We start from the raw sequence: 72,089 nt of genomic DNA, 5'->3' as shown, positions 1-72,089 counted from the left end.
AGTTTGCATATCCGAACGGACACCTGTTGAAGGTGTACTGTCGGTTGCCGAACGTGAATGCCAGCTTGTGTTGGTCGTCAGGGTGTACTGGAATGGTCCAGAATCCAGAGGCCACATCGAGTGTAGAGAAGATGGTGGCTCCTCTGATTTGTGGGATTTCCTGTTCCAGCTGAGTCATGGGCCATCGTGACAATGGCACCTGTTGATTTAATTTGCGATAGTCGATGGTTGGTCTCCACTTTCCATTAGGCTTGAGAACAGGCCATAGTGGCGCAGAGTATGTGCTGTTGCAGGCTCGAATGACATTTTTCTCAAGCATTGATTCGATGATTTCCCGCACCGGTTCGTGTGAGGCGATGGGAATCTTGTATTGCTTGACAAAGGTGGGCGGAGCCTCAGGGTGCGTGGGGATACGCACTGTGTGGAGGTCCGTCAGACCACAGTCTAAAGAGTCTTTCGCAAATGATTCTTTGAACTTGTATAGGACTTGTTTTAGTCTTTGGCGGTCTGCATCATCCTGAAGGGCATCAGCATCCTGTAGAATTTGTTGCACTTGCAATTCGAAACCTTGGTATGGTTCCTCTGTTGGTTTGTCATCAGTCGGGTTGGTTTCAACCGGCATGGCAGGTGCGTCAGCTTCACTGACGGGCTGGTGGGAGACTGTGTACACTGTGAGGTGTTGATCCTCTGTCAGCTCTGTTCTGCACACACGGTGTTTGGCTACCGACATGACAGATGTGATGGCAATGAATTGGAAGGGTGCTGTGAACAATGTATTGTCAGTATGTCCCTCAGGTATCAGTGCAGGTGGAATGGGCCCTATTACGGGTAGTATCAGTTCAAAGTCATGAAAGTCATTACTGACTAGCCATCCCAGTCGGTAGGCTTTGGGGATGCTGATGTCAGCTGCTGTGCAATTGTTGAACAGAATGTAGACTACCCGAGATGACACTTCAGTGAGGGGTGTGGCTTCGAGGGTGAGTCCGAGTTCTACACATTCAGGTGAAGGTTGGAAGAAAGCCAGTGTGTGGTTTAGGGTTTGGCCCTGTCGCAGGTTGAGGCGCACGGCGACGCCTTTCGTGTAAGCAGGTACAACTGTTCCTTGTTCGTTGATGAGGGTGCAGACTTCAGGGATGGTCTGACCTGACAGTAGATTGTCATGACTGATGGGAACAGGTGGCAGTGAAATCAATGGGGCCCATACAACCTCATTAAACATGTCCACATGAGCCTTGAGGCGAATCAAGATGTCTGCTCCAATGTAGACGTCGTGAGCTGGGTCTTCCAGGATCAGGAAGTAATGGGTCAAGTGCCGGTGATTCCATGTCAAGTTCAAGGCACAGATCCCTTTGGCAGATGTCAATGAGGTTGGTTCTGGGTTCAAAGGGAAACGGGTGCGTTTACAGGTGTAGGGCAGGTCTGGAGTCTGTTCAAGAATTGCATTGAATAGTGACAAGCTTATAGCTGAGTTGTCTGCCCATAGTGCCAGGATAATGTCTGTTGCGGTTACGTCCTGCAGCTGCAGGGGAGTTTTTACCTGGGGGCAGTAATTATCGGAGTCTGGCGTTGTTCTGAACGTGCAGAGTAGCGAACTTGAACCCTGAACAGCTGTGGGGATTTCATCCTCATGTCTGGCTGAGGAAATTTCCACGATCCTTGTGGCTTGGCATTTTGGCTCAATGGATTTGTGCGGCTGGAGGGGGAGGGGTTCGCGCACCTGAGCCCAAATTTGTAGATGCTTGAAGTCCAACAAGGGTTCAAAACGGTCCAGCAGGTCCTTGCCTATGAGAAATTGATAAGTGTTCACAGGGGAAATATACACAGGGTGGACTACGCTCATAGGACCGATTGCCAGGTGAATGGGAGCTAAGTTCTTTAGCTGGATGTCGTTCTGGCTGTATGACTGCACGTTCAGCTCACAAGTGTGGAATTTAAGAGTTCGGTTTTGTCTTTGCGCTTCACACTTGAGTTTTTGAAATAGTTGAGCAGAAATTAGCGTTAGGTCAGAACCTGTGTCCACCAGGGCTTCGAGCTGCATTTCCTTTTCTAAGGTGATGGTTAAGTACAGTTTTCGTGCCACTCCTCTCTCAATGAGGTTGCCCAGGAGTTGTGGCATGGGCTCTTGTGTGTTGATTGACAAGCAGTGGGGGTAGGTCTCTAGTGTCTCGTTGTTGGTGCAGATTACTAGGACAGCGCTGTCTGGCATTTTGTTGTGAGAGCTGCTGCAGTCTTGTGCAGGAAGTGTTGCTGTCAGCTGGAGGGAGTGAGTTGAGCTGTCATTTGGTGATGCAGCAGCGAGTTCGATAGTCTGAGGTTTAACAACAGTGTTTTGCGGGGCTGTCAGCTTGAGGGAGTGAGTGGAGCTGTCATTTTGTGATGTGACAGCGAGTTCGATAGTCTTTGGTTTGACAGCAGTGTTTTGCGGGGCTGTCAGTTTGAGGGAGTGAGTGGAGCTGTCATTTTGTGATGTGACAGCGAGTTCAGCAGTCTGAGGTTTAACACTAGTTTCAGGTGGGCTGTCAGCGTGAGGAGCATTGGTTTCAGGCCTGTGGGCTAGTCATGCGGTGTCTGGTTTATCTTTGTCTTCCTTGTGAGGTTTCTTTTGGACAAGATTTCTCAGTGCTCTTATGAGTTCTGCTTCTTCGGGCGTGGCTGCACTGTTTCTGTCGGGTGTGGGCTCCATTTTGACTTTACCGTTGTCATGTCGAGATGGGTCCCTTGGCCGTTGATCTGGGCTTGTGGTTCGGGGAGATCGGGGTCGGCCCCTTCTGGGGTTGCGGTCGGCTTCCCAGCTGACTCCGCCTTTTTGGTTGTGGGGGAAGCGATGCCGGTCCCAGGATCCACCGAAACGATCATTTTGCGGCCTTGGGCGGACACCTCCCCGGTTTCGCTGTCCTCTGCCGGCTTGGAACGGTCGGGACTGTTTGTTGCCGGGTTCGTAGTTGGCAGGCTGTGCACCCTCCAGGGCAAGTTCTGGACCGGGCGCAGCGACGGCACACACTGTGGGGTATTTTACAGGTTTTTCAGACACAGTCTTTTGTTTTACGTACGCTTTGTGGGCCAGGTCACGTAACTGTTGAATTGACAGGGTCCGTGGACAGACTAGAACGCCCAGGTGCGCACTTTGACTTGGGTGGAGATTCCGCAGAAAAAGCGTTTTGAAACTCACGTCCTCTTCCATGTGTGCCTCATTCCTTGGTCCGAAGTAGGCGAGCCGCAGACGTTCGTAGTAGGCTTGCGGCGTTTCCAGACGAGCTTGTTTGAGGTCCATTGCCGCAATGATGCCTTGGTCCGAGTCTGGATCAGAGAATTCACGGATCAGGGCTTGTCGTAATTGTGGATAGTTCGTTTTAACGGATTCTGGCTGGCGATCCAGGAAACTTCTCACGATGCGCCCAGAAGTGGTCCGAAGGAGATATAACTTGTCCCAAGTCGTGACATTGTCCACAGTTTGCAAGTGAAATTCAATATCGGTTAAATAAGAGTGCACGTCGTTGCCACCTGCTGGATTTGGGTTGAATGTAGGGATGTTTCTTGCCAGCTTGTCCAGTTCTTTAGAGGCTGTGCGGTGACTGGTGGCTCGTCTTTCCGGGACGGGGCCAGCAGGTGAGGTAGTGTCAGGGCGTGGGCTTTCCTCTTCTTCTTTAGCTTTAATAGTTTGTCTGTGAAGTGCAGGTTCGCGGGTGAGGAGAGACGGGGTGGTGTGTGTCTCCCCCTCCCGCTTATCTTGTAGGTCGTACACATGTTTGAGTTCACAGTGGACCATGTCCAGCTCGCCCTTAAGCTCATGTCTTTGTTGGATGAGCTCGTCAATTTCAGCTCGGGCTTTCTGCAAAAATGTTTCACAAACTTTGACTCTAGCGTCTCTGTCCGTTAATTCTGTGCGTGCTCTTGCTAGCAGATCCTCTCCACGTAGCAGCTTGGAATTTAGGGCAGCCGTGGTCTGTTTCTCCGCCTCCACTGTCCTGTCCGTGTCCAGACGCAGGTCCTCCAGGGCCTGCTGTAATCTTTCCACTTCCTGTTGTAGTCTTTCCACTTCCTGTTGCAGTCTTTCCACTTCCTGTTGTAGTTCCGGGTGTGTTTCCTCCTCAGTTCCCAGAAGTAGCTCGTCCAGTTGTTGTTGTGCCAGCTCCTTTTGTTTGCAGGCCTCCTTTAGCTGAGTCTTTAGTCCAGCGGTGTCCTTTTCCAGCTTGGCTTTGTCCTTTTCCAGCTGGGCTTTGTCCTTTTCCAGCTTGGCTTTGTCCTTTTCCAGCTGGGCTTTGTCCTCCTCCAGCAGACGTGCCTGGGACACCAGGTAGTGAGAGAGACTCCCGATGAGGCGACTCCATTCTTTTGAACTGTAGGCCTGCGTGGGGTCCTGGGACATGATCTGGTCCACGTTGTTGTCCAGTTCCTGTTGGGTCAGGAGTTTTGGGTCACCGAAGTCTTTGGATAGACATCCGGAAGTCATGGCGGACAGCCAAGCTTCTAGGCTACTCCAGTGAGCTGCAGGGCTGGGTGAGCGCGACATGTTGACTCACTGTAGGCGAGAGAAAACACAACACACACACACACAAGAAGGGCCAATGCAATCGTGTCGTGAAGCTAATAAACTATAGGACGGTGTGCCGTCTATAGAACTTTGGGCTAACTGACTTTAGACAGTTAGGCGGGTCAGCCTAGGACCCGGAATAGAGACTGTTCAGTTGTCCCTCTATTACTTAGCTTTCTGGGGTCTCGTTGGTGCACTGAAAAACAAGTTACCACAGAACATGCAAGGCACGAGTAGGCGAGGATTTAAAGGGGAGGAAGAAACAGAAATTGAACACAAAAACAAAAACAAAAAATATCAGTGATTTGATCTGAGCTGTAATTTGGACACTAATAGCACAAAGGATGTGCCTTGGGGGAGATATTTAAGATTATGTGGCTTATAGTGGGAGGCAGAGTTTTCTTTTTTTTTTAAATGATTTAGTCTTACCTGAAATGGACGGAGGTCGCCCCGGCCGGCCCTCCCTGAGCGCGGTCAACCTTCCTGGCGCCCCGAACACCTGGCCGCCGTGACCTTGGATTCTCCGTTACTCTGCTCACGGACACGACCCCTCAAACAGGGTGACTTTTAACACAATCCTAGTAGTTCCGGAGATATCAACCAACCAAACGCAATGCAAAGGTGAGTGCGTCACAGAACGGTGGCAGGGGCTGCCTAGTGTTTGCGCAGCGGTCTCAACAATTGACTCTTGCGTCGGTTTTTATGGCTGACACTCCGAAGCACCGGATTGCTGAGGTCACGCACTGCGTGCCGTCGCCCGTGGCAGAGGTAAGAGAAACTCAAGGGTCACCGCACGGTCAGTGTCGGAAACGTCAGTCGGGAGACTCACCCACAGAGGGCGAACCGGGACTCCTGTGGTCCACTGCAAGTGCTGAGATTCTTGCCTATAAAAGCCACAACATGGAGTGAAACAAGGGACTCTAGAGTGAATTAAGATTTCTTGCTTACACCAAATGGGTTATGTGGTAAAACAATAATAACAAGGTAAAACTTCGCAGAGAGAAAAAAAAACAAAGTAAAATTAAACCAACCTTGAAACGGAAAAACCGAATTAAAAGGGTGTATGGTCTTGTCAGTTAAAGGTGAAACAGAAGATGGTTAGCGGTTTCTCGATGTAGGTGGAAACAGGAGAAGCGGTGCGGTAGACCACTGTAGTGGTTTAATAGAGCCTCTAGGGGGCGCTCTTCCTCTCGTCGGTTCGCCTTAACTGTTGGACACACTTAAACTTTTAATTCAAAATTGGCTTAAAATCAAATCCAAATAATCCTGGGGTACCTTAACAGAGAATTCGAATGGTTATTTATAACAATCAAACAACACTTAAGTTATTTTGTAATGATTACAAACTAATCATTCGAAATCAGCATCTATGGAATGAAATTCAACAGAGTAAATTTGTAGAAAGCTGACTTGGACAGGGAGCTTCCACTAGGGGGCTCTGTCTTTCTCAGGGGTATGATGATTGGAAATAACAAAAAAAAAAAAAAAAAATTTTTCTTTTAGAAATGGAAGGATTTCAACAACAAAATAAAATAATCACTATAACATTGAAGTCGTTATTAAATGATTATTTAAAAACGGGAGTAAACCCAAACAGAATCATCAATGTAGATTTAAAAGTGGAAAACACAGCAGGGTATAGTGACCCCGAGGAGAAGAGGGATAGTTGACCTGGAGGGGTGTGGCCACGTGGGGCACTGTCCTCTTCCGGGTGAACTATCAGTGCTTTTGGATTGAGACACTCTATAATTTCCGGTTTCCTTTCTGGGAATCTAAATTCACAATAAAATGTCTCAGTTCAAAATACAAGGGTTGTTTTAAACGAACTTAGCGAGCTGTAAATACAAATATGTATTTAAACAGCGTCTTAGATACTTACGACCGCGAATTTATTTATTTATTTTTTATCACCAAAAATCAAGGCGGAAGGAAATGGCCGACGGGTGTTTACCCCGTCGTCAACCACGCGGTGGCAGTGTTGCGCTTACGCGGAACAAAGACACGAGGTGGTAAATTTAAAACATGAGAACAATACACGCCTGTAGGATTGACTTCAGCAATCGCAATTTCACGCGTGCAGGCCTTTTACAAACACACAAAAAAAATCACACTGCAACTAAATTCTTTAAAAAGGTCACGCAGACCTTTTGCAAACACATAAATTACACTGCAAATAAATTCTTGAGAGATCACGGCGGATCTTTTGTTTCTGTTCTGTGCAGAAACTATAACGTGGGTTTTTTTGCTGGTTAGCGAAGCCAGTGGTTTAACCCGTAATGTGTCGTGGCTAGCGACATGCAATAGAATATTCTTTCTGACCGGAGTAGCTTACTTTGCTCTCGGGATTTACAGAAGTACCGGTAACAATGCCTGATGGACTCCTTTGTTCCAACACAGGTATTAAAACAGAATTACATGTACGGTCAAGTAAAAGAGATGTTTATTTTCCTCTAATTTTGGACTCGCAACAATACTGTAAACTTAACTGCAGTTTTTCTCCACGACCAGACTTAACTGGTGGGTTATGGCTTTTTGCCCTTTGATCAGTTTTTCGAGTCGACTTATTCAGTAATTCAATACTTGTTCGGTAACGTTACAAGATTCAAACGCGCACAAAAACGTTAAACTTTCAAAAATCACACATGAATATCAAATTGCACAATTTGCATCAAAACTGAGTATGAGAGTGCCCGCATTCTCCACCAATATTTATGTAACAACAATGACTTTGTGTTGGGGAATTAATTAGCTCAAATTAGCGGTAATATTCATCAATGTGAATATGCATCTGTTGCTTCCATAAATTAATTTATTCAAATTAGGGAATAGGTCAAAATCTCGGCTTGTATCAGCGATTACACAATTACTTGTAATAATCACTGATAGAGACGGGTAGCATTTACTCAATTTGGGGGAATTTGAGGTAGAAGTTGAGTTTGTTCATTTACCATGCAGACTGGCCGTCCAGCGGACAGAATGTATTCTTTATGAACAGCAATCGGGCGTCTTTAACACTGATAGATAACACTTTCTTGTGGCCACAAAGAAGATAATTATCTCCGTGTTTTAGACAATTTTAGGTTTCTTTTAAGAGTAACCAATCGTAGAGCTTATAAGGTAAAATCTGCACTCATCAGGGACTCAGAATTTGAAACAAAACAGGCAAACTTAATTCAAATGATTTAACAAAGTTTATTTAAACAAGCTAGCGATTACACAATTATTTTAAATCACGCAGGAGTAAAAATGCATAAACAAAACAGGCAATATAACGATCGTAATACAGAAATACAACAAAATAAAAAGGTTTTAGAGAGAGATTTGGGAGAGAGAGAGAGAGAGAGAGAGAGAAACTCAGCGAGAGGAAACTAATAGTTGAGATACGAATGATTTTAGGTGTGTGTGTGAAAGGTGGAGATGGTAGCGTTTGTAAGGTGGGTGTGTCGCTCCGTGAGCACGTGGTAGTGTGTTTATCTCGGCACACGTGGGTGAGAGTATGTGTGTGTGTGTGTGTGTGTGTGAACGTATATGTTGGTGTGTGTGAAAGAGAATTTAGAGAGAGAGATAGAAACAGTTTTAGTCATTCACCACAAAACCCCAACGTTTCTCAGTAATATTTAGGCAACTTTAAACAGCATTTCCTTCAGATTGCAAATTTAAAAGATCTACGTTACTCTGTTTGAAAGATCGGCCTTCCGTGGGTGCGTTCGTCTGTGTTGGAAAAGACACCTGGATCACGTGGTCACAGCGTTCTGGTTGCTATGGCGACTTGAAGCGAGCGAAGACTCAGCAAAGATTATCTTTAGCCTTAAGTTGGTTTTGTGGGTTGGTTTCAGAAGACTATACTGAAGTAATGGTAGTTCTAAGAAAAGACTTGGAAATAAAAGGAAAATAAAAGCGAGCGGAGCTTCCTTGAGGGAAGGAGGCGTGTCTTCTTTCTCTCTGGCGGACTGCAATGAGAGGAAAGGGGGCGCGCAATTTTAAAGGGCTAAACTCACGCCTCCCTCACGTACGTGGGCCAATCGTCTTTAACAACGTATGGGCCCACCTCCTGACGTTTTGAGGTCTATACGCCTTCTTTCCGCGGGGTTTTGAAACGATGAATTCGTCCATAACTTACTAACACTGGTATTTAATAAAACAATGCATTCTCTGATATTTTGTGTTAAAGATTCAGCATCGTTGTGGTTTGTGGAACACGGCAATACCGCGAATGACAGTTCTAATATCTAAAATCAAGGAGGTACATCATTTCTTGTAATTGTGGGCACCACAGGGTGATTACAAGCCAACAAACTACATAGGCATAATATTTGGGACAAAGGGGGTCAGGCACACATCAAGAAAATACATTTAAAATATTTCATACAAGGATTTGAGTCCCACGTGGTGGACCTGCGTGTGTTTCTGTGTGTGTGTGTGTGTGTGTGTGTGTGTGTGGTGTCAAACAGAGTTCACACCATGCGTTGAACTTTTGGCTTTCCGAGCCGGGGAGGGTGAGGGTGTAAATGTGTGTACGTGCGTTTGAGTCCTTGGATTGATGTATTAGGCACAGACCACATGTTTTGGGTATCTGGTCTCTAAAACACTGTTTTATTGTCGTGAAGAGTTAATTAGTGTCTATGTGTAAATCAGTGTCCGAGAGACTCCCTGGGGGGGGGGGGCGCTTTCGGGATCGCTCTCATTGGTCAGCGTCAGGCTCTCCGGCCATAAACAGACGGTCTCTGTTGGTTTAGACGTAAGAGATCATGTAGAGTGAGAGATAATCAATGATTTACACCATTTTTCGGCGCCGTTTGGGCTGCACGTCTTGCGTAGAGCAATCTCAAAACAGCAGAGGTGTCGTAAATGAGAGTTCTTTGGAATGTGAGAATAGCTTGGGTCAGAGCGAGACAGGGGTTTTGTAGATTTAGACTGAATTAATTAATTTGATTTAATCACCATGCAACTGGTGATCTGCTCTCCGTTACAATAGTATTACTCTCCGATTCATTGAATTATGTGTCAGTGTTGTTACAATGTTTTGTTAAGGCGAATACAATTCTTTCATTCTAATGACATGTCTTGTCAATGCTAATGTAATGTTTTACATGACATTCCTTGAATCTTATGCCATGACACTCCACCCCATGCCCCAAAACCCATGACATTTCATTCCAAGAAATTTCCAAGAATCCTTGCCATGAAATTCTACTGCATCCCCAAAACTTCAGTCCATGACATCACTTCAGTCAAACTCCACGAATCACATTGCATCCCCCACCCCAAAAAACAAAAACACGAATAGCCTTTCATAAACAAGTTCTTCTTCCGGTAAACATCACAACATGGCAGTCCATGGAATTCCGTTGAACTCCATTCTATAAACATGTCCAATTTCATGAAATGTCACGACTTGACATTCCAAGAAAATTGCACGAAAATGCCATCGAATCCCATACATTGCACTAAAGTGTTACTTTAAAGTCCATGTAATGCAGGTCAGTGTTACCGTAATGTTTGGTTAACTCTAGCGTGAACTGAAACGCAGTGCTTGGTCAACACTAATGCATTTCTGGGTAAACTTGCCAGAGGGTTAAAGACTCTAGCTTGAGCCCGCAGCCAAAGGTTGGGGTTGTCAGAAGTGGGATTCGAACCCACGCCTCCAGGGGAGACTGCGACCTGAACGCAGCGCCTTAGACCGCTCGGCCATCCTGACGTGACGGCTAAGGGTGAGCAGTGCTGTTGGAGCTGCACCGAATGGCAGATGATCTAGAAGCTAGTGCTTCACCGCTCACAACTCGTCACAGCACATGCCTCGTTGGCGCAGTTAGGCAGCGCGTCAGTCTCATAATCTGAAGGTCGTGAGTTCGAGCCTCACACGGGGCAGGCTGGTGCTTTTGGATACAGGGGAGCGTGTAAATAAAAGAGCTGCTTTCTGTATTCCCTTTTGTGCGTTTGTTCTTTTCTTCATATGCAATGTAATTGAAATCCAGTGTTTCTGTGGGACTAATGTTGAACAAAGGCAGTAATAGTATTACTCTCCGATTCATGCAATATGTGTCAGTGTTGTTACAATGTTTTGTTAAGGCGAATACAATTATTTCATTCTAATGACATGTCTTGTCAATGCTAATGTAATGTTTTACATGACATTCCTTGAATCTTATGCCATGACACTCCACCCCATGCCCCAAAACCCTTGACATTTCATTCCAAGAAATTTCCAAGAATCCTTGCCATGAAATTCTACTGCATCCCCAAAACTTCAGTCCATGACATCACTTCAGTCAAACTCCACGAATCACATTGCATCCCCCACCCCAAAAAACAAAAACACGAATAGCCTTTCATAAACAAGTTCTTCTTCCGGTAAACATCACAACATGGCAGTCCATGGAATTCCGTTGAACTCCATTCTATAAACATGTCCAATTTCATGAAATGTCACGACTTGACATTCCAAGAAAATTGCACGAAAATGCCATCGAATCCCATACATTGCACTAAAGTGTTACTTTAAAGTCCATGTAATGCAGGTCAGTGTTACCGTAATGTTTGGTTAACTCTAGCGTGAACTGAAACGCAGTGCTTGGTCAACACTAATGCATTTCTGGGTAAACTTGCCAGAGGGTTAAAGACTCTAGCTTGAGCCCGCAGCCAAAGGTTGGGTTTGTCAGAAGTGGGATTCGAACCCACGCCTCCAGGGGAGACTGCGACCTGAACACAGCGCCTTAGACCGCTCGGCCATCCTGACGTGACGGCAAAGGGTGAGCAGTGCTGTTGGAGCTGCACCGAATGGCAGATGATCTAGAAGCTAGTGCTTCACCGCTCACAACTCGTCACAGCACATGCCTCGTTGGCGCAGTTAGGCAGCGCGTCAGTCTCATAATCGGAAGGTCGTGAGTTCGAGCCTCACACGGGGCAGGCTGGTGCTTTTGGATACAGGGGAGCGTGTAAATAAAAGAGCTGCTTTCTGTATTCCCTTTTGTGCGTTTGTTCATTTCTTCATATGCAATGTAATTGAAATCCAGTGTTTCTGTGGGACTAATGTTGAACAAAGGCAGTAATAGTATTACTCTCCGATTCATGCAATATGTGTCAGTGTTGTTACAATGTTTTGTTAAGGCGAATACAATTCTTTCATTCTAATGACATGTCTTGTCAATGCTAATGTAATGTTTTACATGACATTCCTTGAATCTTATGCCATGACACTCCACCCCATGCCCCAAAACCCATGACATTTCATTCCAAGAAATTTCCAAGAATCCTTGCCATGAAATTCTACTGCATCCCCAAAACTTCAGTCCATGACATCACTTCAGTCAAACTCCACGAATCACATTGCATCCCCCACCCCAAAAAACAAAAACACGAATAGCCTTTCATAAACAAGTTCTTCTTCCGGTAAACATCACAACATGGCAGTCCATGGAATTCCGTTGAACTCCATTCTATAAACATGTCCAATTTCATGAAATGTCACGACTTGACATTCCAAGAAAATTGCACGAAAATGCCATCGAATCCCATACATTGCACTAAAGTGTTACTTTAAAGTCCATGTAATGCAGGTCAGTGTTACCGTAATGTTTGGTTAACTCTAGCGTGAACTGAAACGCAGTGCTTGGTCAACACTAATGCATTTCTGGGTAAACTTGCCAGAGGGTTAAAGACTCTAGCTTGAGCCCGCAGCCAAAGGTTGGGGTTGTCAGAAGTGGGATTCGAACCCACGCCTCCAGGGGAGACTGCGACCTGAACGCAGCGCCTTAGACCGCTCGGCCATCCTGACGTGACGGCTAAGGGTGAGCAGTGCTGTTGGAGCTGCACCGAATGGCAGATGATCTAGAAGCTAGTGCTTCACCGCTCACAACTCGTCACAGCACATGCCTCGTTGGCGCAGTTAGGCAGCGCGTCAGTCTCATAATCTGAAGGTCGTGAGTTCGAGCCTCACACGGGGCAGGCTGGTGCTTTTGGATACAGGGGAGCGTGTAAATAAAAGAGCTGCTTTCTGTATTCCCTTTTGTGCGTTTGTTCTTTTCTTCATATGCAATGTAATTGAAATCCAGTGTTTCTGTGGGACTAATGTTGAACAAAGGCAGTAATAGTATTACTCTCCGATTCATGCAATATGTGTCAGTGTTGTTACAATGTTTTGTTAAGGCGAATACAATTATTTCATTCTAATGACATGTCTTGTCAATGCTAATGTAATGTTTTACATGACATTCCTTGAATCTTATGCCATGACACTCCACCCCATGCCCCAAAACCCTTGACATTTCATTCCAAGAAATTTCCAAGAATCCTTGCCATGAAATTCTACTGCATCCCCAAAACTTCAGTCCATGACATCACTTCAGTCAAACTCCACGAATCACATTGCATCCCCCACCCCAAAAAACAAAAACACGAATAGCCTTTCATAAACAAGTTCTTCTTCCGGTAAACATCACAACATGGCAGTCCATGGAATTCCGTTGAACTCCATTCTATAAACATGTCCAATTTCATGAAATGTCACGACTTGACATTCCAAGAAAATTGCACGAAAATGCCATCGAATCCCATACATTGCACTAAAGTGTTACTTTAAAGTCCATGTAATGCAGGTCAGTGTTACCGTAATGTTTGGTTAACTCTAGCGTGAACTGAAACGCAGTGCTTGGTCAACACTAATGCATTTCTGGGTAAACTTGCCAGAGGGTTAAAGACTCTAGCTTGAGCCCGCAGCCAAAGGTTGGGGTTGTCAGAAGTGGGATTCGAACCCACGCCTCCAGGGGAGACTGCGACCTGAACGCAGCGCCTTAGACCGCTCGGCCATCCTGACGTGACGGCTAATGGTGAGCAGTGCTGTTGGAGCTGCACCGAATGGCAGATGATCTAGAAGCTAGTGCTTCACCGCTCACAACTCGTCACCGCACATGCCTCGTTGGCGCAGTTAGGCAGCGCGTCAGTCTCATAATCTGAAGGTCGTGAGTTCGAGCCTCACACGGGGCAGGCTGGTGCTTTTGGATACAGGGGAGCGTGTAAATAAAAGAGCTGCTTTCTGTATTCCCTTTTGTGCGTTTGTTCATTTCTTCATATGCAATGTAATTGAAATCCAGTGTTTCTGTGGGACTAATGTTGAACAAAGGCAGTAATAGTATTACTCTCCGATTCATGCAGTATGTGTCAGTGTTGTTACAATGTTTTGTTAAGGCGAATACAATTCTTTCATTCTAATGACATGTCTTGTCAATGCTAATGTAATGTTTTACATGACATTCCTTGAATCTTATGCCATGACACTCCACCCCATGCCCCAAAACCCATGACATTTCATTCCAAGAAATTTCCAAGAATCCTTGCCATGGAATTCTACTGCATCCCCAAAACTTCAGTCCATGACATCACTTCAGTCAAACTCCACGAATCACATTGCATCCCCCACCCCAAAAAACAAAAACACGAATAGCCTTTCATAAACAAGTTCTTCTTCCGGTAAACATCACAACATGGCAGTCCATGGAATTCCGTTGAACTCCATTCTATAAACATGTCCAATTTCATGAAATGTCACGACTTGACATTCCAAGAAAATTGCACGAAAATGCCATCGAATCCCATACATTGCACTAAAGTGTTACTTTAAAGTCCATGTAATGCAGGTCAGTGTTACCGTAATGTTTGGTTAACTCTAGCGTGAACTGAAACGCAGTGCTTGGTCAACACTAATGCATTTCTGGGTAAACTTGCCAGAGGGTTAAAGACTCTTGCTTGAGCCCGCAGCCAAAGGTTGGGTTTGTCAGAAGTGGGATTCGAACCCACGCCTCCAGGGGAGACTGCGACCTGAACGCAGCGCCTTAGACCGCTCGGCCATCCTGACGTGACGGCAAAGGGTGAGCAGTGCTGTTGGAGCTGCACCGAATGGCAGATGATCTAGAAGCTAGTGCTTCACCGCTCACAACTCGTCACAGCACATGCCTCGTTGGCGCAGTTAGGCAGCGCGTCAGTCTCATAATCTGAAGGTCGTGAGTTCGAGCCTCACACGGGGCAGGCTGGTGCTTTTGGATACAGGGGAGCGTGTAAATAAAAGAGCTGCTTTCTGTATTCCCTTTTGTGCGTTTGTTCATTTCTTCATATGCAATGTAATTGAAATCCAGTGTTTCTGTGGGACTAATGTTGAACAAAGGCAGTAATAGTATTACTCTCCGATTCATGCAATATGTGTCAGTGTTGTTACAATGTTTTGTTAAGGCGAATACAATTCTTTCATTCTAATGACATGTCTTGTCAATGCTAATGTAATGTTTTACATGACATTCCTTGAATCTTATGCCATGACACTCCACCCCATGCCCCAAAACCCATGACATTTCATTCCAAGAAATTTCCAAGAATCCTTGCCATGAAATTCTACTGCATCCCCAAAACTTCAGTCCATGACATCACTTCAGTCAAACTCCACGAATCACATTGCATCCCCCACCCCAAAAAACAAAAACACGAATAGCCTTTCATAAACAAGTTCTTCTTCCGGTAAACATCACAACATGGCAGTCCATGGAATTCCGTTGAACTCCATTCTATAAACATGTCCAATTTCATGAAATGTCACGACTTGACATTCCAAGAAAATTGCACGAAAATGCCATCGAATCCCATACATTGCACTAAAGTGTTACTTTAAAGTCCATGTAATGCAGGTCAGTGTTACCGTAATGTTTGGTTAACTCTAGCGTGAACTGAAACGCAGTGCTTGGTCAACACTAATGCATTTCTGGGTAAACTTGCCAGAGGGTTAAAGACTCTAGCTTGAGCCCGCAGCCAAAGGTTGGGGTTGTCAGAAGTGGGATTCGAACCCACGCCTCCAGGGGAGACTGCGACCTGAACGCAGCGCCTTAGACCGCTCGGCCATCCTGACGTGACGGCTAAGGGTGAGCAGTGCTGTTGGAGCTGCACCGAATGGCAGATGATCTAGAAGCTAGTGCTTCACCGCTCACAACTCGTCACAGCACATGCCTCGTTGGCGCAGTTAGGCAGCGCGTCAGTCTCATAATCTGAAGGTCGTGAGTTCGAGCCTCACACGGGGCAGGCTGGTGCTTTTGGATACAGGGGAGCGTGTAAATAAAAGAGCTGCTTTCTGTATTCCCTTTTGTGCGTTTGTTCATTTCTTCATATGCAATGTAATTGAAATCCAGTGTTTCTGTGGGACTAATGTTGAACAAAGGCAGTAATAGTATTACTCTCCGATTCATTGAATTATGTGTCAGTGTTGTTACAATGTTTTGTTAAGGCGAATACAATTCTTTCATTCTAATGACATGTCTTGTCAATGCTAATGTAATGTTTTACATGACATTCCTTGAATCTTATGCCATGACACTCCACCCCATGCCCCAAAACCCATGACATTTCATTCCAAGAAATTTCCAAGAATCCTTGCCATGGAATTCTACTGCATCCCCAAAACTTCAGTCCATGACATCACTTCAGTCAAACTCCACGAATCACATTGCATCCCCCACCCCAAAAAACAAAAACACGAATAGCCTTTCATAAACAAGTTCTTCTTCCGGTAAACATCACAACATGGCAGTCCATGGAATTCCGTTGAACTCCATTCTATAAACATGTCCAATTTCATGAAATGTCACGACTTGACATTCCAAGAAAATTGCACGAAAATGCCATCGAATCCCATACATTGCACTAAAGTGTTACTTTAAAGTCCATGTAATGCAGGTCAGTGTTACCGTAATGTTCGGTTAACTCTAGCGTGAACTGAAACGCAGTGCTTGGTCAACACTAATGCATTTCTGGGTAAACTTGCCAGAGGGTTAAAGACTCTTGCTTGAGCCCGCAGCCAAAGGTTGGGTTTGTCAGAAGTGGGATTCGAACCCACGCCTCCAGGGGAGACTGCGACCTGAACGCAGCGCCTTAGACCGCTCGGCCATCCTGACGTGACGGCAAAGGGTGAGCAGTGCTGTTGGAGCTGCACCGAATGGCAGATGATCTAGAAGCTAGTGCTTCACCGCTCACAACTCGTCACAGCACATGCCTCGTTGGCGCAGTTAGGCAGCGCGTCAGTCTCATAATCTGAAGGTCGTGAGTTCGAGCCTGGTGCTTTTGGATACAGGGGAGCGTGTAAATAAAAGAGCTGCTTTCTGTATTCCCTTTTGTGCGTTTGTTCATTTCTTCATATGCAATGTAATTGAAATCCAGTGTTTCTGTGGGACTAATGTTGAACAAAGGCAGTAATAGTATTACTCTCCGATTCATTGAATTATGTGTCAGTGTTGTTACAATGTTTTGTTAAGGCGAATACAATTCTTTCATTCTAATGACATGTCTTGTCAATGCTAATGTAATGTTTTACATGACATTCCTTGAATCTTATGCCATGACACTCCACCCCATGCCCCAAAACCCATGACATTTCATTCCAAGAAATTTCCAAGAATCCTTGCCATGAAATTCTACTGCATCCCCAAAACTTCAGTCCATGACATCACTTCAGTCAAACTCCACGAATCACATTGCATCCCCCACCCCAAAAAACAAAAACACGAATAGCCTTTCATAAACAAGTTCTTCTTCCGGTAAACATCACAACATGGCAGTCCATGGAATTCCGTTGAACTCCATTCTATAAACATGTCCAATTTCATGAAATGTCACGACTTGACATTCCAAGAAAATTGCACGAAAATGCCATCGAATCCCATACATTGCACTAAAGTGTTACTTTAAAGTCCATGTAATGCAGGTCAGTGTTACCGTAATGTTTGGTTAACTCTAGCGTGAACTGAAACGCAGTGCTTGGTCAACACTAATGCATTTCTGGGTAAACTTGCCAGAGGGTTAAAGACTCTAGCTTGAGCCCGCAGCCAAAGGTTGGGGTTGTCAGAAGTGGGATTCGAACCCACGCCTCCAGGGGAGACTGCGACCTGAACGCAGCGCCTTAGACCGCTCGGCCATCCTGACGTGACGGCTAAGGGTGAGCAGTGCTGTTGGAGCTGCACCGAATGGCAGATGATCTAGAAGCTAGTGCTTCACCGCTCACAACTCGTCACAGCACATGCCTCGTTGGCGCAGTTAGGCAGCGCGTCAGTCTCATAATCTGAAGGTCGTGAGTTCGAGCCTCACACGGGGCAGGCTGGTGCTTTTGGATACAGGGGAGCGTGTAAATAAAAGAGCTGCTTTCTGTATTCCCTTTTGTGCGTTTGTTCATTTCTTCATATGCAATGTAATTGAAATCCAGTGTTTCTGTGGGACTAATGTTGAACAAAGGCAGTAATAGTATTACTCTCCGATTCATTGAATTATGTGTCAGTGTTGTTACAATGTTTTGTTAAGGTGAATACAATTCTTTCATTCTAATGACATGTCTTGTCAATGCTAATGTAATGTTTTACATGACATTCCTTGAATCTTATGCCATGACACTCCACCCCATGCCCCAAAACCCATGACATTTCATTCCAAGAAATTTCCAAGAATCCTTGCCATGAAATTCTACTGCATCCCCAAAACTTCAGTCCATGACATCACTTCAGTCAAACTCCACGAATCACATTGCATCCCCCACCCCAAAAAACAAAAACACGAATAGCCTTTCATAAACAAGTTCTTCTTCCGGTAAACATCACAACATGGCAGTCCATGGAATTCCGTTTGAACTCCATTCTATAAACATGTCCAATTTCATGAAATGTCACGACTTGACATTCCAAGAAAATTGCACGAAAATGCCATCGAATCCCATACATTGCACTAAAGTGTTACTTTAAAGTCCATGTAATGCAGGTCAGTGTTACCGTAATGTTTGGTTAACTCTAGCGTGAACTGAAACGCAGTGCTTGGTCAACACTAATGCATTTCTGGGTAAACTTGCCAGAGGGTTAAAGACTCTTGCTTGAGCCCGCAGCCAAAGGTTGGGTTTGTCAGAAGTGGGATTCAAACCCACGCCTCCAGGGGAGACTGCGACCTGAACGCAGCGCCTTAGACCGCTCGGCCATCCTGACGTGACGGCAAAGGGTGAGCAGTGCTGTTGGAGCTGCACCGAATGGCAGATGATCTAGAAGCTAGTGCTTCACCGCTCACAACTCGTCACAGCACATGCCTCGTTGGCGCAGTTAGGCAGCGCGTCAGTCTCATAATCTGAAGGTCGTGAGTTCGAGCCTCACACGGGGCAGGCTGGTGCTTTTGGATACAGGGGAGCGTGTAAATAAAAGAGCTGCTTTCTGTATTCCCTTTTGTGCGTTTGTTCATTTCTTCATATGCAATGTAATTGAAATCCAGTGTTTCTGTGGGACTAATGTTGAACAAAGGCAGTAATAGTATTACTCTCCGATTCATGCAATATGTGTCAGTGTTGTTACAATGTTTTGTTAAGGCGAATACAATTCTTTCATTCTAATGACATGTCTTGTCAATGCTAATGTAATGTTTTACATGACATTCCTTGAATCTTATGCCATGACACTCCACCCCATGCCCCAAAACCCATGACATTTCATTCCAAGAAATTTCCAAGAATCCTTGCCATGAAATTCTACTGCATCCCCAAAACTTCAGTCCATGACATCACTTCAGTCAAACTCCACGAATCACATTGCATCCCCCACCCCAAAAAACAAAAACACGAATAGCCTTTCATAAACAAGTTCTTCTTCCGGTAAACATCACAACATGGCAGTCCATGGAATTCCGTTGAACTCCATTCTATAAACATGTCCAATTTCATGAAATGTCACGACTTGACATTCCAAGAAAATTGCACGAAAATGCCATCGAATCCCATACATTGCACTAAAGTGTTACTTTAAAGTCCATGTAATGCAGGTCAGTGTTACCGTAATGTTTGGTTAACTCTAGCGTGAACTGAAACGCAGTGCTTGGTCAACACTAATGCATTTCTGGGTAAACTTGCCAGAGGGTTAAAGACTCTAGCTTGAGCCCGCAGCCAAAGGTTGGGGTTGTCAGAAGTGGGATTCGAACCCACGCCTCCAGGGGAGACTGCGACCTGAACGCAGCGCCTTAGACCGCTCGGCCATCCTGACGTGACGGCTAAGGGTGAGCAGTGCTGTTGGAGCTGCACCGAATGGCAGATGATCTAGAAGCTAGTGCTTCACCGCTCACAACTCGTCACAGCACATGCCTCGTTGGCGCAGTTAGGCAGCGCGTCAGTCTCATAATCTGAAGGTCGTGAGTTCGAGCCTCACACGGGGCAGGCTGGTGCTTTTGGATACAGGGGAGCGTGTAAATAAAAGAGCTGCTTTCTGTATTCCCTTTTGTGCGTTTGTTCTTTTCTTCATATGCAATGTAATTGAAATCCAGTGTTTCTGTGGGACTAATGTTGAACAAAGGCAGTAATAGTATTACTCTCCGATTCATTGAATTATGTGTCAGTGTTGTTACAATGTTTTGTTAAGGCGAATACAATTCTTTCATTCTAATGACATGTCTTGTCAATGCTAATGTAATGTTTTACATGACATTCCTTGAATCTTATGCCATGACACTCCACCCCATGCCCCAAAACCCATGACATTTCATTCCAAGAAATTTCCAAGAATCCTTGCCATGGAATTCTACTGCATCCCCAAAACTTCAGTCCATGACATCACTTCAGTCAAACTCCACGAATCACATTGCATCCCCCACCCCAAAAAACAAAAACACGAATAGCCTTTCATAAACAAGTTCTTCTTCCGGTAAACATCACAACATGGCAGTCCATGGAATTCCGTTGAACTCCATTCTATAAACATGTCCAATTTCATGAAATGTCACGACTTGACATTCCAAGAAAATTGCACGAAAATGCCATCGAATCCCATACATTGCACTAAAGTGTTACTTTAAAGTCCATGTAATGCAGGTCAGTGTTACCGTAATGTTCGGTTAACTCTAGCGTGAACTGAAACGCAGTGCTTGGTCAACACTAATGCATTTCTGGGTAAACTTGCCAGAGGGTTAAAGACTCTTGCTTGAGCCCGCAGCCAAAGGTTGGGTTTGTCAGAAGTGGGATTCGAACCCACGCCTCCAGGGGAGACTGCGACCTGAACGCAGCGCCTTAGACCGCTCGGCCATCCTGACGTGACGGCAAAGGGTGAGCAGTGCTGTTGGAGCTGCACCGAATGGCAGATGATCTAGAAGCTAGTGCTTCACCGCTCACAACTCGTCACAGCACATGCCTCGTTGGCGCAGTTAGGCAGCGCGTCAGTCTCATAATCTGAAGGTCGTGAGTTCGAGCCTGGTGCTTTTGGATACAGGGGAGCGTGTAAATAAAAGAGCTGCTTTCTGTATTCCCTTTTGTGCGTTTGTTCATTTCTTCATATGCAATGTAATTGAAATCCAGTGTTTCTGTGGGACTAATGTTGAACAAAGGCAGTAATAGTATTACTCTCCGATTCATTGAATTATGTGTCAGTGTTGTTACAATGTTTTGTTAAGGCGAATACAATTCTTTCATTCTAATGACATGTCTTGTCAATGCTAATGTAATGTTTTACATGACATTCCTTGAATCTTATGCCATGACACTCCACCCCATGCCCCAAAACCCATGACATTTCATTCCAAGAAATTTCCAAGAATCCTTGCCATGAAATTCTACTGCATCCCCAAAACTTCAGTCCATGACATCACTTCAGTCAAACTCCACGAATCACATTGCATCCCCCACCCCAAAAAACAAAAACACGAATAGCCTTTCATAAACAAGTTCTTCTTCCGGTAAACATCACAACATGGCAGTCCATGGAATTCCGTTGAACTCCATTCTATAAACATGTCCAATTTCATGAAATGTCACGACTTGACATTCCAAGAAAATTGCACGAAAATGCCATCGAATCCCATACATTGCACTAAAGTGTTACTTTAAAGTCCATGTAATGCAGGTCAGTGTTACCGTAATGTTTGGTTAACTCTAGCGTGAACTGAAACGCAGTGCTTGGTCAACACTAATGCATTTCTGGGTAAACTTGCCAGAGGGTTAAAGACTCTAGCTTGAGCCCGCAGCCAAAGGTTGGGGTTGTCAGAAGTGGGATTCGAACCCACGCCTCCAGGGGAGACTGCGACCTGAACGCAGCGCCTTAGACCGCTCGGCCATCCTGACGTGACGGCTAAGGGTGAGCAGTGCTGTTGGAGCTGCACCGAATGGCAGATGATCTAGAAGCTAGTGCTTCACCGCTCACAACTCGTCACAGCACATGCCTCGTTGGCGCAGTTAGGCAGCGCGTCAGTCTCATAATCTGAAGGTCGTGAGTTCGAGCCTCACACGGGGCAGGCTGGTGCTTTTGGATACAGGGGAGCGTGTAAATAAAAGAGCTGCTTTCTGTATTCCCTTTTGTGCGTTTGTTCATTTCTTCATATGCAATGTAATTGAAATCCAGTGTTTCTGTGGGACTAATGTTGAACAAAGGCAGTAATAGTATTACTCTCCGATTCATTGAATTATGTGTCAGTGTTGTTACAATGTTTTGTTAAGGCGAATACAATTCTTTCATTCTAATGACATGTCTTGTCAATGCTAATGTAATGTTTTACATGACATTCCTTGAATCTTATGCCATGACACTCCACCCCATGCCCCAAAACCCATGACATTTCATTCCAAGAAATTTCCAAGAATCCTTGCCATGGAATTCTACTGCATCCCCAAAACTTCAGTCCATGACATCACTTCAGTCAAACTCCACGAATCACATTGCATCCCCCACCCCAAAAAACAAAAACACGAATAGCCTTTCATAAACAAGTTCTTCTTCCGGTAAACATCACAACATGGCAGTCCATGGAATTCCGTTGAACTCCATTCTATAAACATGTCCAATTTCATGAAATGTCACGACTTGACATTCCAAGAAAATTGCACGAAAATGCCATCGAATCCCATACATTGCACTAAAGTGTTACTTTAAAGTCCATGTAATGCAGGTCAGTGTTACCGTAATGTTCGGTTAACTCTAGCGTGAACTGAAACGCAGTGCTTGGTCAACACTAATGCATTTCTGGGTAAACTTGCCAGAGGGTTAAAGACTCTTGCTTGAGCCCGCAGCCAAAGGTTGGGTTTGTCAGAAGTGGGATTCGAACCCACGCCTCCAGGGGAGACTGCGACCTGAACGCAGCGCCTTAGACCGCTCGGCCATCCTGACGTGACGGCAAAGGGTGAGCAGTGCTGTTGGAGCTGCACCGAATGGCAGATGATCTAGAAGCTAGTGCTTCACCGCTCACAACTCGTCACAGCACATGCCTCGTTGGCGCAGTTAGGCAGCGCGTCAGTCTCATAATCTGAAGGTCGTGAGTTCGAGCCTGGTGCTTTTGGATACAGGGGAGCGTGTAAATAAAAGAGCTGCTTTCTGTATTCCCTTTTGTGCGTTTGTTCATTTCTTCATATGCAATGTAATTGAAATCCAGTGTTTCTGTGGGACTAATGTTGAACAAAGGCAGTAATAGTATTACTCTCCGATTCATTGAATTATGTGTCAGTGTTGTTACAATGTTTTGTTAAGGTGAATACAATTCTTTCATTCTAATGACATGTCTTGTCAATGCTAATGTAATGTTTTACATGACATTCCTTGAATCTTATGCCATGACACTCCACCCCATGCCCCAAAACCCATGACATTTCATTCCAAGAAATTTCCAAGAATCCTTGCCATGAAATTCTACTGCATCCCCAAAACTTCAGTCCATGACATCACTTCAGTCAAACTCCACGAATCACATTGCATCCCCCACCCCAAAAAACAAAAACACGAATAGCCTTTCATAAACAAGTTCTTCTTCCGGTAAACATCACAACATGGCAGTCCATGGAATTCCGTTTGAACTCCATTCTATAAACATGTCCAATTTCATGAAATGTCACGACTTGACATTCCAAGAAAATTGCACGAAAATGCCATCGAATCCCATACATTGCACTAAAGTGTTACTTTAAAGTCCATGTAATGCAGGTCAGTGTTACCGTAATGTTTGGTTAACTCTAGCGTGAACTGAAACGCAGTGCTTGGTCAACACTAATGCATTTCTGGGTAAACTTGCCAGAGGGTTAAAGACTCTTGCTTGAGCCCGCAGCCAAAGGTTGGGTTTGTCAGAAGTGGGATTCAAACCCACGCCTCCAGGGGAGACTGCGACCTGAACGCAGCGCCTTAGACCGCTCGGCCATCCTGACGTGACGGCAAAGGGTGAGCAGTGCTGTTGGAGCTGCACCGAATGGCAGATGATCTAGAAGCTAGTGCTTCACCGCTCACAACTCGTCACAGCACATGCCTCGTTGGCGCAGTTAGGCAGCGCGTCAGTCTCATAATCTGAAGGTCGTGAGTTCGAGCCTCACACGGGGCAGGCTGGTGCTTTTGGATACAGGGGAGCGTGTAAATAAAAGAGCTGCTTTCTGTATTCCCTTTTGTGCGTTTGTTCATTTCTTCATATGCAATGTAATTGAAATCCAGTGTTTCTGTGGGACTAATGTTGAACAAAGGCAGTAATAGTATTACTCTCCGATTCATGCAATATGTGTCAGTGTTGTTACAATGTTTTGTTAAGGCGAATACAATTCTTTCATTCTAATGACATGTCTTGTCAATGCTAATGTAATGTTTTACATGACATTCCTTGAATCTTATGCCATGACACTCCACCCCATGCCCCAAAACCCATGACATTTCATTCCAAGAAATTTCCAAGAATCCTTGCCATGAAATTCTACTGCATCCCCAAAACTTCAGTCCATGACATCACTTCAGTCAAACTCCACGAATCACATTGCATCCCCCACCCCAAAAAACAAAAACACGAATAGCCTTTCATAAACAAGTTCTTCTTCCGGTAAACATCACAACATGGCAGTCCATGGAATTCCGTTGAACTCCATTCTATAAACATGTCCAATTTCATGAAATGTCACGACTTGACATTCCAAGAAAATTGCACGAAAATGCCATCGAATCCCATACATTGCACTAAAGTGTTACTTTAAAGTCCATGTAATGCAGGTCAGTGTTACCGTAATGTTTGGTTAACTCTAGCGTGAACTGAAACGCAGTGCTTGGTCAACACTAATGCATTTCTGGGTAAACTTGCCAGAGGGTTAAAGACTCTAGCTTGAGCCCGCAGCCAAAGGTTGGGGTTGTCAGAAGTGGGATTCGAACCCACGCCTCCAGGGGAGACTGCGACCTGAACGCAGCGCCTTAGACCGCTCGGCCATCCTGACGTGACGGCTAAGGGTGAGCAGTGCTGTTGGAGCTGCACCGAATGGCAGATGATCTAGAAGCTAGTGCTTCACCGCTCACAACTCGTCACAGCACATGCCTCGTTGGCGCAGTTAGGCAGCGCGTCAGTCTCATAATCTGAAGGTCGTGAGTTCGAGCCTCACACGGGGCAGGCTGGTGCTTTTGGATACAGGGGAGCGTGTAAATAAAAGAGCTGCTTTCTGTATTCCCTTTTGTGCGTTTGTTCATTTCTTCATATGCAATGTAATTGAAATCCAGTGTTTCTGTGGGACTAATGTTGAACAAAGGCAGTAATAGTATTACTCTCCGATTCATGCAGTATGTGTCAGTGTTGTTACAATGTTTTGTTAAGGCGAATACAATTCTTTCATTCTAATGACATGTCTTGTCAATGCTAATGTAATGTTTTACATGACATTCCTTGAATCTTATGCCATGACACTCCACCCCATGCCCCAAAACCCATGACATTTCATTCCAAGAAATTTCCAAGAATCCTTGCCATGGAATTCTACTGCATCCCCAAAACTTCAGTCCATGACATCACTTCAGTCAAACTCCACGAATCACATTGCATCCCCCACCCCAAAAAACAAAAACACGAATAGCCTTTCATAAACAAGTTCTTCTTCCGGTAAACATCACAACATGGCAGTCCATGGAATTCCGTTGAACTCCATTCTATAAACATGTCCAATTTCATGAAATGTCACGACTTGACATTCCAAGAAAATTGCACGAAAATGCCATCGAATCCCATACATTGCACTAAAGTGTTACTTTAAAGTCCATGTAATGCAGGTCAGTGTTACCGTAATGTTTGGTTAACTCTAGCGTGAACTGAAACGCAGTGCTTGGTCAACACTAATGCATTTCTGGGTAAACTTGCCAGAGGGTTAAAGACTCTAGCTTGAGCCCGCAGCCAAAGGTTGGGGTTGTCAGAAGTGGGATTCGAACCCACGCCTCCAGGGGAGACTGCGACCTGAACGCAGCGCCTTAGACCGCTCGGCCATCCTGACGTGACGGCTAAGGGTGAGCAGTGCTGTTGGAGCTGCACCGAATGGCAGATGATCTAGAAGCTAGTGCTTCACCGCTCACAACTCGTCACAGCACATGCCTCGTTGGCGCAGTTAGGCAGCGCGTCAGTCTCATAATCTGAAGGTCGTGAGTTCGAGCCTCACACGGGCAGGCTGGTGCTTTTGGATACAGGGGAGCGTGTAAATAAAAGAGCTGCTTTCTGTATTCCCTTTTGTGCGTTTGTTCATTTCTTCATATGCAATGTAATTGAAATCCAGTGTTTCTGTGGGACTAATGTTGAACAAAGGCAGTAATAGTATTACTCTCCGATTCATTGAATTATGTGTCAGTGTTGTTACAATGTTTTGTTAAGGCGAATACAATTCTTTCATTCTAATGACATGTCTTGTCAATGCTAATGTAATGTTTTACATGACATTCCTTGAATCTTATGCCATGACACTCCACCCCATGCCCCAAAACCCATGACATTTCATTCCAAGAAATTTCCAAGAATCCTTGCCATGGAATTCTACTGCATCCCCAAAACTTCAGTCCATGACATCACTTCAGTCAAACTCCACGAATCACATTGCATCCCCCACCCCAAAAAACAAAAACACGAATAGCCTTTCATAAACAAGTTCTTCTTCCGGTAAACATCACAACATGGCAGTCCATGGAATTCCGTTGAACTCCATTCTATAAACATGTCCAATTTCATGAAATGTCACGACTTGACATTCCAAGAAAATTGCACGAAAATGCCATCGAATCCCATACATTGCACTAAAGTGTTACTTTAAAGTCCATGTAATGCAGGTCAGTGTTACTGTAATGTTCGGTTAACTCTAGCGTGAACTGAAACGCAGTGCTTGGTCAACACTAATGCATTTCTGGGTAAACTTGCCAGAGGGTTAAAGACTCTTGCTTGAGCCCGCAGCCAAAGGTTGGGTTTGTCAGAAGTGGGATTCGAACCCACGCCTCCAGGGTAGACTGCGACCTGAACGCAGCGCCTTAGACCGCTCGGCCATCCTGACGTGACGGCAAAGGGTGAGCAGTGCTGTTGGAGCTGCACCGAATGGCAGATGATCTAGAAGCTAGTGGTTCACCGCTCACAACTCGTCACAGCACATGCCTCGTTGGCGCAGTTAGGCAGAGCGTCAGTCTCATAATCTGAAGGTCGTGAGTTCGAGCCTCACACGGGGCAGGCTGGTGCTTTTGGATACAGGGGAGCGTGTAAATAAAAGAGCTGCTTTCTGTATTCCCTTTTGTGCGTTTGTTCATTTCTTCATATGCAATGTAATTGAAATCCAGTGTTTCTGTGGGACTAATGTTGAACAAAGGCAGTAATAGTATTACTCTCCGATTCATTGAATTATGTGTCAGTGTTGTTACAATGTTTTGTTAAGGCGAATACAATTCTTTCATTCTAATGACATGTCTTGTCAATGCTAATGTAATGTTTTACATGACATTCCTTGAATCTTATGCCATGACACTCCACCCCATGCCCCAAAACCCATGACATTTCATTCCAAGAAATTTCCAAGAATCCTTGCCATGAAATTCTACTGCATCCCCAAAACTTCAGTCCATGACATCACTTCAGTCAAACTCCACGAATCACATTGCATCCCCCACCCCAAAAAACAAAAACACGAATAGCCTTTCATAAACAAGTTCTTCTTCCGGTAAACATCACAACATGGCAGTCCATGGAATTCCGTTGAACTCCATTCTATAAACATGTCCAATTTCATGAAATGTCACGACTTGACATTCCAAGAAAATTGCACGAAAATGCCATCGAATCCCATACATTGCACTAAAGTGTTACTTTAAAGTCCATGTAATGCAGGTCAGTGTTACCGTAATGTTTGGTTAACTCTAGCGTGAACTGAAACGCAGTGCTTGGTCAACACTAATGCATTTCTGGGTAAACTTGCCAGAGGGTTAACCTGTTAAGCTGCAACGCCACTTTTGAAAAATCCCCAGAAATGACATACCCAAACTGAAACAGATACAGTTCATGAACCCTTTGCACTAAAAGCACAAGTATGATCTCATTTGAAAGCTGACACCTGGTAGTTTATTGTAAATGTAGAATTAATTATTGTCATAATGAAAAAACATTTTTTAAATAGCTTCAAAGTTTTGTAAAGTTATTAGAAATTTTTTTTTATTAAACATATTCATGAAAATAAAATTGAAGTGGGCCCTGGAGCAATCTAGAAATGCACTGCAGCTAAAGCCATATGTGTGACCATGTTATATTTAAAATCTGAAAATGATAAGTCTAAAACTCTGTATTTAGTTAAATGTTTTTCAAGATCATGTCAAATTACTTTATTTTGGGCCTAGCTAGCATGTTAGCTTAGCACACCATCAATACACGACCATTTATGAGATTAAAACCATGTTTGTGCTACAAACGTACTTTATAACGCAAGTGGAGTGTTTTAAATAATCTTCTGTGATCTAATTTGGCTTCAGATAAAAAAAAAAATCAGACAGAAAATATATTTATAGAATTATGTACAATGATAAAGTCTATATCGATTAGCAATACATTATAAATATAATATATTATAAAAATACCTGGCATTGCTTGAAGAACACAGGCAAATCACATATCATTGCAATTATGTTTATTGTTTTCAAAACGTCTGTATCTGCATATTACAGCGATCTCTGTGTTAGCTTTGTGTGTAGCTGCTGCTATCAGTGACGTCCTTGAAGGTCACATGATTATGGCTCTTCTTCATGTTCCATATATGGAGTATTTTTGTGCATATAGCGCCCTCAGGCTATTGGTATGAATTGAAAACACAGCACATCTCAGTAAGAAGCGCTCATAATGATTACATCGACGCATTTGGGTATAAATTCAATAAATATTATTCCTGTCTATAGAAATATGATGTGAATCTATGAGAATATATCAATATTTCTCCAAGTCTGCACATTTTTGAGCTAAAAGTCCTGAGGAACGTTGTTTTGTATAGCACTGTCATGACAACAGCACGGAGTTTTTTTTTCTGAATGGACCAGCTGACGCTCATAATTCATATTAAAGGGATCGATGCATTTTTTCATTTCATAACTCCTGACACAAATTAAGACATAACTGTCACTATAAGTTTCTCAGAATACAATAGTGGTCAAATACTGAAACTTGAGTCTTATATCTTTTTAATGATGTATAGTTTGTCAAAGTATAACATTTAATCTGATAGTAACTTTGAACTAAATAAATAAAAAAACGCTTCAGTGCGCCGACGCACTGGTGAGGGTTAACAGGTTAAAGACTCTAGCTTGAGCCCGCAGCCAAAGGTTGGGGTTGTCAGAAGTGGGATTCGAACCCACGCCTCCAGGGGAGACTGCGACCTGAACGCAGCGCCTTAGACCGCTCGGCCATCCTGACGTGACGGCTAAGGGTGAGCAGTGCTGTTGGAGCTGCACCGAATGGCAGATGATCTAGAAGCTAGTGCTTCACCGCTCACAACTCGTCACAGCACATGCCTCGTTGGTGCAGTTAGGCAGCGCGTCAGTCTCATAATCTGAAGGTCGTGAGTTCGAGCCTCACACGGGGCAGGCTGGTGCTTTTGGATACAGGGGAGCGTGTAAATAAAAGAGCTGCTTTCTGTATTCCCTTTTGTGCGTTTGTTCATTTCTTCATATGCAATGTAATTGAAATCCAGTGTTTCTGTGGGACTAATGTTGAACAAAGGCAGTAATAGTATTACTCTCCGATTCATGCAGTATGTGTCAGTGTTGTTACAATGTTTTGTTAAGGCGAATACAATTCTTTCATTCTAATGACATGTCTTGTCAATGCTAATGTAATGTTTTACATGACATTCCTTGAATCTTATGCCATGACACTCCACCCCATGCCCCAAAACCCATGACATTTCATTCCAAGAAATTTCCAAGAATCCTTGCCATGGAATTCTACTGCATCCCCAAAACTTCAGTCCATGACATCACTTCAGTCAAACTCCACGAATCACATTGCATCCCCCACCCCAAAAAACAAAAACACGAATAGCCTTTCATAAACAAGTTCTTCTTCCGGTAAACATCACAACATGGCAGTCCATGGAATTCCGTTGAACTCCATTCTATAAACATGTCCAATTTCATGAAATGTCACGACTTGACATTCCAAGAAAATTGCACGAAAATGCCATCGAATCCCATACATTGCACTAAAGTGTTACTTTAAAGTCCATGTAATGCAGGTCAGTGTTACCGTAATGTTTGGTTAACTCTAGCGTGAACTGAAACGCAGTGCTTGGTCAACACTAATGCATTTCTGGGTAAACTTGCCAGAGGGTTAAAGACTCTAGCTTGAGCCCGCAGCCAAAGGTTGGGGTTGTCAGAAGTGGGATTCGAACCCACGCCTCCAGGGGAGACTGCGACCTGAACGCAGCGCCTTAGACCGCTCGGCCATCCTGACGTGACGGCTAAGGGTGAGCAGTGCTGTTGGAGCTGCACCGAATGGCAGATGATCTAGAAGCTAGTGCTTCACCGCTCACAACTCGTCACAGCACATGCCTCGTTGGCGCAGTTAGGCAGCGCGTCAGTCTCATAATCTGAAGGTCGTGAGTTCGAGCCTCACACGGGGCAGGCTGGTGCTTTTGGATACAGGGGAGCGTGTAAATAAAAGAGCTGCTTTCTGTATTCCCTTTTGTGCGTTTGTTCATTTCTTCATATGCAATGTAATTGAAATCCAGTGTTTCTGTGGGACTAATGTTGAACAAAGGCAGTAATAGTATTACTCTCCGATTCATTGAATTATGTGTCAGTGTTGTTACAATGTTTTGTTAAGGCGAATACAATTCTTTCATTCTAATGACATGTCTTGTCAATGCTAATGTAATGTTTTACATGACATTCCTTGAATCTTATGCCATGACACTCCACCCCATGCCCCAAAACCCATGACATTTCATTCCAAGAAATTTCCAAGAATCCTTGCCATGGAATTCTACTGCATCCCCAAAACTTCAGTCCATGACATCACTTCAGTCAAACTCCACGAATCACATTGCATCCCCCACCCCAAAAAACAAAAACACGAATAGCCTTTCATAAACAAGTTCTTCTTCCGGTAAACATCACAACATGGCAGTCCATGGAATTCCGTTGAACTCCATTCTATAAACATGTCCAATTTCATGAAATGTCACGACTTGACATTCCAAGAAAATTGCACGAAAATGCCATCGAATCCCATACATTGCACTAAAGTGTTACTTTAAAGTCCATGTAATGCAGGTCAGTGTTACCGTAATGTTCGGTTAACTCTAGCGTGAACTGAAACGCAGTGCTTGGTCAACACTAATGCATTTCTGGGTAAACTTGCCAGAGGGTTAAAGACTCTTGCTTGAGCCCGCAGCCAAAGGTTGGGTTTGTCAGAAGTGGGATTCGAACCCACGCCTCCAGGGTAGACTGCGACCTGAACGCAGCGCCTTAGACCGCTCGGCCATCCTGACGTGACGGCAAAGGGTGAGCAGTGCTGTTGGAGCTGCACCGAATGGCAGATGATCTAGAAGCTAGTGCTTCACCGCTCACAACTCGTCACAGCACATGCCTCGTTGGCGCAGTTAGGCAGCGCGTCAGTCTCATAATCTGAAGGTCGTGAGTTCGAGCCTCACACGGGGCAGGCTGGTGCTTTTGGATACAGGGGAGCGTGTAAATAAAAGAGCTGCTTTCTGTATTCCCTTTTGTGCGTTTGTTCATTTCTTCATATGCAATGTAATTGAAATCCAGTGTTTCTGTGGGACTAATGTTGAACAAAGGCAGTAATAGTATTACTCTCCGATTCATGCAGTATGTGTCAGTGTTGTTACAATGTTTTGTTAAGGCGAATACAATTCTTTCATTCTAATGACATGTCTTGTCAATGCTAATGTAATGTTTTACATGACATTCCTTGAATCTTATGCCATGACACTCCACCCCATGCCCCAAAACCCATGACATTTCATTCCAAGAAATTTCCAAGAATCCTTGCCATGGAATTCTACTGCATCCCCAAAACTTCAGTCCATGACATCACTTCAGTCAAACTCCACGAATCACATTGCATCCCCCACCCCAAAAAACAAAAACACGAATAGCCTTTCATAAACAAGTTCTTCTTCCGGTAAACATCACAACATGGCAGTCCATGGAATTCCGTTGAACTCCATTCTATAAACATGTCCAATTTCATGAAATGTCACGACTTGACATTCCAAGAAAATTGCACGAAAATGCCATCGAATCCCATACATTGCACTAAAGTGTTACTTTAAAGTCCATGTAATGCAGGTCAGTGTTACCGTAATGTTTGGTTAACTCTAGCGTGAACTGAAACGCAGTGCTTGGTCAACACTAATGCATTTCTGGGTAAACTTGCCAGAGGGTTAAAGACTCTAGCTTGAGCCCGCAGCCAAAGGTTGGGGTTGTCAGAAGTGGGATTCGAACCCACGCCTCCAGGGGAGACTGCGACCTGAACGCAGCGCCTTAGACCGCTCGGCCATCCTGACGTGACGGCTAAGGGTGAGCAGTGCTGTTGGAGCTGCACCGAATGGCAGATGATCTAGAAGCTAGTGCTTCACCGCTCACAACTCGTCACAGCACATGCCTCGTTGGCGCAGTTAGGCAGCGCGTCAGTCTCATAATCTGAAGGTCGTGAGTTCGAGCCTCACACGGGGCAGGCTGGTGCTTTTGGATACAGGGGAGCGTGTAAATAAAAGAGCTGCTTTCTGTATTCCCTTTTGTGCGTTTGTTCATTTCTTCATATGCAATGTAATTGAAATCCAGTGTTTCTGTGGGACTAATGTTGAACAAAGGCAGTAATAGTATTACTCTCCGATTCATTGAATTATGTGTCAGTGTTGTTACAATGTTTTGTTAAGGCGAATACAATTCTTTCATTCTAATGACATGTCTTGTCAATGCTAATGTAATGTTTTACATGACATTCCTTGAATCTTATGCCATGACACTCCACCCCATGCCCCAAAACCCATGACATTTCATTCCAAGAAATTTCCAAGAATCCTTGCCATGGAATTCTACTGCATCCCCAAAACTTCAGTCCATGACATCACTTCAGTCAAACTCCACGAATCACATTGCATCCCCCACCCCAAAAAACAAAAACACGAATAGCCTTTCATAAACAAGTTCTTCTTCCGGTAAACATCACAACATGGCAGTCCATGGAATTCCGTTGAACTCCATTCTATAAACATGTCCAATTTCATGAAATGTCACGACTTGACATTCCAAGAAAATTGCACGAAAATGCCATCGAATCCCATACATTGCACTAAAGTGTTACTTTAAAGTCCATGTAATGCAGGTCAGTGTTACCGTAATGTTTGGTTAACTCTAGCGTGAACTGAAACGCAGTGCTTGGTCAACACTAATGCATTTCTGGGTAAACTTGCCAGAGGGTTAAAGACTCTAGCTTGAGCCCGCAGCCAAAGGTTGGGGTTGTCAGAAGTGGGATTCGAACCCACGCCTCCAGGGGAGACTGCGACCTGAACGCAGCGCCTTAGACCGCTCGGCCATCCTGACGTGACGGCTAAGGGTGAGCAGTGCTGTTGGAGCTGCACCGAATGGCAGATGATCTAGAAGCTAGTGCTTCACCGCTCACAACTCGTCACAGCACATGCCTCGTTGGCGCAGTTAGGCAGCGCGTCAGTCTCATAATCTGAAGGTCGTGAGTTCGAGCCTCACACGGGGCAGGCTGGTGCTTTTGGATACAGGGGAGCGTGTAAATAAAAGAGCTGCTTTCTGTATTCCCTTTTGTGCGTTTGTTCATTTCTTCATATGCAATGTAATTGAAATCCAGTGTTTCTGTGGGACTAATGTTGAACAAAGGCAGTAATAGTATTACTCTCCGATTCATGCAGTATGTGTCAGTGTTGTTACAATGTTTTGTTAAGGCGAATACAATTCTTTCATTCTAATGACATGTCTTGTCAATGCTAATGTAATGTTTTACATGACATTCCTTGAATCTTATGCCATGACACTCCACCCCATGCCCCAAAACCCATGACATTTCATTCCAAGAAATTTCCAAGAATCCTTGCCATGGAATTCTACTGCATCCCCAAAACTTCAGTCCATGACATCACTTCAGTCAAACTCCACGAATCACATTGCATCCCCCACCCCAAAAAACAAAAACACGAATAGCCTTTCATAAACAAGTTCTTCTTCCGGTAAACATCACAACATGGCAGTCCATGGAATTCCGTTGAACTCCATTCTATAAACATGTCCAATTTCATGAAATGTCACGACTTGACATTCCAAGAAAATTGCACGAAAATGCCATCGAATCCCATACATTGCACTAAAGTGTTACTTTAAAGTCCATGTAATGCAGGTCAGTGTTACCGTAATGTTTGGTTAACTCTAGCGTGAACTGAAACGCAGTGCTTGGTCAACACTAATGCATTTCTGGGTAAACTTGCCAGAGGGTTAAAGACTCTAGCTTGAGCCCGCAGCCAAAGGTTGGGGTTGTCAGAAGTGGGATTCGAACCCACGCCTCCAGGGGAGACTGCGACCTGAACGCAGCGCCTTAGACCGCTCGGCCATCCTGACGTGACGGCTAAGGGTGAGCAGTGCTGTTGGAGCTGCACCGAATGGCAGATGATCTAGAAGCTAGTGCTTCACCGCTCACAACTCGTCACAGCACATGCCTCGTTGGCGCAGTTAGGCAGCGCGTCAGTCTCATAATCTGAAGGTCGTGAGTTCGAGCCTCACACGGGGCAGGCTGGTGCTTTTGGATACAGGGGAGCGTGTAAATAAAAGAGCTGCTTTCTGTATTCCCTTTTGTGCGTTTGTTCATTTCTTCATATGCAATGTAATTGAAATCCAGTGTTTCTGTGGGACTAATGTTGAACAAAGGCAGTAATAGTATTACTCTCCGATTCATTGAATTATGTGTCAGTGTTGTTACAATGTTTTGTTAAGGCGAATACAATTCTTTCATTCTAATGACATGTCTTGTCAATGCTAATGTAATGTTTTACATGACATTCCTTGAATCTTATGCCATGACACTCCACCCCATGCCCCAAAACCCATGACATTTCATTCCAAGAAATTTCCAAGAATCCTTGCCATGGAATTCTACTGCATCCCCAAAACTTCAGTCCATGACATCACTTCAGTCAAACTCCACGAATCACATTGCATCCCCCACCCCAAAAAACAAAAACACGAATAGCCTTTCATAAACAAGTTCTTCTTCCGGTAAACATCACAACATGGCAGTCCATGGAATTCCGTTGAACTCCATTCTATAAACATGTCCAATTTCATGAAATGTCACGACTTGACATTCCAAGAAAATTGCACGAAAATGCCATCGAATCCCATACATTGCACTAAAGTGTTACTTTAAAGTCCATGTAATGCAGGTCAGTGTTACCGTAATGTTTGGTTAACTCTAGCGTGAACTGAAACGCAGTGCTTGGTCAACACTAATGCATTTCTGGGTAAACTTGCCAGAGGGTTAAAGACTCTTGCTTGAGCCCGCAGCCAAAGGTTGGGTTTGTCAGAAGTGGGATTCGAACCCACGCCTCCAGGGGAGACTGCGACCTGAACGCAGCGCCTTAGACCGCTCGGCCATCCTGACGTGACGGCAAAGGGTGAGCAGTGCTGTTGGAGCTGCACCGAATGGCAGATGATCTAGAAGCTAGTGCTTCACCGCTCACAACTCGTCACAGCACATGCCTCGTTGGCACAGTTAGGCAGCGCGTCAGTCTCATAATCTGAAGGTCGTGAGTTCGAGCCTCACACGGGGCAGGCTGGTGCTTTTGGATACAGGGGAGCGTGTAAATAAAAGAGCTGCTTTCTGTATTCCCTTTTGTGCGTTTGTTCATTTCTTCATATGCAATGTAATTGAAATCCAGTGTTTCTGTGGGACTAATGTTGAACAAAGGCAGTAATAGTATTACTCTCCGATTCATGCAATATGTGTCAGTGTTGTTACAATGTTTTGTTAAGGCGAATACAATTCTTTCATTCTAATGACATGTCTTGTCAATGCTAATGTAATGTTTTACATGACATTCCTTGAATCTTATGCCATGACACTCCACCCCATGCCCCAAAACCCATGACATTTCATTCCAAGAAATTTCCAAGAATCCTTGCCATGAAATTCTACTGCATCCCCAAAACTTCAGTCCATGACATCACTTCAGTCAAACTCCACGAATCACATTGTATCCCCCACCCCAAAAAACAAAAACACGAATAGCCTTTCATAAACAAGTTCTTCTTCCGGTAAACATCACAACATGGCAGTCCATGGAATTCCGTTGAACTCCATTCTATAAACATGTCCAATTTCATGAAATGTCACGACTTGACATTCCAAGAAAATTGCACGAAAATGCCATCGAATCCCATACATTGCACTAAAGTGTTACTTTAAAGTCCATGTAATGCAGGTCAGTGTTACCGTAATGTTTGGTTAACTCTAGCGTGAACTGAAACGCAGTGCTTGGTCAACACTAATGCATTTCTGGGTAAACTTGCCAGAGGGTTAAAGACTCTAGCTTGAGCCCGCAGCCAAAGGTTGGGGTTGTCAGAAGTGGGATTCGAACCCACGCCTCCAGGGGAGACTGCGACCTGAACGCAGCGCCTTAGACCGCTCGGCCATCCTGACGTGACGGCTAAGGGTGAGCAGTGCTGTTGGAGCTGCACCGAATGGCAGATGATCTAGAAGCTAGTGCTTCACCGCTCACAACTCGTCACAGCACATGCCTCGTTGGCGCAGTTAGGCAGCGCGTCAGTCTCATAATCTGAAGGTCGTGAGTTCGAGCCTCACACGGGGCAGGCTGGTGCTTTTGGATACAGGGGAGCGTGTAAATAAAAGAGCTGCTTTCTGTATTCCCTTTTGTGCGTTTGTTCATTTCTTCATATGCAATGTAATTGAAATCCAGTGTTTCTGTGGGACTAATGTTGAACAAAGGCAGTAATAGTATTACTCTCCGATTCATGCAGTATGTGTCAGTGTTGTTACAATGTTTTGTTAAGGCGAATACAATTCTTTCATTCTAATGACATGTCTTGTCAATGCTAATGTAATGTTTTACATGACATTCCTTGAATCTTATGCCATGACACTCCACCCCATGCCCCAAAACCCATGACATTTCATTCCAAGAAATTTCCAAGAATCCTTGCCATGGAATTCTACTGCATCCCCAAAACTTCAGTCCATGACATCACTTCAGTCAAACTCCACGAATCACATTGCATCCCCCACCCCAAAAAACAAAAACACGAATAGCCTTTCATAAACAAGTTCTTCTTCCGGTAAACATCACAACATGGCAGTCCATGGAATTCCGTTGAACTCCATTCTATAAACATGTCCAATTTCATGAAATGTCACGACTTGACATTCCAAGAAAATTGCACGAAAATGCCATCGAATCCCATACATTGCACTAAAGTGTTACTTTAAAGTCCATGTAATGCAGGTCAGTGTTACCGTAATGTTTGGTTAACTCTAGCGTGAACTGAAACGCAGTGCTTGGTCAACACTAATGCATTTCTGGGTAAACTTGCCAGAGGGTTAAAGACTCTAGCTTGAGCCCGCAGCCAAAGGTTGGGGTTGTCAGAAGTGGGATTCGAACCCACGCCTCCAGGGGAGACTGCGACCTGAACGCAGCGCCTTAGACCGCTCGGCCATCCTGACGTGACGGCTAAGGGTGAGCAGTGCTGTTGGAGCTGCACCGAATGGCAGATGATCTAGAAGCTAGTGCTTCACCGCTCACAACTCGTCACAGCACATGCCTCGTTGGCGCAGTTAGGCAGCGCGTCAGTCTCATAATCTGAAGGTCGTGAGTTCGAGCCTCACACGGGGCAGGCTGGTGCTTTTGGATACAGGGGAGCGTGTAAATAAAAGAGCTGCTTTCTGTATTCCCTTTTGTGCGTTTGTTCATTTCTTCATATGCAATGTAATTGAAATCCAGTGTTTCTGTGGGACTAATGTTGAACAAAGGCAGTAATAGTATTACTCTCCGATTCATTGAATTATGTGTCAGTGTTGTTACAATGTTTTGTTAAGGCGAATACAATTCTTTCATTCTAATGACATGTCTTGTCAATGCTAATGTAATGTTTTACATGACATTCCTTGAATCTTATGCCATGACACTCCACCCCATGCCCCAAAACCCATGACATTTCATTCCAAGAAATTTCCAAGAATCCTTGCCATGGAATTCTACTGCATCCCCAAAACTTCAGTCCATGACATCACTTCAGTCAAACTCCACGAATCACATTGCATCCCCCACCCCAAAAAACAAAAACACGAATAGCCTTTCATAAACAAGTTCTTCTTCCGGTAAACATCACAACATGGCAGTCCATGGAATTCCGTTGAACTCCATTCTATAAACATGTCCAATTTCATGAAATGTCACGACTTGACATTCCAAGAAAATTGCACGAAAATGCCATCGAATCCCATACATTGCACTAAAGTGTTACTTTAAAGTCCATGTAATGCAGGTCAGTGTTACCGTAATGTTTGGTTAACTCTAGCGTGAACTGAAACGCAGTGCTTGGTCAACACTAATGCATTTCTGGGTAAACTTGCCAGAGGGTTAAAGACTCTTGCTTGAGCCCGCAGCCAAAGGTTGGGTTTGTCAGAAGTGGGATTCGAACCCACGCCTCCAGGGGAGACTGCGACCTGAACGCAGCGCCTTAGACCGCTCGGCCATCCTGACGTGACGGCAAAGGGTGAGCAGTGCTGTTGGAGCTGCACCGAATGGCAGATGATCTAGAAGCTAGTGCTTCACCGCTCACAACTCGTCACAGCACATGCCTCGTTGGCACAGTTAGGCAGCGCGTCAGTCTCATAATCTGAAGGTCGTGAGTTCGAGCCTCACACGGGGCAGGCTGGTGCTTTTGGATACAGGGGAGCGTGTAAATAAAAGAGCTGCTTTCTGTATTCCCTTTTGTGCGTTTGTTCATTTCTTCATATGCAATGTAATTGAAATCCAGTGTTTCTGTGGGACTAATGTTGAACAAAGGCAGTAATAGTATTACTCTCCGATTCATGCAATATGTGTCAGTGTTGTTACAATGTTTTGTTAAGGCGAATACAATTCTTTCATTCTAATGACATGTCTTGTCAATGCTAATGTAATGTTTTACATGACATTCCTTGAATCTTATGCCATGACACTCCACCCCATGCCCCAAAACCCATGACATTTCATTCCAAGAAATTTCCAAGAATCCTTGCCATGAAATTCTACTGCATCCCCAAAACTTCAGTCCATGACATCACTTCAGTCAAACTCCACGAATCACATTGTATCCCCCACCCCAAAAAACAAAAACACGAATAGCCTTTCATAAACAAGTTCTTCTTCCGGTAAACATCACAACATGGCAGTCCATGGAATTCCGTTGAACTCCATTCTATAAACATGTCCAATTTCATGAAATGTCACGACTTGACATTCCAAGAAAATTGCACGAAAATGCCATCGAATCCCATACATTGCACTAAAGTGTTACTTTAAAGTCCATGTAATGCAGGTCAGTGTTACCGTAATGTTTGGTTAACTCTAGCGTGAACTGAAACGCAGTGCTTGGTCAACACTAATGCATTTCTGGGTAAACTTGCCAGAGGGTTAAAGACTCTAGCTTGAGCCCGCAGCCAAAGGTTGGGGTTGTCAGAAGTGGGATTCGAACCCACGCCTCCAGGGGAGACTGCGACCTGAACGCAGCGCCTTAGACCGCTCGGCCATCCTGACGTGACGGCTAAGGGTGAGCAGTGCTGTTGGAGCTGCACCGAATGGCAGATGATCTAGAAGCTAGTGCTTCACCGCTCACAACTCGTCACAGCACATGCCTCGTTGGCGCAGTTAGGCAGCGCGTCAGTCTCATAATCTGAAGGTCGTGAGTTCGAGCCTCACACGGGGCAGGCTGGTGCTTTTGGATACAGGGGAGCGTGTAAATAAAAGAGCTGCTTTCTGTATTCCCTTTTGTGCGTTTGTTCATTTCTTCATATGCAATGTAATTGAAATCCAGTGTTTCTGTGGGACTAATGTTGAACAAAGGCAGTAATAGTATTACTCTCCGATTCATGCAGTATGTGTCAGTGTTGTTACAATGTTTTGTTAAGGCGAATACAATTCTTTCATTCTAATGACATGTCTTGTCAATGCTAATGTAATGTTTTACATGACATTCCTTGAATCTTATGCCATGACACTCCACCCCATGCCCCAAAACCCATGACATTTCATTCCAAGAAATTTCCAAGAATCCTTGCCATGGAATTCTACTGCATCCCCAAAACTTCAGTCCATGACATCACTTCAGTCAAACTCCACGAATCACATTGCATCCCCCACCCCAAAAAACAAAAACACGAATAGCCTTTCATAAACAAGTTCTTCTTCCGGTAAACATCACAACATGGCAGTCCATGGAATTCCGTTGAACTCCATTCTATAAACATGTCCAATTTCATGAAATGTCACGACTTGACATTCCAAGAAAATTGCACGAAAATGCCATCGAATCCCATACATTGCACTAAAGTGTTACTTTAAAGTCCATGTAATGCAGGTCAGTGTTACCGTAATGTTTGGTTAACTCTAGCGTGAACTGAAACGCAGTGCTTGGTCAACACTAATGCATTTCTGGGTAAACTTGCCAGAGGGTTAAAGACTCTAGCTTGAGCCCGCAGCCAAAGGTTGGGGTTGTCAGAAGTGGGATTCGAACCCACGCCTCCAGGGGAGACTGCGACCTGAACGCAGCGCCTTAGACCGCTCGGCCATCCTGACGTGACGGCTAAGGGTGAGCAGTGCTGTTGGAGCTGCACCGAATGGCAGATGATCTAGAAGCTAGTGCTTCACCGCTCACAACTCGTCACAGCACATGCCTCGTTGGCGCAGTTAGGCAGCGCGTCAGTCTCATAATCTGAAGGTCGTGAGTTCGAGCCTCACACGGGGCAGGCTGGTGCTTTTGGATACAGGGGAGCGTGTAAATAAAAGAGCTGCTTTCTGTATTCCCTTTTGTGCGTTTGTTCATTTCTTCATATGCAATGTAATTGAAATCCAGTGTTTCTGTGGGACTAATGTTGAACAAAGGCAGTAATAGTATTACTCTCCGATTCATTGAATTATGTGTCAGTGTTGTTACAATGTTTTGTTAAGGCGAATACAATTCTTTCATTCTAATGACATGTCTTGTCAATGCTAATGTAATGTTTTACATGACATTCCTTGAATCTTATGCCATGACACTCCACCCCATGCCCCAAAACCCATGACATTTCATTCCAAGAAATTTCCAAGAATCCTTGCCATGGAATTCTACTGCATCCCCAAAACTTCAGTCCATGACATCACTTCAGTCAAACTCCACGAATCACATTGCATCCCCCACCCCAAAAAACAAAAACACGAATAGCCTTTCATAAACAAGTTCTTCTTCCGGTAAACATCACAACATGGCAGTCCATGGAATTCCGTTGAACTCCATTCTATAAACATGTCCAATTTCATGAAATGTCACGACTTGACATTCCAAGAAAATTGCACGAAAATGCCATCGAATCCCATACATTGCACTAAAGTGTTACTTTAAAGTCCATGTAATGCAGGTCAGTGTTACCGTAATGTTTGGTTAACTCTAGCGTGAACTGAAACGCAGTGCTTGGTCAACACTAATGCATTTCTGGGTAAACTTGCCAGAGGGTTAAAGACTCTAGCTTGAGCCCGCAGCCAAAGGTTGGGGTTGTCAGAAGTGGGATTCGAACCCACGCCTCCAGGGGAGACTGCGACCTGAACGCAGCGCCTTAGACCGCTCGGCCATCCTGACGTGACGGCTAAGGGTGAGCAGTGCTGTTGGAGCTGCACCGAATGGCAGATGATCTAGAAGCTAGTGCTTCACCGCTCACAACTCGTCACAGCACATGCCTCGTTGGCGCAGTTAGGCAGCGCGTCAGTCTCATAATCTGAAGGTCGTGAGTTCGAGCCTCACACGGGGCAGGCTGGTGCTTTTGGATACAGGGGAGCGTGTAAATAAAAGAGCTGCTTTCTGTATTCCCTTTTGTGCGTTTGTTCATTTCTTCATATGCAATGTAATTGAAATCCAGTGTTTCTGTGGGACTAATGTTGAACAAAGGCAGTAATAGTATTACTCTCCGATTCATGCAGTATGTGTCAGTGTTGTTACAATGTTTTGTTAAGGCGAATACAATTCTTTCATTCTAATGACATATCTTGTCAATGCTAATGTAATGTTTTACATGACATTTCTTGAATCTTATGCCATGACACTCCACCCCATGCCCCAAAACCCATGACATTTCATTCCAAGAAATTTCCAAGAATCCTTGCCATGAAATTCTACTGCATCCCCAAAACTTCAGTCCATGACATCACTTCAGTCAAACTCCACGAATCACATTGCATCCCCCACCCCAAAAAACTAAAACACGAATAGCCTTTCATAAACAAGTTCTTCTTCCGGTAAACATCACAACATGGCAGTCCATGGAATTCCGTTGAACTCCATTCTATAAACATGTCCAATTTCATGAAATGTCACGACTTGACATTCCAAGAAAATTGCACGAAAATGCCATCGAATCCCATACATTGCACTAAAGTGTTACTTTAAAGTCCATGTAATGCAGGTCAGTGTTACCGTAATGTTTGGTTAACTGTAGCGTGAACTGAAACGCAGTGCTTGGTCAACACTAATGCATTTCTGGCTAAACTTGCCAGAGGGTTAAAGACTCTAGCTTGAGCCCGCAGCCAAAGGTTGGGGTTGTCAGAAGTGGGATTCGAACCCACACCTCCAGGGGAGACTTCGACCTGAACGCAGCGCCTTAGACCGCTCGGCCATCCTGACGTGACGGCTAAGGGTGAGCAGTGCTGTTGGAGCTGCACCGAATGGCAGATGATCTAGAAGCTAGTGCTTCACCGCTCACAACTCGTCACAGCACATGCCTCGTTGGCGCAGTTAGGCAGCGCGTCAGTCTCATAATCTGAAGGTCGTGAGTTCGAGCCTCACACGGGGCAGGCTGGTGCTTTTGGATACAGGGGAGCGTGTAAATAAAAGAGCTGCTTTCTGTATTCCCTTTTGTGCGTTTGTTCTTTTCTTCATATGCAATGTAATTGAAATCCAGTGTTTCTGTGGGACTAATGTTGAACAAAGGTAGTAATAGTATTACTCTCCGATTCATTGAATTATGTGTCAGTGTTGTTACAATGTTTTGTTAAGGCGAATACAATTCTTTCATTCTAATGACATGTCTTGTCAATGCTAATGTAATGTTTTACATGACATTCCTTGAATCTTATGCCATGACACTCCACCCCATGCCCCAAAACCCATGACATTTCATTCCAAGAAATTTCCAAGAATCCTTGCCATGGAATTCTACTGCATCCCCAAAACTTCAGTCCATGACATCACTTCAGTCAAACTCCACGAATCACATTGCATCCCCCACCCCAAAAAACAAAAACACGAATAGCCTTTCATAAACAAGTTCTTCTTCCGGTAAACATCACAACATGGCAGTCCATGGAATTCCGTTGAACTCCATTCTATAAACATGTCCAATTTCATGAAATGTCACGACTTGACATTCCAAGAAAATTGCACGAAAATGCCATCGAATCCCATACATTGCACTAAAGTGTTACTTTAAAGTCCATGTAATGCAGGTCAGTGTTACCGTAATGTTCGGTTAACTCTAGCGTGAACTGAAACGCAGTGCTTGGTCAACACTAATGCATTTCTGGGTAAACTTGCCAGAGGGTTAAAGACTCTTGCTTGAGCCCGCAGCCAAAGGTTGGGTTTGTCAGAAGTGGGATTCGAACCCACGCCTCCAGGGGAGACTGCGACCTGAACGCAGCGCCTTAGACCGCTCGGCCATCCTGACGTGACGGCAAAGGGTGAGCAGTGCTGTTGGAGCTGCACCGAATGGCAGATGATCTAGAAGCTAGTGCTTCACCGCTCACAACTCGTCACAGCACATGCCTCGTTGGCACAGTTAGGCAGCGCGTCAGTCTCATAATCTGAAGGTCGTGAGTTCGAGCCTCACACGGGGCAGGCTGGTGCTTTTGGATACAGGGGAGCGTGTAAATAAAAGAGCTGCTTTCTGTATTCCCTTTTGTGCGTTTGTTCTTTTCTTCATATGCAATGTAATTGAAATCCAGTGTTTCTGTGGGACTAATGTTGAACAAAGGCAGTAATAGTATTACTCTCCGATTCATGCAATATGTGTCAGTGTTGTTACAATGTTTTGTTAAGGCGAATACAATTATTTCATTCTAATGACATGTCTTGTCAATGCTAATTTAATGTTTTACATGACATTCCTTGAATCTTATGCCATGACACTCCACCCCATGCCCCAAAACCCTTGACATTTCATTCCAAGAAATTTCCAAGAATCCTTGCCATGAAATTCTACTGCATCCCCAAAACTTCAGTCCATGACATCACTTCAGTCAAACTCCACGAATCACATTGCATCCCCCACCCCAAAAAACAAAAACACGAATAGCCTTTCATAAACAAGTTCTTCTTCCGGTAAACATCACAACATGGCAGTCCATGGAATTCCGTTGAACTCCATTCTATAAACATGTCCAATTTCATGAAATGTCACGACTTGACATTCCAAGAAAATTGCACGAAAATGCCATCGAATCCCATACATTGCACTAAAGTGTTACTTTAAAGTCCATGTAATGCAGGTCAGTGTTACCGTAATGTTTGGTTAACTCTAGCGTGAACTGAAACGCAGTGCTTGGTCAACACTAATGCATTTCTGGGTAAACTTGCCAGAGGGTTAAAGACTCTAGCTTGAGCCCGCAGCCAAAGGTTGGGTTTGTCAGAAGTGGGATTCGAACCCACGCCTCCAGGGGAGACTGCGACCTGAACGCAGCGCCTTAGACCGCTCGGCCATCCTGACGTGACGGCAAAGGGTGAGCAGTGCTGTTGGAGCTGCACCGAATGGCAGATGATCTAGAAGCTAGTGCTTCACCGCTCACAACTCATCACAGCACATGCCTCGTTGGCGCAGTTAGGCAGCGCGTCAGTCTCATAATCTGAAGGTCGTGAGTTCGAGCCTCACACGGGGCAGGCTGGTGCTTTTGGATACAGGGGAGTGTGTAAATAAAAGAGCTGCTTTCTGTATTCCCTTTTGTGCGTTTGTTCATTTCTTCATATGCAATGTAATTGAAATCCAGTGTTTCTGTGGGACTAATGTTGAACAAAGGCAGTAATAGTATTACTCTCCGATTCATTGAATTATGTGTCAGTGTTGTTACAATGTTTTGTTAAGGCGAATACAATTATTTCATTCTAATGACATGTCTTGTCAATGCTAATGTAATGTTTTACATGACATTCCTTGAATCTTATGCCATGACACTCCACCCCATGCCCCAAAACCCATGACATTTCATTCCAAGAAATTTCCAAGAATCCTTGCCATGAAATTCTACTGCATCCCCAAAACTTCAGTCCATGACATCACTTCAGTCAAACTCCACGAATCACATTGCATCCCCCACCCCAAAAAACAAAAACACGAATAGCCTTTCATAAACAAGTTCTTCTTCCGGTAAACATCACAACATGGCAGTCCATGGAATTCCGTTGAACTCCATTCTATAAACATGTCCAATTTCATGAAATGTCACGACTTGACATTCCAAGAAAATTGCACGAAAATGCCATCGAATCCCATACATTGCACTAAAGTGTTACTTTAAAGTCCATGTAATGCAGGTCAGTGTTACCGTAATGTTTGGTTAACTCTAGCGTGAACTGAAACGCAGTGCTTGGTCAACACTAATGCATTTCTGGGTAAACTTGCCAGAGGGTTAAAGACTCTAGCTTGAGCCCGCAGCCAAAGGTTGGGGTTGTCAGAAGTGGGATTCGAACCCACGCCTCCAGGGGAGACTGCGACCTGAACGCAGCGCCTTAGACCGCTCGGCCATCCTGACTTGACGGCTAAGGGTGAGCAGTGCGGTTGGAGCTGCACCGAATGGCAGATGATCTAGAAGCTAGTGTTTCACCGCTCACAACTCGTCACAGCACATGCCTCGTTGGCGCAGTTAGGCAGCGCGTCAGTCTCATAATCTGAAGGTCGTGAGTTCGAGCCTCACACGGGGCAGGCTGGTGCTTTTGGATACAGGGGAGCGTGTAAATAAAAGAGCTGCTTTCTGTATTCCCTTTTGTGCGTTTGTTCATTTCTTCATATGCAATGTAATTGAAATCCAGTGTTTCTGTGGGACTAATGTTGAACAAAGGCAGTAATAGTATTACTCTCCGATTCATTGAATTATGTGTCAGTGTTGTTACAATGTTTTGTTAAGGTGAATACAATTCTTTCATTCTAATGACATGTCTTGTCAATGCTAATGTAATGTTTTACATGACATTCCTTGAATCTTATGCCATGACACTCCACCCCATGCCCCAAAACCCATGACATTTCATTCCAAGAAATTTCCAAGAATCCTTGCCATGAAATTCTACTGCATCCCCAAAACTTCAGTCCATGACATCACTTCAGTCAAACTCCACGAATCACATTGCATCCCCCACCCCAAAAAACAAAAACACGAATAGCCTTTCATAAACAAGTTCTTCTTCCGGTAAACATCACAACATGGCAGTCCATGGAATTCCGTTGAACTCCATTCTATAAACATGTCCAATTTCATGAAATGTCACGACTTGACATTCCAAGAAAATTGCACGAAAATGCCATCGAATCCCATACATTGCACTAAAGTGTTACTTTAAAGTCCATGTAATGCAGGTCAGTGTTACCGTAATGTTTGGTTAACTCTAGCGTGAACTGAAACGCAGTGCTTGGTCAACACTAATGCATTTCTGGGTAAACTTGCCAGAGGGTTAAAGACTCTAGCTTGAGCCCGCAGCCAAAGGTTGGGGTTGTCAGAAGTGGGATTCGAACCCACGCCTCCAGGGGAGACTGCGACCTGAACGCAGCGCCTTAGACCGCTCGGCCATCCTGACGTGACGGCTAAGGGTGAGCAGTGCTGTTGGAGCTGCACCGAATGGCAGATGATCTAGAAGCTAGTGCTTCACCGCTCACAACTCGTCACAGCACATGCCTCGTTGGCGCAGTTAGGCAGCGTGTCAGTCTCATAATCTGAAGGTCGTGAGTTCGAGCCTCACACGGGGCAGGCTGGTGCTTTTGGATACAGGGGAGCGTGTAAATAAAAGAGCTGCTTTCTGTATTCCCTTTTGTGCGTTTGTTCATTTCTTCATATGCAATGTAATTGAAATCCAGTGTTTCTGTGGGACTAATGTTGAACAAAGGCAGTAATAGTATTACTCTCCGATTCATTGAATTATGTGTCAGTGTTGTTACAATGTTTTGTTAAGGCGAATACAATTCTTTCATTCTAATGACATGTCTTGTCAATGCTAATGTAATGTTTTACATGACATTCCTTGAATCTTATGCCATGACACTCCACCCCATGCCCCAAAACCCATGACATTTCATTCCAAGAAATTTCCAAGAATCCTTGCCATGGAATTCTACTGCATCCCCAAAACTTCAGTCCATGACATCACTTCAGTCAAACTCCACGAATCACATTGCATCCCCCACCCCAAAAAACAAAAACACGAATAGCCTTTCATAAACAAGTTCTTCTTCCGGTAAACATCACAACATGGCAGTCCATGGAATTCCGTTGAACTCCATTCTATAAACATGTCCAATTTCATGAAATGTCACGACTTGACATTCCAAGAAAATTGCACGAAAATGCCATCGAATCCCATACATTGCACTAAAGTGTTACTTTAAAGTCCATGTAATGCAGGTCAGTGTTACCGTAATGTTCGGTTAACTCTAGCGTGAACTGAAACGCAGTGCTTGGTCAACACTAATGCATTTCTGGGTAAACTTGCCAGAGGGTTAAAGACTCTTGCTTGAGCCCGCAGCCAAAGGTTGGGTTTGTCAGAAGTGGGATTCGAACCCACGCCTCCAGGGGAGACTGCGACCTGAACGCAGCGCCTTAGACCGCTCGGCCATCCTGACATGACGGCAAAGGGTGAGCAGTGCTGTTGGAGCTGCACCGAATGGCAGATGATCTAGAAGCTAGTGCTTCACCGCTCACAACTCGTCACAGCACATGCCTCGTTGGCACAGTTAGGCAGCGCGTCAGTCTCATAATCTGAAGGTCGTGAGTTCGAGCCTCACACGGGGCAGGCTGGTGCTTTTGGATACAGGGGAGCGTGTAAATAAAAGAGCTGCTTTCTGTATTCCCTTTTGTGCGTTTGTTCATTTCTTCATATGCAATGTAATTGAAATCCAGTGTTTCTGTGGGACTAATGTTGAACAAAGGCAGTAATAGTATTACTCTCCGATTCATTGAATTATGTGTCAGTGTTGTTACAATGTTTTGTTAAGGCGAATACAATTCTTTCATTCTAATGACATGTCTTGTCAATGCTAATGTAATGTTTTACATGACATTCCTTGAATCTTATGCCATGACACTCCACCCCATGCCCCAAAACCCATGACATTTCATTCCAAGAAATTTCCAAGAATCCTTGCCATGAAATTCTACTGCATCCCCAAAACTTCAGTCCATGACATCACTTCAGTCAAACTCCACGAATCACATTGCATCCCCCACCCCAAAAAACAAAAACACGAATAGCCTTTCATAAACAAGTTCTTCTTCCGGTAAACATCACAACATGGCAGTCCATGGAATTCCGTTGAACTCCATTCTATAAACATGTCCAATTTCATGAAATGTCACGACTTGACATTCCAAGAAAATTGCACGAAAATGCCATCGAATCCCATACATTGCACTAAAGTGTTACTTTAAAGTCCATGTAATGCAGGTCAGTGTTACCGTAATGTTTGGTTAACTCTAGCGTGAACTGAAACGCAGTGCTTGGTCAACACTAATGCATTTCTGGGTAAACTTGCCAGAGGGTTAAAGACTCTAGCTTGAGCCCGCAGCCAAAGGTTGGGGTTGTCAGAAGTGGGATTCGAACCCACGCCTCCAGGGGAGACTGCGACCTGAACGCAGCGCCTTAGACCGCTCGGCCATCCTGACGTGACGGCAAAGGGTGAGCAGTGCTGTTGGAGCTGCACCGAATGGCAGATGATCTAGAAGCTAGTGCTTCACCGCTCACAACTCGTCACAGCACATGCCTCGTTGGCGCAGTTAGGCAGCGCATCAGTCTCATAATCTGAAGGTCGTGAGTTCGAGCCTCACACGGGGCAGGCTGGTGCTTTTGGATACAGGGGAGCGTGTAAATAAAAGAGCTGCTTTCTGTATTCCCTTTTGTGCGTTTGTTCATTTCTTCATATGCAATGTAATTGAAATCCAGTGTTTCTGTGGGACTAATGTTGAACAAAGGCAGTAATAGTATTACTCTCCGATTCATTGAATTATGTGTCAGTGTTGTTACAATGTTTTGTTAAGGCGAATACAATTCTTTCATTCTAATGACATGTCTTGTCAATGCTAATGTAATGTTTTACATGACATTCCTTGAATCTTATGCCATGACACTCCACCCCATGCCCCAAAACCCATGACATTTCATTCCAAGAAATTTCCAAGAATCCTTGCCATGAAATTCTACTGCATCCCCAAAACTTCAGTCCATGACATCACTTCAGTCAAACTCCACGAATCACATTGCATCCCCCACCCCAAAAAACAAAAACACGAATAGCCTTTCATAAACAAGTTCTTCTTCCGGTAAACATCACAACATGGCAGTCCATGGAATTCCGTTGAACTCCATTCTATAAACATGTCCAATTTCATGAAATGTCACGACTTGACATTCCAAGAAAATTGCACGAAAATGCCATCGAATCCCATACATTGCACTAAAGTGTTACTTTAAAGTCCATGTAATGCAGGTCAGTGTTACCGTAATGTTTGGTTAACTCTAGCGTGAACTGAAACGCAGTGCTTGGTCAACACTAATGCATTTCTGGGTAAACTTGCCAGAGGGTTAAAGACTCTAGCTTGAGCCCGCAGCCAAAGGTTGGGGTTGTCAGAAGTGGGATTCGAACCCACGCCTCCAGGGGAGACTGCGACCTGAACGCAGCGCCTTAGACCGCTCGGCCATCCTGACGTGACGGCTAAGGGTGAGCAGTGCTGTTGGAGCTGCACCGAATGGCAGATGATCTAGAAGCTAGTGCTTCACCGCTCACAACTCGTCACAGCACATGCCTCGTTGGCGCAGTTAGGCAGTGCGTCAGTCTCATAATCTGAAGGTCGTGAGTTCGAGCCTCACACGGGGCAGGCTGGTGCTTTTGGATACAGGGGAGCGTGTAAATAAAAGAGCTGCTTTCTGTATTCCCTTTTGTGCGTTTGTTCATTTCTTCATATGCAATGTAATTGAAATCCAGTGTTTCTGTGGGACTAATGTTGAACAAAGGCAGTAATAGTATTACTCTCCGATTCATTGAATTATGTGTCAGTGTTGTTACAATGTTTTGTTAAGGCGAATACAATTCTTTCATTCTAATGACATGTCTTGTCAATGCTAATGTAATGTTTTACATGACATTCCTTGAATCTTATGCCATGACACTCCACCCCATGCCCCAAAACCCATGACATTTCATTCCAAGAAATTTCCAAGAATCCTTGCCATGGAATTCTACTGCATCCCCAAAACTTCAGTCCATGACATCACTTCAGTCAAACTCCACGAATCACATTGCATCCCCCACCCCAAAAAACAAAAACACGAATAGCCTTTCATAAACAAGTTCTTCTTCCGGTAAACATCACAACATGGCAGTCCATGGAATTCCGTTGAACTCCATTCTATAAACATGTCCAATTTCATGAAATGTCACGACTTGACATTCCAAGAAAATTGCACGAAAATGCCATCGAATCCCATACATTGCACTAAAGTGTTACTTTAAAGTCCATGTAATGCAGGTCAGTGTTACCGTAATGTTCGGTTAACTCTAGCGTGAACTGAAACGCAGTGCTTGGTCAACACTAATGCATTTCTGGGTAAACTTGCCAGAGGGTTAAAGACTCTTGCTTGAGCCCGCAGCCAAAGGTTGGGTTTGTCAGAAGTGGGATTCGAACCCACGCCTCCAGGGGAGACTGCGACCTGAACGCAGCGCCTTAGACCGCTCGGCCATCCTGACGTGACGGCAAAGGGTGAGCAGTGCTGTTGGAGCGGCACCGAATGGCAGATGATCTAGAAGCTAGTGCTTCACCGCTCACAATACATGCCTCGTTGGCGCAGTTAGGCAGCGCGTCAGTCTCATAATCTGAAGGTCGTGAGTTCGAGCCTCACACGGGGCAGGCTGGTGCTTTTGGATACAGGGGAGCGTGTAAATAAAAGAGCTGCTTTCTGTATTCCCTTTTGTGCGTTTGTTCATTTCTTCATATGCAATGTAATTGAAATCCAGTGTTTCTGTGGGACTAATGTTGAACAAAGGCAGTAATAGTATTACTCTCCGATTCATTGAATTATGTGTCAGTGTTGTTACAATGTTTTGTTAAGGCGAATACAATTCTTTCATTCTAATGACATGTCTTGTCAATGCTAATGTAATGTTTTACATGACATTCCTTGAATCTTATGCCATGACACTCCACCCCATGCCCCAAAACCCATGACATTTCATTCCAAGAAATTTCCAAGAATCCTTGCCATGAAATTCTACTGCATCCCCAAAACTTCAGTCCATGACATCACTTCAGTCAAACTCCACGAATCACATTGCATCCCCCACCCCAAAAAACAAAAACACGAATAGCCTTTCATAAACAAGTTCTTCTTCCGGTAAACATCACAACATGGCAGTCCATGGAATTCCGTTGAACTCCATTCTATAAACATGTCCAATTTCATGAAATGTCACGACTTGACATTCCAAGAAAATTGCACGAAAATGCCATCGAATCCCATACATTGCACTAAAGTGTTACTTTAAAGTCCATGTAATGCAGGTCAGTGTTACCGTAATGTTTGGTTAACTCTAGCGTGAACTGAAACGCAGTGCTTGGTCAACACTAATGCATTTCTGGGTAAACTTGCCAGAGGGTTAAAGACTCTAGCTTGAGCCCGCAGCCAAAGGTTGGGGTTGTCAGAAGTGGGATTCGAACCCACGCCTCCAGGGGAGACTGCGACCTGAACGCAGCGCCTTAGACCGCTCGGCCATCCTGACGTGACGGCTAAGGGTGAGCAGTGCTGTTGGAGCTGCACCGAATGGCAGATGATCTAGAAGCTAGTGCTTCACCGCTCACAACTCGTCACAGCACATGCCTCGTTGGCGCAGTTAGGCAGCGCGTCAGTCTCATAATCTGAAGGTCGTGAGTTCGAGCCTCACACGGGGCAGGCTGGTGCTTTTGGATACAGGGGAGCGTGTAAATAAAAGAGCTGCTTTCTGTATTCCCTTTTGTGCGTTTGTTCATTTCTTCATATGCAATGTAATTGAAATCCAGTGTTTCTGTGGGACTAATGTTGAACAAAGGCAGTAATAGTATTACTCTCCGATTCATGCAGTATGTGTCAGTGTTGTTACAATGTTTTGTTAAGGCGAATACAATTCTTTCATTCTAATGACATGTCTTGTCAATGCTAATGTAATGTTTTACATGACATTCCTTGAATCTTATGCCATGACACTCCACCCCATGCCCCAAAACCCATGACATTTCATTCCAAGAAATTTCCAAGAATCCTTGCCATGGAATTCTACTGCATCCCCAAAACTTCAGTCCATGACATCACTTCAGTCAAACTCCACGAATCACATTGCATCCCCCACCCCAAAAAACAAAAACACGAATAGCCTTTCATAAACAAGTTCTTCTTCCGGTAAACATCACAACATGGCAGTCCATGGAATTCCGTTGAACTCCATTCTATAAACATGTCCAATTTCATGAAATGTCACGACTTGACATTCCAAGAAAATTGCACGAAAATGCCATCGAATCCCATACATTGCACTAAAGTGTTACTTTAAAGTCCATGTAATGCAGGTCAGTGTTACCGTAATGTTCGGTTAACTCTAGCGTGAACTGAAACGCAGTGCTTGGTCAACACTAATGCATTTCTGGGTAAACTTGCCAGAGGGTTAAAGACTCTTGCTTGAGCCCGCAGCCAAAGGTTGGGTTTGTCAGAAGTGGGATTCGAACCCACGCCTCCAGGGGAGACTGCGACCTGAACGCAGCGCCTTAGACCGCTCGGCCATCCTGACGTGACGGCAAAGGGTGAGCAGTGCTGTTGGAGCTGCACCGAATGGCAGATGATCTAGAAGCTAGTGCTTCACCGCTCACAACTCGTCACAGCACATGCCTCGTTGGCGCAGTTAGGCAGCGCGTCAGTCTCATAATCTGAAGGTCGTGAGTTCGAGCCTGGTGCTTTTGGATACAGGGGAGCGTGTAAATAAAAGAGCTGCTTTCTGTATTCCCTTTTGTGCGTTTGTTCATTTCTTCATATGCAATGTAATTGAAATCCAGTGTTTCTGTGGGACTAATGTTGAACAAAGGCAGTAATAGTATTACTCTCCGATTCATTGAATTATGTGTCAGTGTTGTTACAATGTTTTGTTAAGGCGAATACAATTCTTTCATTCTAATGACATGTCTTGTCAATGCTAATGTAATGTTTTACATGACATTCCTTGAATCTTATGCCATGACACTCCACCCCATGCCCCAAAACCCATGACATTTCATTCCAAGAAATTTCCAAGAATCCTTGCCATGAAATTCTACTGCATCCCCAAAACTTCAGTCCATGACATCACTTCAGTCAAACTCCACGAATCACATTGCATCCCCCACCCCAAAAAACAAAAACACGAATAGCCTTTCATAAACAAGTTCTTCTTCCGGTAAACATCACAACATGGCAGTCCATGGAATTCCGTTGAACTCCATTCTATAAACATGTCCAATTTCATGAAATGTCACGACTTGACATTCCAAGAAAATTGCACGAAAATGCCATCGAATCCCATACATTGCACTAAAGTGTTACTTTAAAGTCCATGTAATGCAGGTCAGTGTTACCGTAATGTTTGGTTAACTCTAGCGTGAACTGAAACGCAGTGCTTGGTCAACACTAATGCATTTCTGGGTAAACTTGCCAGAGGGTTAAAGACTCTAGCTTGAGCCCGCAGCCAAAGGTTGGGGTTGTCAGAAGTGGGATTCGAACCCACGCCTCCAGGGGAGACTGCGACCTGAACGCAGCGCCTTAGACCGCTCGGCCATCCTGACGTGACGGCTAAGGGTGAGCAGTGCTGTTGGAGCTGCACCGAATGGCAGATGATCTAGAAGCTAGTGCTTCACCGCTCACAACTCGTCACAGCACATGCCTCGTTGGCGCAGTTAGGCAGCGCGTCAGTCTCATAATCTGAAGGTCGTGAGTTCGAGCCTCACACGGGGCAGGCTGGTGCTTTTGGATACAGGGGAGCGTGTAAATAAAAGAGCTGCTTTCTGTATTCCCTTTTGTGCGTTTGTTCATTTCTTCATATGCAATGTAATTGAAATCCAGTGTTTCTGTGGGACTAATGTTGAACAAAGGCAGTAATAGTATTACTCTCCGATTCATTGAATTATGTGTCAGTGTTGTTACAATGTTTTGTTAAGGCGAATACAATTCTTTCATTCTAATGACATGTCTTGTCAATGCTAATGTAATGTTTTACATGACATTCCTTGAATCTTATGCCATGACACTCCACCCCATGCCCCAAAACCCATGACATTTCATTCCAAGAAATTTCCAAGAATCCTTGCCATGGAATTCTACTGCATCCCCAAAACTTCAGTCCATGACATCACTTCAGTCAAACTCCACGAATCACATTGCATCCCCCACCCCAAAAAACAAAAACACGAATAGCCTTTCATAAACAAGTTCTTCTTCCGGTAAACATCACAACATGGCAGTCCATGGAATTCCGTTGAACTCCATTCTATAAACATGTCCAATTTCATGAAATGTCACGACTTGACATTCCAAGAAAATTGCACGAAAATGCCATCGAATCCCATACATTGCACTAAAGTGTTACTTTAAAGTCCATGTAATGCAGGTCAGTGTTACCGTAATGTTCGGTTAACTCTAGCGTGAACTGAAACGCAGTGCTTGGTCAACACTAATGCATTTCTGGGTAAACTTGCCAGAGGGTTAAAGACTCTTGCTTGAGCCCGCAGCCAAAGGTTGGGTTTGTCAGAAGTGGGATTCGAACCCACGCCTCCAGGGGAGACTGCGACCTGAACGCAGCGCCTTAGACCGCTCGGCCATCCTGACGTGACGGCAAAGGGTGAGCAGTGCTGTTGGAGCTGCACCGAATGGCAGATGATCTAGAAGCTAGTGCTTCACCGCTCACAACTCGTCACAGCACATGCCTCGTTGGCGCAGTTAGGCAGCGCGTCAGTCTCATAATCTGAAGGTCGTGAGTTCGAGCCTGGTGCTTTTGGATACAGGGGAGCGTGTAAATAAAAGAGCTGCTTTCTGTATTCCCTTTTGTGCGTTTGTTCATTTCTTCATATGCAATGTAATTGAAATCCAGTGTTTCTGTGGGACTAATGTTGAACAAAGGCAGTAATAGTATTACTCTCCGATTCATTGAATTATGTGTCAGTGTTGTTACAATGTTTTGTTAAGGTGAATACAATTCTTTCATTCTAATGACATGTCTTGTCAATGCTAATGTAATGTTTTACATGACATTCCTTGAATCTTATGCCATGACACTCCACCCCATGCCCCAAAACCCATGACATTTCATTCCAAGAAATTTCCAAGAATCCTTGCCATGAAATTCTACTGCATCCCCAAAACTTCAGTCCATGACATCACTTCAGTCAAACTCCACGAATCACATTGCATCCCCCACCCCAAAAAACAAAAACACGAATAGCCTTTCATAAACAAGTTCTTCTTCCGGTAAACATCACAACATGGCAGTCCATGGAATTCCGTTTGAACTCCATTCTATAAACATGTCCAATTTCATGAAATGTCACGACTTGACATTCCAAGAAAATTGCACGAAAATGCCATCGAATCCCATACATTGCACTAAAGTGTTACTTTAAAGTCCATGTAATGCAGGTCAGTGTTACCGTAATGTTTGGTTAACTCTAGCGTGAACTGAAACGCAGTGCTTGGTCAACACTAATGCATTTCTGGGTAAACTTGCCAGAGGGTTAAAGACTCTTGCTTGAGCCCGCAGCCAAAGGTTGGGTTTGTCAGAAGTGGGATTCAAACCCACGCCTCCAGGGGAGACTGCGACCTGAACGCAGCGCCTTAGACCGCTCGGCCATCCTGACGTGACGGCAAAGGGTGAGCAGTGCTGTTGGAGCTGCACCGAATGGCAGATGATCTAGAAGCTAGTGCTTCACCGCTCACAACTCGTCACAGCACATGCCTCGTTGGCGCAGTTAGGCAGCGCGTCAGTCTCATAATCTGAAGGTCGTGAGTTCGAGCCTCACACGGGGCAGGCTGGTGCTTTTGGATACAGGGGAGCGTGTAAATAAAAGAGCTGCTTTCTGTATTCCCTTTTGTGCGTTTGTTCATTTCTTCATATGCAATGTAATTGAAATCCAGTGTTTCTGTGGGACTAATGTTGAACAAAGGCAGTAATAGTATTACTCTCCGATTCATGCAATATGTGTCAGTGTTGTTACAATGTTTTGTTAAGGCGAATACAATTCTTTCATTCTAATGACATGTCTTGTCAATGCTAATGTAATGTTTTACATGACATTCCTTGAATCTTATGCCATGACACTCCACCCCATGCCCCAAAACCCATGACATTTCATTCCAAGAAATTTCCAAGAATCCTTGCCATGAAATTCTACTGCATCCCCAAAACTTCAGTCCATGACATCACTTCAGTCAAACTCCACGAATCACATTGCATCCCCCACCCCAAAAAACAAAAACACGAATAGCCTTTCATAAACAAGTTCTTCTTCCGGTAAACATCACAACATGGCAGTCCATGGAATTCCGTTGAACTCCATTCTATAAACATGTCCAATTTCATGAAATGTCACGACTTGACATTCCAAGAAAATTGCACGAAAATGCCATCGAATCCCATACATTGCACTAAAGTGTTACTTTAAAGTCCATGTAATGCAGGTCAGTGTTACCGTAATGTTTGGTTAACTCTAGCGTGAACTGAAACGCAGTGCTTGGTCAACACTAATGCATTTCTGGGTAAACTTGCCAGAGGGTTAAAGACTCTAGCTTGAGCCCGCAGCCAAAGGTTGGGGTTGTCAGAAGTGGGATTCGAACCCACGCCTCCAGGGGAGACTGCGACCTGAACGCAGCGCCTTAGACCGCTCGGCCATCCTGACGTGACGGCTAAGGGTGAGCAGTGCTGTTGGAGCTGCACCGAATGGCAGATGATCTAGAAGCTAGTGCTTCACCGCTCACAACTCGTCACAGCACATGCCTCGTTGGCGCAGTTAGGCAGCGCGTCAGTCTCATAATCTGAAGGTCGTGAGTTCGAGCCTCACACGGGGCAGGCTGGTGCTTTTGGATACAGGGGAGCGTGTAAATAAAAGAGCTGCTTTCTGTATTCCCTTTTGTGCGTTTGTTCATTTCTTCATATGCAATGTAATTGAAATCCAGTGTTTCTGTGGGACTAATGTTGAACAAAGGCAGTAATAGTATTACTCTCCGATTCATGCAGTATGTGTCAGTGTTGTTACAATGTTTTGTTAAGGCGAATACAATTCTTTCATTCTAATGACATGTCTTGTCAATGCTAATGTAATGTTTTACATGACATTCCTTGAATCTTATGCCATGACACTCCACCCCATGCCCCAAAACCCATGACATTTCATTCCAAGAAATTTCCAAGAATCCTTGCCATGGAATTCTACTGCATCCCCAAAACTTCAGTCCATGACATCACTTCAGTCAAACTCCACGAATCACATTGCATCCCCCACCCCAAAAAACAAAAACACGAATAGCCTTTCATAAACAAGTTCTTCTTCCGGTAAACATCACAACATGGCAGTCCATGGAATTCCGTTGAACTCCATTCTATAAACATGTCCAATTTCATGAAATGTCACGACTTGACATTCCAAGAAAATTGCACGAAAATGCCATCGAATCCCATACATTGCACTAAAGTGTTACTTTAAAGTCCATGTAATGCAGGTCAGTGTTACCGTAATGTTTGGTTAACTCTAGCGTGAACTGAAACGCAGTGCTTGGTCAACACTAATGCATTTCTGGGTAAACTTGCCAGAGGGTTAAAGACTCTAGCTTGAGCCCGCAGCCAAAGGTTGGGGTTGTCAGAAGTGGGATTCGAACCCACGCCTCCAGGGGAGACTGCGACCTGAACGCAGCGCCTTAGACCGCTCGGCCATCCTGACGTGACGGCTAAGGGTGAGCAGTGCTGTTGGAGCTGCACCGAATGGCAGATGATCTAGAAGCTAGTGCTTCACCGCTCACAACTCGTCACAGCACATGCCTCGTTGGCGCAGTTAGGCAGCGCGTCAGTCTCATAATCTGAAGGTCGTGAGTTCGAGCCTCACACGGGCAGGCTGGTGCTTTTGGATACAGGGGAGCGTGTAAATAAAAGAGCTGCTTTCTGTATTCCCTTTTGTGCGTTTGTTCATTTCTTCATATGCAATGTAATTGAAATCCAGTGTTTCTGTGGGACTAATGTTGAACAAAGGCAGTAATAGTATTACTCTCCGATTCATTGAATTATGTGTCAGTGTTGTTACAATGTTTTGTTAAGGCGAATACAATTCTTTCATTCTAATGACATGTCTTGTCAATGCTAATGTAATGTTTTACATGACATTCCTTGAATCTTATGCCATGACACTCCACCCCATGCCCCAAAACCCATGACATTTCATTCCAAGAAATTTCCAAGAATCCTTGCCATGGAATTCTACTGCATCCCCAAAACTTCAGTCCATGACATCACTTCAGTCAAACTCCACGAATCACATTGCATCCCCCACCCCAAAAAACAAAAACACGAATAGCCTTTCATAAACAAGTTCTTCTTCCGGTAAACATCACAACATGGCAGTCCATGGAATTCCGTTGAACTCCATTCTATAAACATGTCCAATTTCATGAAATGTCACGACTTGACATTCCAAGAAAATTGCACGAAAATGCCATCGAATCCCATACATTGCACTAAAGTGTTACTTTAAAGTCCATGTAATGCAGGTCAGTGTTACTGTAATGTTCGGTTAACTCTAGCGTGAACTGAAACGCAGTGCTTGGTCAACACTAATGCATTTCTGGGTAAACTTGCCAGAGGGTTAAAGACTCTTGCTTGAGCCCGCAGCCAAAGGTTGGGTTTGTCAGAAGTGGGATTCGAACCCACGCCTCCAGGGTAGACTGCGACCTGAACGCAGCGCCTTAGACCGCTCGGCCATCCTGACGTGACGGCAAAGGGTGAGCAGTGCTGTTGGAGCTGCACCGAATGGCAGATGATCTAGAAGCTAGTGGTTCACCGCTCACAACTCGTCACAGCACATGCCTCGTTGGCGCAGTTAGGCAGAGCGTCAGTCTCATAATCTGAAGGTCGTGAGTTCGAGCCTCACACGGGGCAGGCTGGTGCTTTTGGATACAGGGGAGCGTGTAAATAAAAGAGCTGCTTTCTGTATTCCCTTTTGTGCGTTTGTTCATTTCTTCATATGCAATGTAATTGAAATCCAGTGTTTCTGTGGGACTAATGTTGAACAAAGGCAGTAATAGTATTACTCTCCGATTCATTGAATTATGTGTCAGTGTTGTTACAATGTTTTGTTAAGGCGAATACAATTCTTTCATTCTAATGACATGTCTTGTCAATGCTAATGTAATGTTTTACATGACATTCCTTGAATCTTATGCCATGACACTCCACCCCATGCCCCAAAACCCATGACATTTCATTCCAAGAAATTTCCAAGAATCCTTGCCATGAAATTCTACTGCATCCCCAAAACTTCAGTCCATGACATCACTTCAGTCAAACTCCACGAATCACATTGCATCCCCCACCCCAAAAAACAAAAACACGAATAGCCTTTCATAAACAAGTTCTTCTTCCGGTAAACATCACAACATGGCAGTCCATGGAATTCCGTTGAACTCCATTCTATAAACATGTCCAATTTCATGAAATGTCACGACTTGACATTCCAAGAAAATTGCACGAAAATGCCATCGAATCCCATACATTGCACTAAAGTGTTACTTTAAAGTCCATGTAATGCAGGTCAGTGTTACCGTAATGTTTGGTTAACTCTAGCGTGAACTGAAACGCAGTGCTTGGTCAACACTAATGCATTTCTGGGTAAACTTGCCAGAGGGTTAAAGACTCTAGCTTGAGCCCGCAGCCAAAGGTTGGGGTTGTCAGAAGTGGGATTCGAACCCACGCCTCCAGGGGAGACTGCGACCTGAACGCAGCGCCTTAGACCGCTCGGCCATCCTGACGTGACGGCTAAGGGTGAGCAGTGCTGTTGGAGCTGCACCGAATGGCAGATGATCTAGAAGCTAGTGCTTCACCGCTCACAACTCGTCACAGCACATGCCTCGTTGGTGCAGTTAGGCAGCGCGTCAGTCTCATAATCTGAAGGTCGTGAGTTCGAGCCTCACACGGGGCAGGCTGGTGCTTTTGGATACAGGGGAGCGTGTAAATAAAAGAGCTGCTTTCTGTATTCCCTTTTGTGCGTTTGTTCATTTCTTCATATGCAATGTAATTGAAATCCAGTGTTTCTGTGGGACTAATGTTGAACAAAGGCAGTAATAGTATTACTCTCCGATTCATGCAGTATGTGTCAGTGTTGTTACAATGTTTTGTTAAGGCGAATACAATTCTTTCATTCTAATGACATGTCTTGTCAATGCTAATGTAATGTTTTACATGACATTCCTTGAATCTTATGCCATGACACTCCACCCCATGCCCCAAAACCCATGACATTTCATTCCAAGAAATTTCCAAGAATCCTTGCCATGGAATTCTACTGCATCCCCAAAACTTCAGTCCATGACATCACTTCAGTCAAACTCCACGAATCACATTGCATCCCCCACCCCAAAAAACAAAAACACGAATAGCCTTTCATAAACAAGTTCTTCTTCCGGTAAACATCACAACATGGCAGTCCATGGAATTCCGTTGAACTCCATTCTATAAACATGTCCAATTTCATGAAATGTCACGACTTGACATTCCAAGAAAATTGCACGAAAATGCCATCGAATCCCATACATTGCACTAAAGTGTTACTTTAAAGTCCATGTAATGCAGGTCAGTGTTACCGTAATGTTTGGTTAACTCTAGCGTGAACTGAAACGCAGTGCTTGGTCAACACTAATGCATTTCTGGGTAAACTTGCCAGAGGGTTAAAGACTCTAGCTTGAGCCCGCAGCCAAAGGTTGGGGTTGTCAGAAGTGGGATTCGAACCCACGCCTCCAGGGGAGACTGCGACCTGAACGCAGCGCCTTAGACCGCTCGGCCATCCTGACGTGACGGCTAAGGGTGAGCAGTGCTGTTGGAGCTGCACCGAATGGCAGATGATCTAGAAGCTAGTGCTTCACCGCTCACAACTCGTCACAGCACATGCCTCGTTGGCGCAGTTAGGCAGCGCGTCAGTCTCATAATCTGAAGGTCGTGAGTTCGAGCCTCACACGGGGCAGGCTGGTGCTTTTGGATACAGGGGAGCGTGTAAATAAAAGAGCTGCTTTCTGTATTCCCTTTTGTGCGTTTGTTCATTTCTTCATATGCAATGTAATTGAAATCCAGTGTTTCTGTGGGACTAATGTTGAACAAAGGCAGTAATAGTATTACTCTCCGATTCATTGAATTATGTGTCAGTGTTGTTACAATGTTTTGTTAAGGCGAATACAATTCTTTCATTCTAATGACATGTCTTGTCAATGCTAATGTAATGTTTTACATGACATTCCTTGAATCTTATGCCATGACACTCCACCCCATGCCCCAAAACCCATGACATTTCATTCCAAGAAATTTCCAAGAATCCTTGCCATGGAATTCTACTGCATCCCCAAAACTTCAGTCCATGACATCACTTCAGTCAAACTCCACGAATCACATTGCATCCCCCACCCCAAAAAACAAAAACACGAATAGCCTTTCATAAACAAGTTCTTCTTCCGGTAAACATCACAACATGGCAGTCCATGGAATTCCGTTGAACTCCATTCTATAAACATGTCCAATTTCATGAAATGTCACGACTTGACATTCCAAGAAAATTGCACGAAAATGCCATCGAATCCCATACATTGCACTAAAGTGTTACTTTAAAGTCCATGTAATGCAGGTCAGTGTTACCGTAATGTTCGGTTAACTCTAGCGTGAACTGAAACGCAGTGCTTGGTCAACACTAATGCATTTCTGGGTAAACTTGCCAGAGGGTTAAAGACTCTTGCTTGAGCCCGCAGCCAAAGGTTGGGTTTGTCAGAAGTGGGATTCGAACCCACGCCTCCAGGGTAGACTGCGACCTGAACGCAGCGCCTTAGACCGCTCGGCCATCCTGACGTGACGGCAAAGGGTGAGCAGTGCTGTTGGAGCTGCACCGAATGGCAGATGATCTAGAAGCTAGTGCTTCACCGCTCACAACTCGTCACAGCACATGCCTCGTTGGCGCAGTTAGGCAGCGCGTCAGTCTCATAATCTGAAGGTCGTGAGTTCGAGCCTCACACGGGGCAGGCTGGTGCTTTTGGATACAGGGGAGCGTGTAAATAAAAGAGCTGCTTTCTGTATTCCCTTTTGTGCGTTTGTTCATTTCTTCATATGCAATGTAATTGAAATCCAGTGTTTCTGTGGGACTAATGTTGAACAAAGGCAGTAATAGTATTACTCTCCGATTCATGCAGTATGTGTCAGTGTTGTTACAATGTTTTGTTAAGGCGAATACAATTCTTTCATTCTAATGACATGTCTTGTCAATGCTAATGTAATGTTTTACATGACATTCCTTGAATCTTATGCCATGACACTCCACCCCATGCCCCAAAACCCATGACATTTCATTCCAAGAAATTTCCAAGAATCCTTGCCATGGAATTCTACTGCATCCCCAAAACTTCAGTCCATGACATCACTTCAGTCAAACTCCACGAATCACATTGCATCCCCCACCCCAAAAAACAAAAACACGAATAGCCTTTCATAAACAAGTTCTTCTTCCGGTAAACATCACAACATGGCAGTCCATGGAATTCCGTTGAACTCCATTCTATAAACATGTCCAATTTCATGAAATGTCACGACTTGACATTCCAAGAAAATTGCACGAAAATGCCATCGAATCCCATACATTGCACTAAAGTGTTACTTTAAAGTCCATGTAATGCAGGTCAGTGTTACCGTAATGTTTGGTTAACTCTAGCGTGAACTGAAACGCAGTGCTTGGTCAACACTAATGCATTTCTGGGTAAACTTGCCAGAGGGTTAAAGACTCTAGCTTGAGCCCGCAGCCAAAGGTTGGGGTTGTCAGAAGTGGGATTCGAACCCACGCCTCCAGGGGAGACTGCGACCTGAACGCAGCGCCTTAGACCGCTCGGCCATCCTGACGTGACGGCTAAGGGTGAGCAGTGCTGTTGGAGCTGCACCGAATGGCAGATGATCTAGAAGCTAGTGCTTCACCGCTCACAACTCGTCACAGCACATGCCTCGTTGGCGCAGTTAGGCAGCGCGTCAGTCTCATAATCTGAAGGTCGTGAGTTCGAGCCTCACACGGGGCAGGCTGGTGCTTTTGGATACAGGGGAGCGTGTAAATAAAAGAGCTGCTTTCTGTATTCCCTTTTGTGCGTTTGTTCATTTCTTCATATGCAATGTAATTGAAATCCAGTGTTTCTGTGGGACTAATGTTGAACAAAGGCAGTAATAGTATTACTCTCCGATTCATTGAATTATGTGTCAGTGTTGTTACAATGTTTTGTTAAGGCGAATACAATTCTTTCATTCTAATGACATGTCTTGTCAATGCTAATGTAATGTTTTACATGACATTCCTTGAATCTTATGCCATGACACTCCACCCCATGCCCCAAAACCCATGACATTTCATTCCAAGAAATTTCCAAGAATCCTTGCCATGGAATTCTACTGCATCCCCAAAACTTCAGTCCATGACATCACTTCAGTCAAACTCCACGAATCACATTGCATCCCCCACCCCAAAAAACAAAAACACGAATAGCCTTTCATAAACAAGTTCTTCTTCCGGTAAACATCACAACATGGCAGTCCATGGAATTCCGTTGAACTCCATTCTATAAACATGTCCAATTTCATGAAATGTCACGACTTGACATTCCAAGAAAATTGCACGAAAATGCCATCGAATCCCATACATTGCACTAAAGTGTTACTTTAAAGTCCATGTAATGCAGGTCAGTGTTACCGTAATGTTTGGTTAACTCTAGCGTGAACTGAAACGCAGTGCTTGGTCAACACTAATGCATTTCTGGGTAAACTTGCCAGAGGGTTAAAGACTCTAGCTTGAGCCCGCAGCCAAAGGTTGGGGTTGTCAGAAGTGGGATTCGAACCCACGCCTCCAGGGGAGACTGCGACCTGAACGCAGCGCCTTAGACCGCTCGGCCATCCTGACGTGACGGCTAAGGGTGAGCAGTGCTGTTGGAGCTGCACCGAATGGCAGATGATCTAGAAGCTAGTGCTTCACCGCTCACAACTCGTCACAGCACATGCCTCGTTGGCGCAGTTAGGCAGCGCGTCAGTCTCATAATCTGAAGGTCGTGAGTTCGAGCCTCACACGGGGCAGGCTGGTGCTTTTGGATACAGGGGAGCGTGTAAATAAAAGAGCTGCTTTCTGTATTCCCTTTTGTGCGTTTGTTCATTTCTTCATATGCAATGTAATTGAAATCCAGTGTTTCTGTGGGACTAATGTTGAACAAAGGCAGTAATAGTATTACTCTCCGATTCATGCAGTATGTGTCAGTGTTGTTACAATGTTTTGTTAAGGCGAATACAATTCTTTCATTCTAATGACATGTCTTGTCAATGCTAATGTAATGTTTTACATGACATTCCTTGAATCTTATGCCATGACACTCCACCCCATGCCCCAAAACCCATGACATTTCATTCCAAGAAATTTCCAAGAATCCTTGCCATGGAATTCTACTGCATCCCCAAAACTTCAGTCCATGACATCACTTCAGTCAAACTCCACGAATCACATTGCATCCCCCACCCCAAAAAACAAAAACACGAATAGCCTTTCATAAACAAGTTCTTCTTCCGGTAAACATCACAACATGGCAGTCCATGGAATTCCGTTGAACTCCATTCTATAAACATGTCCAATTTCATGAAATGTCACGACTTGACATTCCAAGAAAATTGCACGAAAATGCCATCGAATCCCATACATTGCACTAAAGTGTTACTTTAAAGTCCATGTAATGCAGGTCAGTGTTACCGTAATGTTTGGTTAACTCTAGCGTGAACTGAAACGCAGTGCTTGGTCAACACTAATGCATTTCTGGGTAAACTTGCCAGAGGGTTAAAGACTCTAGCTTGAGCCCGCAGCCAAAGGTTGGGGTTGTCAGAAGTGGGATTCGAACCCACGCCTCCAGGGGAGACTGCGACCTGAACGCAGCGCCTTAGACCGCTCGGCCATCCTGACGTGACGGCTAAGGGTGAGCAGTGCTGTTGGAGCTGCACCGAATGGCAGATGATCTAGAAGCTAGTGCTTCACCGCTCACAACTCGTCACAGCACATGCCTCGTTGGCGCAGTTAGGCAGCGCGTCAGTCTCATAATCTGAAGGTCGTGAGTTCGAGCCTCACACGGGGCAGGCTGGTGCTTTTGGATACAGGGGAGCGTGTAAATAAAAGAGCTGCTTTCTGTATTCCCTTTTGTGCGTTTGTTCATTTCTTCATATGCAATGTAATTGAAATCCAGTGTTTCTGTGGGACTAATGTTGAACAAAGGCAGTAATAGTATTACTCTCCGATTCATTGAATTATGTGTCAGTGTTGTTACAATGTTTTGTTAAGGCGAATACAATTCTTTCATTCTAATGACATGTCTTGTCAATGCTAATGTAATGTTTTACATGACATTCCTTGAATCTTATGCCATGACACTCCACCCCATGCCCCAAAACCCATGACATTTCATTCCAAGAAATTTCCAAGAATCCTTGCCATGGAATTCTACTGCATCCCCAAAACTTCAGTCCATGACATCACTTCAGTCAAACTCCACGAATCACATTGCATCCCCCACCCCAAAAAACAAAAACACGAATAGCCTTTCATAAACAAGTTCTTCTTCCGGTAAACATCACAACATGGCAGTCCATGGAATTCCGTTGAACTCCATTCTATAAACATGTCCAATTTCATGAAATGTCACGACTTGACATTCCAAGAAAATTGCACGAAAATGCCATCGAATCCCATACATTGCACTAAAGTGTTACTTTAAAGTCCATGTAATGCAGGTCAGTGTTACCGTAATGTTTGGTTAACTCTAGCGTGAACTGAAACGCAGTGCTTGGTCAACACTAATGCATTTCTGGGTAAACTTGCCAGAGGGTTAAAGACTCTTGCTTGAGCCCGCAGCCAAAGGTTGGGTTTGTCAGAAGTGGGATTCGAACCCACGCCTCCAGGGGAGACTGCGACCTGAACGCAGCGCCTTAGACCGCTCGGCCATCCTGACGTGACGGCAAAGGGTGAGCAGTGCTGTTGGAGCTGCACCGAATGGCAGATGATCTAGAAGCTAGTGCTTCACCGCTCACAACTCGTCACAGCACATGCCTCGTTGGCACAGTTAGGCAGCGCGTCAGTCTCATAATCTGAAGGTCGTGAGTTCGAGCCTCACACGGGGCAGGCTGGTGCTTTTGGATACAGGGGAGCGTGTAAATAAAAGAGCTGCTTTCTGTATTCCCTTTTGTGCGTTTGTTCATTTCTTCATATGCAATGTAATTGAAATCCAGTGTTTCTGTGGGACTAATGTTGAACAAAGGCAGTAATAGTATTACTCTCCGATTCATGCAATATGTGTCAGTGTTGTTACAATGTTTTGTTAAGGCGAATACAATTCTTTCATTCTAATGACATGTCTTGTCAATGCTAATGTAATGTTTTACATGACATTCCTTGAATCTTATGCCATGACACTCCACCCCATGCCCCAAAACCCATGACATTTCATTCCAAGAAATTTCCAAGAATCCTTGCCATGAAATTCTACTGCATCCCCAAAACTTCAGTCCATGACATCACTTCAGTCAAACTCCACGAATCACATTGTATCCCCCACCCCAAAAAACAAAAACACGAATAGCCTTTCATAAACAAGTTCTTCTTCCGGTAAACATCACAACATGGCAGTCCATGGAATTCCGTTGAACTCCATTCTATAAACATGTCCAATTTCATGAAATGTCACGACTTGACATTCCAAGAAAATTGCACGAAAATGCCATCGAATCCCATACATTGCACTAAAGTGTTACTTTAAAGTCCATGTAATGCAGGTCAGTGTTACCGTAATGTTTGGTTAACTCTAGCGTGAACTGAAACGCAGTGCTTGGTCAACACTAATGCATTTCTGGGTAAACTTGCCAGAGGGTTAAAGACTCTAGCTTGAGCCCGCAGCCAAAGGTTGGGGTTGTCAGAAGTGGGATTCGAACCCACGCCTCCAGGGGAGACTGCGACCTGAACGCAGCGCCTTAGACCGCTCGGCCATCCTGACGTGACGGCTAAGGGTGAGCAGTGCTGTTGGAGCTGCACCGAATGGCAGATGATCTAGAAGCTAGTGCTTCACCGCTCACAACTCGTCACAGCACATGCCTCGTTGGCGCAGTTAGGCAGCGCGTCAGTCTCATAATCTGAAGGTCGTGAGTTCGAGCCTCACACGGGGCAGGCTGGTGCTTTTGGATACAGGGGAGCGTGTAAATAAAAGAGCTGCTTTCTGTATTCCCTTTTGTGCGTTTGTTCATTTCTTCATATGCAATGTAATTGAAATCCAGTGTTTCTGTGGGACTAATGTTGAACAAAGGCAGTAATAGTATTACTCTCCGATTCATGCAGTATGTGTCAGTGTTGTTACAATGTTTTGTTAAGGCGAATACAATTCTTTCATTCTAATGACATGTCTTGTCAATGCTAATGTAATGTTTTACATGACATTCCTTGAATCTTATGCCATGACACTCCACCCCATGCCCCAAAACCCATGACATTTCATTCCAAGAAATTTCCAAGAATCCTTGCCATGGAATTCTACTGCATCCCCAAAACTTCAGTCCATGACATCACTTCAGTCAAACTCCACGAATCACATTGCATCCCCCACCCCAAAAAACAAAAACACGAATAGCCTTTCATAAACAAGTTCTTCTTCCGGTAAACATCACAACATGGCAGTCCATGGAATTCCGTTGAACTCCATTCTATAAACATGTCCAATTTCATGAAATGTCACGACTTGACATTCCAAGAAAATTGCACGAAAATGCCATCGAATCCCATACATTGCACTAAAGTGTTACTTTAAAGTCCATGTAATGCAGGTCAGTGTTACCGTAATGTTTGGTTAACTCTAGCGTGAACTGAAACGCAGTGCTTGGTCAACACTAATGCATTTCTGGGTAAACTTGCCAGAGGGTTAAAGACTCTAGCTTGAGCCCGCAGCCAAAGGTTGGGGTTGTCAGAAGTGGGATTCGAACCCACGCCTCCAGGGGAGACTGCGACCTGAACGCAGCGCCTTAGACCGCTCGGCCATCCTGACGTGACGGCTAAGGGTGAGCAGTGCTGTTGGAGCTGCACCGAATGGCAGATGATCTAGAAGCTAGTGCTTCACCGCTCACAACTCGTCACAGCACATGCCTCGTTGGCGCAGTTAGGCAGCGCGTCAGTCTCATAATCTGAAGGTCGTGAGTTCGAGCCTCACACGGGGCAGGCTGGTGCTTTTGGATACAGGGGAGCGTGTAAATAAAAGAGCTGCTTTCTGTATTCCCTTTTGTGCGTTTGTTCATTTCTTCATATGCAATGTAATTGAAATCCAGTGTTTCTGTGGGACTAATGTTGAACAAAGGCAGTAATAGTATTACTCTCCGATTCATTGAATTATGTGTCAGTGTTGTTACAATGTTTTGTTAAGGCGAATACAATTCTTTCATTCTAATGACATGTCTTGTCAATGCTAATGTAATGTTTTACATGACATTCCTTGAATCTTATGCCATGACACTCCACCCCATGCCCCAAAACCCATGACATTTCATTCCAAGAAATTTCCAAGAATCCTTGCCATGGAATTCTACTGCATCCCCAAAACTTCAGTCCATGACATCACTTCAGTCAAACTCCACGAATCACATTGCATCCCCCACCCCAAAAAACAAAAACACGAATAGCCTTTCATAAACAAGTTCTTCTTCCGGTAAACATCACAACATGGCAGTCCATGGAATTCCGTTGAACTCCATTCTATAAACATGTCCAATTTCATGAAATGTCACGACTTGACATTCCAAGAAAATTGCACGAAAATGCCATCGAATCCCATACATTGCACTAAAGTGTTACTTTAAAGTCCATGTAATGCAGGTCAGTGTTACCGTAATGTTTGGTTAACTCTAGCGTGAACTGAAACGCAGTGCTTGGTCAACACTAATGCATTTCTGGGTAAACTTGCCAGAGGGTTAAAGACTCTTGCTTGAGCCCGCAGCCAAAGGTTGGGTTTGTCAGAAGTGGGATTCGAACCCACGCCTCCAGGGGAGACTGCGACCTGAACGCAGCGCCTTAGACCGCTCGGCCATCCTGACGTGACGGCAAAGGGTGAGCAGTGCTGTTGGAGCTGCACCGAATGGCAGATGATCTAGAAGCTAGTGCTTCACCGCTCACAACTCGTCACAGCACATGCCTCGTTGGCACAGTTAGGCAGCGCGTCAGTCTCATAATCTGAAGGTCGTGAGTTCGAGCCTCACACGGGGCAGGCTGGTGCTTTTGGATACAGGGGAGCGTGTAAATAAAAGAGCTGCTTTCTGTATTCCCTTTTGTGCGTTTGTTCATTTCTTCATATGCAATGTAATTGAAATCCAGTGTTTCTGTGGGACTAATGTTGAACAAAGGCAGTAATAGTATTACTCTCCGATTCATGCAATATGTGTCAGTGTTGTTACAATGTTTTGTTAAGGCGAATACAATTCTTTCATTCTAATGACATGTCTTGTCAATGCTAATGTAATGTTTTACATGACATTCCTTGAATCTTATGCCATGACACTCCACCCCATGCCCCAAAACCCATGACATTTCATTCCAAGAAATTTCCAAGAATCCTTGCCATGAAATTCTACTGCATCCCCAAAACTTCAGTCCATGACATCACTTCAGTCAAACTCCACGAATCACATTGTATCCCCCACCCCAAAAAACAAAAACACGAATAGCCTTTCATAAACAAGTTCTTCTTCCGGTAAACATCACAACATGGCAGTCCATGGAATTCCGTTGAACTCCATTCTATAAACATGTCCAATTTCATGAAATGTCACGACTTGACATTCCAAGAAAATTGCACGAAAATGCCATCGAATCCCATACATTGCACTAAAGTGTTACTTTAAAGTCCATGTAATGCAGGTCAGTGTTACCGTAATGTTTGGTTAACTCTAGCGTGAACTGAAACGCAGTGCTTGGTCAACACTAATGCATTTCTGGGTAAACTTGCCAGAGGGTTAAAGACTCTAGCTTGAGCCCGCAGCCAAAGGTTGGGGTTGTCAGAAGTGGGATTCGAACCCACGCCTCCAGGGGAGACTGCGACCTGAACGCAGCGCCTTAGACCGCTCGGCCATCCTGACGTGACGGCTAAGGGTGAGCAGTGCTGTTGGAGCTGCACCGAATGGCAGATGATCTAGAAGCTAGTGCTTCACCGCTCACAACTCGTCACAGCACATGCCTCGTTGGCGCAGTTAGGCAGCGCGTCAGTCTCATAATCTGAAGGTCGTGAGTTCGAGCCTCACACGGGGCAGGCTGGTGCTTTTGGATACAGGGGAGCGTGTAAATAAAAGAGCTGCTTTCTGTATTCCCTTTTGTGCGTTTGTTCATTTCTTCATATGCAATGTAATTGAAATCCAGTGTTTCTGTGGGACTAATGTTGAACAAAGGCAGTAATAGTATTACTCTCCGATTCATGCAGTATGTGTCAGTGTTGTTACAATGTTTTGTTAAGGCGAATACAATTCTTTCATTCTAATGACATGTCTTGTCAATGCTAATGTAATGTTTTACATGACATTCCTTGAATCTTATGCCATGACACTCCACCCCATGCCCCAAAACCCATGACATTTCATTCCAAGAAATTTCCAAGAATCCTTGCCATGGAATTCTACTGCATCCCCAAAACTTCAGTCCATGACATCACTTCAGTCAAACTCCACGAATCACATTGCATCCCCCACCCCAAAAAACAAAAACACGAATAGCCTTTCATAAACAAGTTCTTCTTCCGGTAAACATCACAACATGGCAGTCCATGGAATTCCGTTGAACTCCATTCTATAAACATGTCCAATTTCATGAAATGTCACGACTTGACATTCCAAGAAAATTGCACGAAAATGCCATCGAATCCCATACATTGCACTAAAGTGTTACTTTAAAGTCCATGTAATGCAGGTCAGTGTTACCGTAATGTTTGGTTAACTCTAGCGTGAACTGAAACGCAGTGCTTGGTCAACACTAATGCATTTCTGGGTAAACTTGCCAGAGGGTTAAAGACTCTAGCTTGAGCCCGCAGCCAAAGGTTGGGGTTGTCAGAAGTGGGATTCGAACCCACGCCTCCAGGGGAGACTGCGACCTGAACGCAGCGCCTTAGACCGCTCGGCCATCCTGACGTGACGGCTAAGGGTGAGCAGTGCTGTTGGAGCTGCACCGAATGGCAGATGATCTAGAAGCTAGTGCTTCACCGCTCACAACTCGTCACAGCACATGCCTCGTTGGCGCAGTTAGGCAGCGCGTCAGTCTCATAATCTGAAGGTCGTGAGTTCGAGCCTCACACGGGGCAGGCTGGTGCTTTTGGATACAGGGGAGCGTGTAAATAAAAGAGCTGCTTTCTGTATTCCCTTTTGTGCGTTTGTTCATTTCTTCATATGCAATGTAATTGAAATCCAGTGTTTCTGTGGGACTAATGTTGAACAAAGGCAGTAATAGTATTACTCTCCGATTCATTGAATTATGTGTCAGTGTTGTTACAAT

Source organism: Leuciscus leuciscus, assembly GCF_965113295.1.
Source record: "Leuciscus leuciscus genome assembly, chromosome: 4".
Classification (NCBI taxonomy): Eukaryota; Metazoa; Chordata; class Actinopteri; order Cypriniformes; family Leuciscidae; genus Leuciscus; species Leuciscus leuciscus.
Note: the sequence above shows the minus strand (reverse complement) of the source record.